Consider the following 72,089-nt stretch of genomic DNA (forward strand, 5'->3'; position numbering starts at 1 on the left):
CCAATGCTTGCACTAATGGAGATTTGTGGTGCAACAGGTTGTGTAACGGTGTATCCAGGGTTACAGCAATCTGTTGTGCAACCAGCCATGAGTGATAGAGATGGACTGAGGATTAAATCTTTAAATCTTTAAATTAAAATTTAAACCTCTTGTCCCATGTATGCAGGAGAAATATGAGAGCAATTAGGCTGTGAAGTCATTTTTTAGCAGAGTAAAAACACGTAGGTGCTTTTGCAGGTTTCTGGAAGCTGGGAATTAGGCAACTGCACCTTTTAATCCATGTTCATTTGTTGTCTGCTGTTTGTCCCTGTTTCTAAGAAAAAAACCCACATGTTTATAAAATAAAAAAGGTTTATAAAAATAAATATTTATAAAAATGAAAAGGTTTGCTGCTTACATTCAATGGCGGGAAGCCATTACTTCTAAATAAGAATGCTTATTAGTTATAAAATACAAAATTAGTTTCCAAAATGGAATCCGGGCTCTGACCAGAGCCCAGGCAGGTATGTCTGCTCACATTGTTGGCTTGAAAGAAAGAGAGAGAGAGCTCAGGCAAGAAGAAAATACATAAGATTATCTTCTTTCTTAGAAATTCCTGCCAAAGCATTAAGGAAGTGACCTCATATAGTCCCTTCTATATTGATTCCGGACCTCTGTGAGTGTCAGCCCCTCATGTGCCTGTCTGGCAATCATGCATTTGTGATTTTCACTGGAAATCCCACACTGAGAACCAAGCTGACATCCTTCACCTTCTCCTGTGCAAGCCATTCCACTAGCATGAGAAGTACACCATTAAGGGACCAAAACTTGGCACTGCATTGAATTGCTCCTGCTCTTCTCCCTATTATTCCTGTTATTCCTATTCCTCCTATCCAAGGAGCTCAAAGTGGTGCGTAATGCTCTCCCTTTCTCCCTTTTATCCTCACAGCAAGCCTGTGAGGAAGGTTGGACTGAGAGACAAGGACGAGCCCAATGTCACCCAATGAGCTTCATGACCATGTTGGGATTTGAACCCTGGCTTCCCAGGCCCTAGACTGACAAGCTAACAACTGCGTCACACTGGTTAAGGTAACAGGCATTTGCCTGTCTTTAAGGATCCACAAGACTTCTGTTTCTGAAGTAGGATAAACTATCACTTCTGAATGATGTACAGTCATACCTCATGTTGCGTGTGTGTGTGTGTGTGATAGCAGTGGTCGCCCCAGGTGATTTTCAAGGGAAGTGTGGAAGTGTTTTAAGACTGCCAGATAAACAGCACCAGACAAGCTCATATAAACACAAGCAGGGAAGGAGTAATGTTGCCCTTAGTATAGAAAGAGAGTCAACAAAAAGAAGAAATATTCATTAAGCAGTAACAAGACTTTTGGGCAATTCCAAATCCCAAGTTAATCTATCATCTGCTCAAGAGGAAGGCAGAAGATCTTGCAGCTTGATAGAAACCCCTGTCCGAGAGTGTTTAGCTTTTCAATTTATCATTAAACAACCATAATAATTTAAGGCTTTGTTCAAAAGAAGTGTGACTTATGCCTGCCCCATGGATAGAAGCCTGAGGAAAGAGGAGAGACTACAGAGGAATGTAAATTGCTTTGTAATGTTGGCAGTCCCTTAAACTACAGAGATCAAAGGAAGGAAAGCCTACACAATGAGATGCACCCTCTCCTGACACTGGTGCCTGGCACCACCTGATCTCCAGTCATTCCCAAAGACTGTAGGCAGAGAGGCCCTGAAATTACATCCAAAAGCTCCTTTAGTATGCTTGGGTGCAGCTCATTAGGCTCTGGAGATCTGAATTCATTTAAAGTAGACAGGTATTCCCTTACCACCTATTTTCCTATATTGGGTTGCAGATTCCTTTTCATTGCTTTTCTCCCAAGAAGCAGGCGTCTTTTAATTTCATGACTGCTGTCACCATCTGTAGTGATCATGGAGCCCAAGAAAGTAAAATCTCTCACTGCCTCCATCACTGCCTTATCTCACTAGGTTTCAGTAATGCCTGTTAGGATATATTTGTCATCCTGTATTAAGAGCTCAAATTCGTCTTGCTTGTTTCCCATATTCTGTGCATTCGTGTAGACATAACTGAAACCATAAGTCATTTCTCTTCCCATGACTTGTCCCTCTCCATGCAGAGTCACTTGCCACCACCACACAACTCTTCCTTCTCTGGGGAGCAGCAGGAATTGCTCTGTACACTGTACATAGCTGCCAAGTTTTCCCTTTTCTCGCGAGGAAGCCTATTCAGCATAAGGCAATTTCCCTTAAAAAAAGGGAGAACTTGGCAGCTATGACACTGTACCTTCCATAGCCACCTTGGTGTGTTCTCAGGTCAGCAACCATTGTACGTGCTCCTCTGGCTGAGAATCAGGGCCCATGGTGAGGCCAAGGAATCAATTTTGTAGTTTCAGAGACATATCATGGCTCCTGACATCCTGCTTTTTTGTGTGTGTTATGTTCCTCCACGGGCTTGTATCCTGCACTGGGCAATCCCCCCCCCTTAAATAGTTTTTATCGATTTTCTTTTTTCATAACAAATATCCAATATCATTACAAAACATTCATTTTCCAATTCCCCCCCTCCCTGTTGACTTCCCTCAGCTTCTATTTCTGGTTTATTACATCAAAGGATACATTCTGCTGCTTGTATATAATAATATGTTACCATATTGTTATACTTCTTGCATAGCTGCCAAGTCCGGATCGTAAAGATCCGGGATCGGCAGCGCGCGCATAACCGGAAGTTGCGTGACGCAACTTCCGGTGGCGCTTCGCCCTTCTATGGGCACCAGAAAATGGCGGCGCCAGCGCCGGAAGTCGCTTCCGCGCATGACCGGAAACACGTAAAAGCGACTTCCGACGCCGGCGCCGCCATTTTCTGATGCCCATAGAAGGGCAAACCGCAACCGGAAGTCGCGTCACGCAACTTCCGGTCATGCGCGGAAGCGACTTCCGACGCCGGCATTTTCTGGTGCCCATAGAAGGGCAAAGCGGCACCAGAAAAATGGCCGCCGGGAAGAAGCAAATTAAAGGGACAATGCTGGGATTTTCCGCCAAACGGGAGACCGCCGGGAAACGGTAAGAAAAAAGGGGTTTTCCCGGCGGATACGGGATACTTGGCAGCTATGTTCTTGTTCTCTATAAATAAAATTGTAAATGTTTATTTAAATCCTGCCAACGAGTCCATTTTTTATTTTTATTTTTGTTTCTGCAAATATATTATAAAGGGTTCCCATTCTTTTTCCAAATCACTATTGTTCTTTTCATGCACTTTGTCCGTTAACTTTGCTAACTCTGCATAGTTCATCAACTTTTCTTGCCATTGTTCTTTCGATGGTACTTCTCTGGTCTTCCAGTTTTGTGCTATTAAAATTCCTGCCACTGTTGTGGCATACATAAATAATGTGCGTTTTTCTTTTGGCAACTCTTGCCCTAAAATACCTAACAAAAAAGCTTCTGGGTTGTTTTTTTTAAAAAAAACAAATGTTATTTTCAACATTTTTTAATTTCATTTCCCCCCTTTTTTTAAAAAAATCTTCCAATCCCACCACATGTGGTAAAATGTACCTTCCCCTTCTTTACATCTCCAACAGTTCTTTTGTTCTGTTTTATACATTTTTGACAGTTTTACTGGTGTGATGTACCACCTATATATCATTTTCATGTAATTCTCTTTCAACAATATGCAATCCGTAAATTTCAAATTCACTTTCAAAAGCCTTATCCAATCCTCAAATTGTATATTATGACCTAAATCCTGTGGCCAATTAATCATTACTGATTTGACGTCTTCATCTTTAGCTTCCCATTCCAACAATATATTATACGCCTTCTTTAGTAATTTGGAATTATTGTCTATAATATCCTTCTGGAATTTGGAAACTGTGTAAGTGAATCCTCTCTCATTATCTTCATTTAATTGCCAACTCTGAAGATTCCATTATCTCATCATAGTCTTTCTGTTTTAACTTTCCTACTTGTTCTGTTAGTAAATCTCTATATGTTGGCCATGTTCCTTTCATTGTTGACATTTTAAATGATAATGCTTCAATGGGTGATAGCCACCACAAAGTTTTTGATTCCAGTAATTCCTTGTATTTTTCTCATACCTTTATTAAGGACTTTCGTATTATATGATTATGGAATCCTTTATGTAATTTTGCTTTCCCATACCACAAATATGCTTGCCAACCAAATATGTTATCATGTCCTTTCAACTCTTTTTCCAATTTGATCCAATCCCAAAACCAAGTAAGACATGCTGCTTCATTAAAAAATTTAAAATCTGAAGGGAAAAGCCTCCTCTTTCTTTTAGCTCTGTAAGTATTTTGTGCTTTATCCTTGGCCCTTTCCTACTCCAAATAAATTTTGAAATGTCTTTTTGCCATTTTTTAAAGCAGGCATTACTACTTATTATTGGTATTGTCTGAAAGAGGAACAACATTTTTGGCAGTACATTCATTTTAATTGCTGCAATTCTTCCTAAGAGGGAAAAATTCACCCTGTTCCATATTTCTAGATTCCTTTTTTTCTATAATTATCTTTGTAGTTGTAGTATTAATATTTTTTGTCGTCAACCATATTCCTAAGTATTTTACCTTTTTATGGATTTCTATGTCTATAGATTCTGATAACTCCTTCTTTTCTATTTCTTTAAGGTTTTTAACTAACAATTTAGTTTTGTTTTTGTTAAGTTTAAAACCTGCCACCTGTCCAAACTTTTGAATTTTTTCTATTACTCTAGGGAGAGAATTCTTTGGGTCTTCTACAGTGATTACCAAATCATCCGCAAAAGCTTTCAATTTAGGCTCATTTTTTAAAATTCTTACTCCTGCCACATCTTTATCAGCTCTAATATTTCTTGCTAAACCCTCCAGGACCAGAATGAACAAGAGCGGTGGTAATGGGCATCCTTGTCTGGTTCCTTTTTGTATTTTACATTGATTTGTTATCATTTGATTAATGATTAATTTTGCATTCTGTTCTGAATATATGGCTTGGATTCCCCTATTAAATATTTCTCCAAATTCCATTTCTCCAAGAACTTTTTTCATAAAGTCCCAAGAAACATTATCAAATGCTTTTTCTGCATCTATAAACATCAATGCAGCTTGCTTTTCATTTCGAACTTCCAGGTATTCTATTCTGTTTAAAATATTCCTAATATTGTCTTTCATTTGTCTACCTGGAAGAAATCCTGCTTGATCTTGATGTATATATTCTTCCAATTTTTCCTCCCATTCTGTTGGCTAGAATATAAGCAAACAATTTATAATCATTATTTAGTAAAAAAACAATCTTTATTACGGTCCATAGACCCATCAATTCGTTACCAAGCGATACACAGCTGGGACACCCCGCCCTCAAACCACTCAGACATCATTATTTAGTAATGAAATGGGCCTATACACATATATATATTTACTAAACTTACCGTTTGTTTTGGGATTAATGTTAGGTACGCCTCTTTCCATGTTTCTGGGACTTCCCTTGTTTTTGAAATCTCATTCATCATATCCTTTAAGGGGATTACAAGCTGTTCATTTAGTTTTTTATAATAGTTTCTGAGATTCTATATGGTCCTTGAGATTTACCTGTCTTTGCTTGATTTATTGCAGGCATTGGCAATGTTTTTCTGGCCGTGGGCCGGAGCATTCGCATGGACTATCGTCCGTGGGCTGGACACATGTGTGGAAGCAATTTCCGGTGCCGCACTGCCCATGTCTGGAAAGCTGGAAATGGCTTCTGCACATATCTGCAGCGCTGGAAATTGCTTCTGCGGCTGCGCAGACGCAATTTTCAGTGTCTGCACAGGCACAGGCACCATTTCCGGTGAGGATTGGTGAGTCCCTTCACCACGCTGCGCTGGTTTAGTGCAGCGTGTGGGGGACTTGCCGAGTGGGCAGCTCGGTTCATGAGCGGCCTGTGGGCCAGATAAACAGCCTTTGTTGGCCGCACCCAGCCCATGGGCCGGACGTTGCCTACCTATGATTTATTGCTTCTAATAATTGCTATACTGTTATTTGGGCATTTAATAATATCAGCTTTTCTTCTTTTATTTTAGATGGTTCCTTCTTTTTATATATTCTTCCATCAGCATCTTCTTTTCAGATCCTTTTTTGTATAAATCAGTAAAATAGTTAATAAAGGCTTCCCTTATTTCCTTTGGTTTATCTGTGACTTTGCCATTAGATTTTATTTTATTTATATGGTTTTTTTGCTTACTTTTCCTTATTTGCTATGCCAGCATTTTCCCTGGCTTGTTGGCATGTTCAAAATACTTTTGTTTTTTTTTTAAATTAATTCTTTTTCTTTCTCTAATATTTCATCCAGAATTTCATTTTTTCTCTTTTCATTTAATTTCTTCTTCATTGAGTTTTGTTGAATAAACAGTTCCCTCATAACTGCCTTACTGTCATCCCATACTGTTTGCAGCTTGGTTCCATTATTAAGATTTAATTCAAAATAAACTCCCAATGCCTTTTCTTTCTTTTTTTTGTGTTGCAATTTCTAGATAAAATATTGTCATATAATAAATCTTCATTCAATCTCCATGTGAAAGTGGATTGATTTTCTTTCTGAATTTCCATTATTATCAGATTGTGATCCAACAATGTTCTGGGATTTATTTTATTTTTTTAAACTTTTAATTCTAATTCCTTTGAAATCCAAACTGCATCCGATCGAGCACTGCTGTCATGAACATGGGAAAAGAAAGTGAACTGTTTATCAAACAAATGTTTTACTCTCCAAATATCTATTAAATTCAATGTCTCTGTCATGTCGAAAAAGGTTTTTGGGAGCCTGCCTTCTTTAGTATCTTTTCCCCTAATTGTTCCATCCATCTCTAATGGATGTACTCCATTTAAGTCTCCCATTAATATTACCTTCTCATTGGCAAACTCCAAGAGATGACACTGCAAGCCATAGCCTTCAGAAGATCAAAAGTGATTATGAGGCTCTGGGCAGGAAGTTAAAGCAATTAAATGCACAAATTGTCATCTCATCTGTCCTCCCAGTTGAACGAATTGGCCCAGGGAGAGAGGGAAAAATAGGGGAAGTGAACAACTGGCTTCGCAAATGGTGCAAGCAGGAACACTTTGGATTCTTAGATCACGGCCTGCAGTTTCTTGAAGATGGACTTCTGGCAAGTGATGGGCTGCACCTCACAAGGGTTGGGAGGAATGTTTTTGCCATGAATCTCAAAAACCTCATCAGGAGGGCTTTAAACTGACTTATGTGGGGGAGGGAGACAGTGGTCCTGAAGGTAGGAGTCTATCAAGTGCTGAAGATGATCAGCCAAGAGTGTAAGGTCGAACAGATTCCTCACTGGCCTTGCAGACAATTTCATTGTCCAGAAAGTGGGAGAAGCAACAGGAGGCAGGATCATTAGGTGGGAGTGACCATGCTCTTCTGGAGTTTATTATTCAGTGGAAAGGAGCAACCAAGCATACTAAGACTCAAATTCTAGACTTTAAGAAAGCCGACTTCAGAAAACTTCAGAAAAACTTAGGGAAACGCTGGGTGAGATCCCATGGACAGAAATACTAAAAGGGAAGGGAGTTCACGATGGTTGGGAGTTTGTTAAAAGGGAGATATTAAAAGCACAACTTCAGGCAATACCAATGAGACAGAAACATAAAGAAGCCAGGGTGGCTATCTAAAGAACTTTTAACTGAGTTAAGTTTTAAAAGGGATATGTACAAAAAAATGGAAAAAGGGGGAAACCACCAGAGAGGAATTCAAACAAATAGCCAGCACAGAATGAACTGAGGCTTGCTAGAGAGGTTAAAAGCAACAAAAAGGGCTTTTATGGGTATGTCCGTAGCAAAAGGAAGAACAAGGAAACAGTGGGGTCACTTAGAGGAGAAGATGGTGAAATGCGAACAGGGGACAGAGAAAGAGCAGAACTCCTCAATACCTTCTTTGCCTCAGTCTTCTCCAAAGGTGACAAAGTGACAGAGGTGAGTGGGGGGCGTGAGGAGGGGAAGCAAGGAGATTTGGGGTCTTGTGCCTCTATCTGCAGGATTGGACAAATTCACGGAGGAGGAAAGAGCTGTCATCATAGAACTGTAGAGTTGGAAGGTGTTCCCAGGGTCATCTAGTCCAACCCCTGGACTAGAGAGGAACTGGGGAGGAACCGGCTGCAGAGGGTGCCCGCTGGCTTCTTCCTGGAGGAGAACCTCTTCACCTACCTGTACCTGGCGGGGAACCCCTGGGTGTGCGACTGCGTGCTAGCTTACCTGCGCCACTCCATTCAAGGAGCTCAAGGGGCAGGCAAAGTCACCGCTGCATTGTCCCTGCGAGGGAGGACAGCCGGTGGAGAACAGGTCAGCTTACTTTATGCCATACCAGGCTGGATCTCCACGAGAATTAAGGATCATTGCATGGACAGGCTAGGAAGAGATTCAGGGAGGACAAAGTGCTCCAGACATGGTTGAACTATGGAACTCACTGCCACAAGATCCAATGGCGGTCACCGGAAATCAGGCAGAGTGGCACTGGAAGTCACTTCTACGCATGTCCAGACATGCGTAGAAGCAATTTCTGGTGCCGCGCCACTGGGTCCCTTATTTTCCAATCCGGAACTTGGCAGCTATGCCACTGTAATGTGGATGATTTCATAATATATATTCTTATGCAAAAAGCCAATTATCGCTTCAGAAGTGTTGTATACACTTCTTAGGTGCCCTTAGTAACCATTATATTTTTAGCTGTGCGTCAGATTATAGGAGGGGAAAAAATAATATATAAGCTTGGATATTGAACTGAGATTTTACATTCCAATGATTAACGAAGAGATTCTGGTTCTCGATAATGTTTGCTTGGGCCTGTCCTTCAGGCTTCCTTTTATGAGTGTTGGCAGTGACGCCTGCGACGAAAGTCCCTCTCACTTTCGGTCTTATAACTCTGACCTCTCAATTATTAAAAGCACTAATAGGGATTTCTGAGGTAAATAAAACCTCCCACTTATCCCTCTAGCCTTTCTTTAAACCCTCTAGCACTTGTGGGTTTTCAAAAATAAAAGAGAGTCATCTTCCAGCCTAAACGTGACCAGGTACCTATATAGACTTGGGGCTATAAATAAGACTGTTCCTATGTGCACTCAGATAAGGGTTTCCCTTCACTAGAACCTCCCTTACTGTAAAGCTAGCCTCCTTCCTGAGGTAACTTTATTATCACTCAGAACCTGTCTCCTCCTTTAGCCCCCCCCCCTTTCTTGGTGCACTCTCAGCCACAAACTAACCTTTCTCCTCTAAAAGGCATTTTTGACAGTTCAAAAGAGTTCCCCACCACCTGGGTTCCTGGGTACCTTAGCTGGAAAATGAAATAGACGATTACTAATGTGACACTTTAAAGATGGATATTTATTGGCTTGAATCTTAATGGTTGCTTTCTGGTAACATTGGTACAAACTTAATTTCACAGGTAACGTTCTTGGTAATCAAATAACAGAATACCTATCCACTACTTCATCTACTCTAAATTCTACCTTCTCCACAACCACCCAAGCTCCCACACAAAAAACCCCAACCGCCAACTGACATAACTGTTCCCCTTTCCATTTAAACCCCATGCAGGCCACGCCTCCCATGGAATGTTGCTGTCAGTTAACCAGGAGTCTGGGTTAACCCTTTGATAGGTTGGTTGTGAAACAAAAACATGACATAACAGTTTCAAATTCGCCACAACGCCCATATCCCATCCGTTTTTAAATTGTCATGAAATGTCAGCTGGTTTTCTGATTTTTAAAACTTTTAAAATTTAACGCTATTTTTATCTTCTGTCCTAAGCTGCTTTCGGTGGGCGTAAAGTATTTTAAATAACAGCACTGCTTATTTTCAATATTGCCATGTTTAATCTATTTTTTTAAAAAAAATGTTTTCCGATAACTGTGGGTCTGCTGCTTCCAAGACTCTTCCTGCTGCAATTAAGCTCCATTTCTCAGGCGATGGAAGTCTTTTCTCCTTCATGGTTCCAGGACTTAAAGTGAAATGAAGCTTGCCCTTGCAAGGGCCATTTTAATTTGTTTTACTTAGAACAGCTCCTTGACTAATGTGCCTCCATAATTGCAGTTCTACAAAGGTTGCCTCCTCTGCCTTTGGAAGCTCAGGCTCTGGGAGGAAGGCCTTGCTTGGTCAACCTTTGCCAACCCAATACTCTCCATACATTTGGAACTACAATTCCCATCAGCCCAAGCAACACCAGGAGCCTGGTCCAGTTCCATACCCTCCAAGTGTCCCAATTTTCCAGGGACACTTGTGTAACTACAAAAGCCATCCGGGTTTCTGATTTGATCCTGGAATGCCCCTATTTTCCCCACCAGAGCTGCCACCACTGAGCTCAGGGAGGAGGAGGAGGAGCTGGTGCTTGTCCTGAGCAACGGCAGCAGCTGCAAGGGAGCATCCTGTTGCCTTGCCATGGCCGCCGCTTCCAGCCTCCTCCCTAGGGCAGCTCATAGTGGCTGCTGGAGAGCAGGTGAAGAAGAGGAGAGGCTGGAGGAAGTGTTGTGCTGGCTCTGAGGGGCAGGCAGAGGGCAGGGCCACCCTGGACTGGAAGAAAGGGGGAGTGAAGTGGGGCTCAAGGAGTGTTCTTGATTCTTGTTTTTTTCCTTTTAAAATGCTTTGTGTGTCCACATCTAATCTTGCCCCTTTTGCACTGTATTTTTGGTGTGTGTTTTTATTTTAGCAAATCTACCAAAGAATAAAACAAAACAAAACTGGGATTAAGGGGTTTTCTCAGGATGGCATGGGTATGTCTGCTGTGTCTTGTTGGTGTTGTGGTGGTAGCGCTCGCCTTTCTACTGATAGGAAATGCTCTGTGGGGGGTGGGAACACACAAAAAATGTGGGGGTTGAGGAGGGCCAGTTGGGGGTGAGTGAGATATGTTCCTATTTTCATCTGAGGAATGTTGGAGGCAGGGCTTTTTTCAGCTGGAATTTGTGGGAACCCAGTTCCAGCACCTCCCAGGTGGGCATCGTTTTCATTCTAAGAGAACAAGGGAGGTGGTCATGGTGATTTCTGGCACCTCTTTTTCTAGAAAAACAGCACTGGTTGGAGAATATGCAATTCCCAAGCTGGTAGCAACAGGCCTAGGCTTGGCTCCTCCCAGGGCCATCTTAAGCATAAAGGTAAAGGTAAAGGGACCCCTGACCATTAGGTCCAGTCGTGACCGACTCTGGGGTTGCACGCTCATCTTGCATTATTGGCTGAGGGAGCCGGCATACAGCTTCCAGGTCATGTGGCCAGCATGACAAAGCCGCTTCTGGCAAACCAGAGCAGCACATGGAAACGCCGTTTACCTTCCTGCTGTAGCGGTTCCTATTTATCTACTTGCATTTTGACGTGCTTTCGAACTGCTAGGTTGGCATATGTGGTGCAAATATCCCTCTGGCACCCCCCCCCCCTTTCCCAGAGTTGCCAACCTTTTTTAAGGGAGGGAACTCCAAAGTTGTTGACCTTTTGTAGGAAAGGTTTCCTAGAGTTGTTGACCTTTTTTTTTAGGGAGCTGACACCACACTTAAACACATTATCTCTAACAAGCCTTAGAACAAAATAAAATGAAAAGGCAGAAGAAAATCTAATGAAGTCCTCAATTCCAAAGCAAGACTCATTCAAGACTCAGCAGTTCTTCTAATTTATCCGCATGATTCAAATCACCACATATCAAAAAGTTAAAGCAATCACCAGTTTGTTGTTCTTAAAATAAATTAATAAAGACACAGACAATGAAGTTCCCGGCCAATTTGTGTTTATGTACAAAGCTGACGTTTTCAAATATTGTGGGTGTGGGTGGAGTGGGTGTGGGTGTAAAGTAGTGACATCTTGAACCTAAAAAGGACCCAACATTTGGATCACAAAGGCTGCAGCCCTAACTGCACTTACCTGAGAGTAAACCCTGCTGAATCTAATAGGACCTTACTTCTGAGTAGACAGCAGGACTGCAGCAAGAAACACAGTTGGGAATTAGGGCTTTCTGTTTTAAGTCTCAACCAGAGGAAAATGTAATATTGGAATATGAATAGATTGGGGGGAGGGGGCTGATGAGAGACCAAAAACCACAGGTAGGAATACAAGGCACACTTTCTGGGGAGCAAGTCTCACACACAGTTGCTTGTGGGGCAAGGACTGCAGAGGGACCATAGTTGAGTTGTGCAAATGTGTTTTTCAGAAAAAGGTAGAATTTGAAGGGACCCTGCGGGTCATCTAGCCCAACCCACTGCAATACTTTTTAGCTTGCATTGATCTCAAAAACCTTCAGTGCCTTTTTTTCTTTTAGTTGGACAGGCAATTAACAGGCTTGTTTCACAAATAAGAGAGAAGGAGGGTTGCTGGCTTGGTTTGGTTTGTCTTTTTTCTAGTTTTTAGCATGTGCTTAGTATCGTAGTTTCAAGGCGGCGAGTCGCCCTGATATCTGTGGATGGAGGGCAGTAGTAGTAGTAGTAATAATGGTGATTATATTTTTGGAAGGGCTTGGAGTGAGCGGGTGATGGCCAGCTGAATGAATGAGGTCAATGCTAAATGGTCTGGCTTGCTTTACAACCCCTAGGGACCTTGTTGGTGGGGTGGGGTGGGGCCGGAGAAGGAGCCCACCCCCCAAGAAGATAAAGAAGAAGAGCAAAAGGAGGAGGCTTCCCTTCACTGGATAGAGTTGCCCATAACACTAAACACAGGGCACGATTCCAGGGAGAGAAAACAGGGCAGCAGCTGCTGCTACTCAGGCTAGATGTAGCTCAACAGGACGGGCAAGGCGCCCTCTGGAACCTTGCACCGTGGTTTCCCGCGCCACTAGCGTCTATGGAAAAGACGGCCCTGGCTCCTCCACCAGCTCTGAGTTCAAGGCTGGGACCATGAGTGGAGGCAAATTAGAAATATGGGAAGCTGTCTTATATACTGAGTCAGATCCTTGGTCCATCCAGCTAAGGATTATCTGCACTGATTGGCAGTGACTCTCCAGGGTTTCAGGCACAGGGTTTCTCTCAACCCTTCCTGGAAATGCTGGGGATTAGACCCAGGACCTTCTGCAGGCAAAGCAGATGTCCTACCACTGCCCTATGTCCCTTCCCTTAAAAATAGAGTAAGATTTCTAGTTTTCAGGGCTCTGCATAAAGGGCTGATTTAAATAAGAACGTTCCTCAGACCCTTGGTCCATGTTGCCACCTGAGGCAAACCATAAAATGGCACCACCAGCAGGGAAGAAGCAGGGAGTGAAGATCTACATTGGGGACAAAGGGTGTGGGGAATCAAATCTACCTTACCCGATGGCTGAAGTTGGAAACAAAGTCCATTGTGTGTGTGTGTGGGAGGAGGAGTCTGCTCTGAATCACGCTGGGCAGATGCTGAGCTTGGAAACTGCAGGGCCATGTCTGCCAGCCTTGTGGATCCTGCTGCCTGAGGTGGCCACCTCACATTGCCTCATTGGTGGGCCGGCCCTGACTGACTGGCAGTGGCTCTCTTGTGTTTCAAACCTGGGGTGTCTCCCAGCCATACCTGGAGATGCTGGGGATTGAACCCTGGGCCTTCTGCATGCAAGGCAGATGCTCTACCACTGAGCTTTGGCCACTGTGGGAAGCAGGGTGCTGGGCTAGAGGGACCTTTTGAGGTCTTCCCTAGCCCTTTCTTCTTGGGCAGAGGTACCATTTTGTGGTCCTCCTCAGGTGCCAAAATGTCTTAGGCCAGCCCTGACAATCTTGGAAGGGGAATTGAGGACAGCCAGTGTTGTGTGAAGGGTGTCTCTATGGTGGCAGGAGAACTCCACTTCTGGGGCACATGGCTTGGCTGTGCTTCCCCTTTGCAAAAATTACGGCACTCTGAGGTAAGAATCAATTATCTGCAGTGTTGGAGCTATTCCAGTTCCCTAGCAAATGTTTCAGGCAATTAGAACCTATTTTGGTTCCTAGAAAAGCAATTTCTTACATTCCAGCCTGCTCTATTAGAAGCACTTCAGTGCTAATTGAAAATATCTTTTGTTATAAATACTTGTGGAAACTTTGATTAGCTTTCTCCTGGTGTCTGATTGGGCTGCTGCTGCAAGCCAATCAGTTGTTGCATTCTAGGATCCTACTTGCCTAACAAGAAGTGATTCACATGTATGGAGCTTTCCTGTTCAAAGCCAATGGACCTCTGAATAACAGCTGCTAGGTTAAAACAGCTGGAGAGAATTCTTTACCTTCTTGCCCTGGCCATTGACTTCTTAGAGGCATTTGATTGGCCACTGTAGAAAGCCTCGACCAGATGGGCCTGTTGATCTGCCTGTGAGGAGCCATACAAAACTCAAGTTAGAACATTCACTTTGTAATTCCCAGTATCTCCAGCTAGGATGGGGAAAGACTCTCGCTTGACAGTGGGATGGACTCTCCTTCACTGGAGGCATTTAAACAGAGGTTGGCTGGCCACCTTCCAGCCACCTTCCTTTAGCTGTGATTCCTGCATTGCAGAGGGTTGGGCTGGATGACCCTTGGGGTCCCTTCCAACTCTACAACTGTGTGGTTCATTGCCTGGCATATCGTAACTGGCCTCCTTTAGCCAAATCCTACTGAATTGCAGCTTTCCAGTTCATTGTTTTAGGAACATGGGAGCATCTAGCTCAGTAATGTTGACTCTGACTGGCAGTAGCAGCTGCCTGGAAGTCTGTCACAGTCCTACCAGGTGATACCACTGGGCACTGAACACAGGATAAAGCAGTTGCTTTGCCACTGAGCTGTGTCCCTTCGCATGGCATTTAGCCTCAAAGGTGCAGTCTGCCTAGACTGAGGGCAGAGCACCAAAATCAAAGCACCTTGTGCCTTCAAGGTCCTTAACAACACCTGGAAGTGTAACACTCAGGCATGGATACTTCTGTGGGTAGGATGACACTGCCCTTCACACCCCAGGACCATAACTCAGTGATAGAGCAACTGCTTTGCATGCAGTTCAAGGTCCAATGTCAATCCCTAGCATATCCAGATATAGCAGGGAAGGTCTCCTCTCTCAGTGCATGGGCAGCTGCTGCCAGTCAGTGTAGACAATACTGAGCTACACAGACCAATGACCCAGCTCTGTATAAGGCAGCTTCCTACATTCCAGAGTGATCATAGAATCATAGAATCATAGAGTTGGAAGAGACCACAAGGGCCATCCAGTCCAACCCCCTGCCAAGCAGGAAACACCATCAAAGCATTCCTGACAGATGGCTGTCAAGCCTCTGCTTAAAGACCTCCAAAGAAGGAGACTCCACCACACTCCTTGGCAGCAAATTCCACTGCCGAACAGCTCTTACTGTCAGGAAGTTCTTCCTAATGTTTAGGTGGAATTTTCTTTCTTGTAGTTTGAATCCGTTGCTCTGTGTCCGCTTCTCTGGAGCAGCAGAAAACAACCCTTTTCCCTCCTCTATATGACATCCTTTTATATATTTGAACATGGTTATCATATCACCCCTTAACCTTCTCTTCTCCAGGCTAAACATACCCAGCTCCCTAAGCCGTTCCTCATAAGGCATCGTTTCCAGGCCTTTGACCATTTTGGTTGCCCTCTTCTGGACACGTTCCAGCTTATCAGTATCCTTCTTGAACTGTGGTGCCCAGAACTGGACACAGTACTCCAGGTGAGGTCTGACCAGAGCAGAATACAGTGGTACTATTACTTCCCTTGATCTAGATGCTATACTCCTATTGATGCAGCCCAGAATTGCATTGGCTTTTTTAGCTGCTGCATCACACTGCTGACTCATGTCAAGTTTGTGGTCTACCAAGACTCCTAGATCCTTTTCACATGTACTGCTCTCAAGCCAGGTGTCTCCCATCCTGTATTTGTGCCTTTCATTTTTTTTGCCCAAGTGTAGTACTTTACATTTCTCCTTGTTAAAATTCATCTTGTTTGCTTTGGCCCAGTTGTCTAATCTGTTAAGGTCATTCTGAAGTGTGATCCTGTCCTCTGGGGTGTTAGCCACCCCTCCCAATTTGGTGTCATCTGCAAACTTGCTCAGGATGCCCTCAAGCCCATCATCCAAGTCATTGATAAAGATGTTGAACAAGACTGGGCCCAAGACAGAACCCTGTGGCACCCCACTAGTCACTACTCTCCAGGATGAGGAGGAGCCATTGATGAGCACCCTTTGGGTTCGGTCAGTAAGCCAGTTACAAATCCACTGAATGGTAGCATTGTCTAGCCCACATTTTACCAGCTTCTTTACAAGAATATCATGGGGCACCTTGTCAAAGGCCTTGCTGAAATCAAGATAGGCTACATCCACAGCGTTCCCTTCATCTACCAGGCTTGTAATTCTGTCAAAAAATGAGATCAGATTAGTCTGACATGACTTATTTTTCAGGAACCCATGCTGACTTTTAGTGATCACAGAGTTTCTTTCTAGGTGCTCACAGACTGTTTGCTTAATGATCTGCTCTAGAATCTTTCCTGGTATTGATGTCAGGCTGACTGGGCGGTAATTGTTTGGGTCCTCTCTTTCCCCCTTTTTGAAAATAGGGACAACATTTGCCCTCCTCCAGTCTGCTGGAACTTCGCCTGTTCTCCAGGAATTTTCAAAGATTATTGCCAGTGGTTCTGAAATCACCTCAGAACCACTGGCAATAATCTTTGAAAATTCCTGGAGAACAGGCGAAGTTCCAGCAGACTGGAGGAGGGCAAATGTTGTCCAGGCATTCACCCTGAAACTTGCTCAGACACTTGATCTACAAAACACAAGGCCTCCTGGCAGACAGAACACCACAGACTCTGAAAAAGTTTGAATGTGACTGCCTGAAACCCTTTCACAGAGGCCTTGGAGAAGCTTGCAAATGGTGGATAAATATATATATATATAGCACTGGGAGATTTGTCATCTATGTTATCTTGATAGAAATGAGGGTATGCGTGAAGGCAATCAACTGTGAGATGCACAGATCGCTTCCATCCCTGACAGCCCTCTATTCATAACTGAAAATAGAAGGAAATAATTAGTAATCAGAGGGGGGAGCTTAATCTTTTAATTTTCCAGCTGTTGTGTGTGTTGATGGGCCCTGAGCTTGAACTGGAGGCACAGATCCATCAATGCAAAGGAAATAAAAACAATGCAGCATTGCACACAATGGGAGGCGGAAATGGATGTGCTCTCTGCTTCACTGCCATTTATCTAAATGCAATGCAGGCTCTAAAAACTGTCAGATTGGCAGGGTTTATTGCAGGCATGGAGAGCTTGACAGGAGAAGGCACAGTCTCAGTAGTAATGGATGCTCAGAGGCTAGTGAGATGCCGCAAAGGGGGAACAATTGGCTCCATCTGCTTTCCTCAGTGCCTGATTTGATGGTCCCAAATGTGTTTGCAGATCAGAACATATGTCCTTATTGGATGATGTACTTCTCTGCAATGCAGTTTCAGTGTGCAGAAGTAGAAAAGTTGTGCTTAAAAGTGCATATTTTATGGGAAAGTGCATCAAAATATTTTCCCCAGCTCTCTGCAGGGTCTTGAGTGATCAAAGTGCTCTCTGGTAACAACACCAGCATTGACAAACGCAAAAGTGATGTCCAAGGCCCGTCTGGGTCAATGCTGAGGTAATAAGCAAAGGGGTAAGGTCAAGGTCAAGGTACAGTTGAGAGGTGAGGTCAACACAGTGGAGTCAAAGGACATGCCCAATAGGTGCAATTTAGTCAAGGTTTGAAGCCAGTACATAGATGGTATTCTAGCAGCTCTTCTAGCCTAGCACTGAGAGCCAGTGTGGTGTAGTGGTTAAGAGCGGTAGACTCATAATCTGGGGAACCGGGTTCACGTCTCCGCTCCTCCACATGCAGCTGCTGGGTGACCTTGGGCTAGTCACACTTCTCTGAAGTCTCTCAGCCCCACTCACCTCACAGAGTGTTTGTTGTGGGGGAGGAAGGGAAAGGAGATTGTTAGCCGCTTTGAGACTCCTTCGGGTAGTGATAAAGCAGGATATCAAATCCAAACTCTGCTTCTTCTTCTGGAGTTTTTTAGTTGGAGCTTCTAGAAATACACCACCACCTTGTCTGACTCGTATCAGCAGTCCTCCTCCAGAGGAGGATCTGTTTACTTGATTTTGAACATGGTTCTTTTTATTCTCTCTCTCTCTCTCTCTCTCTCTCTCTCTCTCTCTCTCTCTCTCTCTCTCTCTCTCACACACACACACACACACACACACACACACACACTTCTTTTTGTTAGGATCTTCAAACTGCTTAGAGATTTATGTTGAAATATGACGTAAGTAAATGAAACGTATAATGAATCAGCCCTTGATGGAGCATTCTGTACTTGTTGGGACGGATAGGAGCTGTATTCCAAATCTCGAGGGCACAAAGTTGAGAAAGGCAGTTTTAAAACATATATACCTTCCTCGACTCAATTGCAAAGATTCTTGGGGTGGTTGACAATAGTACTAAAACCATCTGTACAAAAGGTTCTGTTTGCAGTTCAGCAAGCTCGCCCCAGTAGCAGTCACCCAACTCCCACTAAAAGCTAAAGAAACATAAACAGAGGAGTACAAAGATTTATTGAGGACTAGACTATTAATGGCTACTCACCATGATGGCTGCATTCTACCTCCATTGGGTAAGGCCAGCCCTTCCGTAAGGTGAGGTTAGGGGAAGCAATTTGCCTCGGGTGGCAGATCCGACCCAATCCCCTACCCTCTCCACCAATGCTGCGCCCCTGCCAGCCCTGCCACAATGTTGCCTATGCCCCCACTGCTGCTGCCACAACACCCTTGCTCTCACTGCTGCATTGTGGTGGCTATCTAGGTGCAGTCGCAGGTGAGGGTGCAGTTGCGGTGATGGAGTGGGCAGCAAATGTCCCCAGCTCTAGGTGTGACTTATTGTTTAGGTCAGTGGTTTTCAACCTGTGTGCCGTGGCCCCCTGGGGTGCCTTGAATGATGGTCAGGGGTGCTGCAGGCAACACTGGCCTCTGTCCCTCTTTCCTTCTCTCCCACCTCTGATGCCCTCTCACATCTCTGCTTCCCAAAGGCTTGCACAGCTGTTTGTTGCAGCAGCCCTGGCTATAAGCTCCGCAGGCAAATGGTGCCTCTGGGGCTGGCCAGGGGGTGCTGGTTGCCAGGAGCTGAGGTGGCCTCAGAGTAAGAAAGCAAGCAGGCGAGGGAGCCCAGACAGCCAGTCCACCAGCCCTTTGTGTTGAGAATGGACAGACAAGTCCCAGCCCCCTGGGAGGGCAGTGTGAGGAGGCACCTCTCTTTGGGGGAGGGGAGCTCAGAGATCGGGGTGGGGTGGGGGTGGGGGGTGGCAGCAGTGGCTGCCCAGAGGACTCCCAAGGATAGGGGAGAGGAGAGGAGGCTGAGGGAACACTCCACCATAGAGGGTGTTCTAAAGAGGGTGAAGGGCTGCCATCTTTGCAGAGAAGGGGGGGACATAACTGGGCTCCTGGGAGCCACAGAAATAATGTAGTTGGTCAAGGAAGCTGTGGGACTCAAAAAGATTGGAAAACTCTGGTTTAGGTAGTTCTGAATGCCAGTCTTTCTCTGCATTCTAAGATAGTTACATAACAAACAAAACAAAACCCACCTCTCCTGCTTGATTAAGTAAAGACAGCTCTTTAAGGGATTGCAAGCTTTTTGATTCAAGTGCTACAGAACACTTTCCAGGACTCCGCTGCCAGACACGAAGCAACAGCAGCTTCGCGTGCACATCCCCAATTCAAATGCCTGTTTTAAAAAACAAAGCGAAGCTACAGGATGCGTGATTGTATTCTTTTCTAATAATGCGGCGAGGGCAGCTCTCACTCGTGTTTGCCACTAGGGGGCAGCAATCTGCCTAATCTCTAAATCAGGCATCCCCAAACTTCGGCCCTCCAGATGTTTTGGACTACAATTCCCATCTTCCCCGACCACTGGTCCTGTTAGCTAGGAATCATGGGAGTTGTAGGCCAAACCATCTGGAGGGCCGCAGTTTGGGGATGCCTGCTCTAAATAAAAAAGGTAAAGGACCCCTGGATGGTTAAATCCAGTCAAAGGCGACTATGGGGTTGCGGCGCTCATCTCACTTTCATGCTGAGGGAGCTGGCGTTTGTCCACAGATAGCTTTCCGGGTCATGTGGCCAGCATGACTAAGCCGCTTCTGGCGGAACTGAACACAGGAACATGATGACGGAAATCAGAGCGCACGGAAATGCTGTTTACCTTCCCGCCACAGTGTGACCTATTTATCTACTTGCACTGCCGTGCTTTTGAACTGCCACGTAGGCAGGAGCTGGGACAGAGCAACAGGAGCTCACAACAGGATTCGAACCGCCGACCTTCTGATCGGCAGCCCAAGAGGCTCAGTCCTTTAGACCACAGCACCACCCAGAGATTACCTTTAATCTCTAAATATACCAGGTAGGAAGACGCGGGTGGTGCTGTGGGTTAAACCACTGAGCCTAGGGCTTGCCGATCAGAAGGTTGGCGGTTCGAATCCCCGCGACAGGGTGAGCTCCCATTGCTTGGTACCAGCTCCTACTAACCTAGCAGTTCGAAAGCACGTCAAAGTGCAAGTAGATAAATAGGTACCGCTACAGCGGGAAGGTAAACGGTGTTTCTGTGTCCACCAGAAGCGGCTTTGTCATGCTGGCCACATGACCTGGAAGCTGTACGCCGGCTCCCTCAGCCAATAATGCGAGATGAGCGCTGCCACCCCAGAGTCGGTACCTTTACCTATACCAGGTAGGAGCCACCTGTGCTCTTTGGAACAGGGCAGAAATTTCTCAAAAGACAGTTCCCCTCCTGAGAAAATTAACTGCATTCCGCCTACCCCTACTCAAGATGCTTCCTAACAGTTGTTTTATCCTCATGCATGCATACTTTTTGTAGCATCCACATAACATCAAAATGCAAGGCTATAAACTCCCCCTCCCCAGTTTAATCTAGATTTTCCCTTTCTGGGCAAAATCTATTAAACTGAAAGAAAAAAATAAATGCTGCCATGTCTGGCTTGCTAAAGGAAAGTCCCCATGTTTCTAGTGGTTAATGGATCAGGCCACAACTCAGTGGATAGAGTACTTGCTTTGGATGCAGAAGGTCCTGGGTTCAATTTGCTTATCAGATTTATATATTACCCTTCATCAAAAGATCTCAGGGCAGTTCACAAGATAAAAATGCCAGAGGCTTTATAGGTCAAATCCAGCAGTTAGAATTGGACCCATAAGAAGGCTTTATAGGTCAAATCCAGCAGTTAGAATTGGGCCCATAAGAAAATTGGCAGCCAGTGCAGTCAGAACAGGATCAGCGTAATATGCTCAAACTCTCTTGCTGGGTGAGCAACCTGGCCACGTTATTCTGCCCTAGCTGAAGTTTCCGAACCGTATTCAGAGGCAGACCTACGTATAATGTGCTGCAGTAATCCATTCTAGAGGTTACCAGAGCACAGGCAACAGAAATTAGGCTATCCCTCTCCAGATGTGGTGCAGCTGGGCCACCAGCCAAAGCTGATGGAAGGCACTCTGTGCCACTATGGTCACCTGACCATAAAATGACAACATTAATCACCTTCCTGGCCTAGCCAGCTGTCCTCTCCCTACTAGTTTTGATCAGCCAAGAGGGGCAAGGGTCCAGAGCAGAAGTGGTTGCTCTGACTGATGCAAGCACCTTGCCTTCATCCTTGAGCCTTATTAAGTGAAACTCATCCAACACAAAAGGACTAGACTGTGCTGTGGACACCACATGAGTTTCATCTACTATAACAGCAAAGTCAAGATCCCAGTGGGGATCTTGCAAAATGCTTTGCAAAATGGCTTGCAAACAAGTCACAGCAATCTGCCATTGGTTCTGCCCCAGCATCTCTGGTTGGGGCTGAGGAGAAACCTCTGTGTTGAAGGGTAGGCCACATGCTCTGCATTCAGAATGTTCCAGGTTCATTCCCTCGAGGGATATCAGATAGTAGGGCTGAGAAGGACCTTGGGGAGAGCCCAGTTGGAGAAGACGGTACTGAGCTCATGCTCTGACTTGAGCACAGCAGTCTCATGTGTTCATTCATGTATAACAAGAGCAGGAAATGACTTCTGTCTCCCCTCATGCATTTCCTTCTTTTGCCTCCTTGCATGGATATACTGCTCAATGAATAATTGTTGTTGTTTAAGTTAGGCACAAGTTAATAAATAACTACTTGTGGCAAACTGAGCTGCATATCCCGAGGACCCTAGGAATCTATGCAAAAGCTATGTTTGGGGTCACAGGGACCCAGTTCTTTTTGCCTTCCTAATGACTGCACAAGGTTAAAGAGATGCACCCACTGCCCTAACAGATGGAGTCTGTGATGAAGCCTAAGTATGCATAACTGAGATAATTGCACTTTCCCCCCTCAGCCTCCACCCCCTTCCTCTCTTGTTTCCCATCTGTAGAAGGGATCCCCCCACTTTGTAAAGCACCACGACCAATGATGGATGGTGCCCACTGCAACTAACAGGGCAGGAGGCAGGGAGCCCAACAGAAGGTGGCACCAGAGCCAGTGGTGACTGAGCCAGAGCCAACAATCCCTGCAGGGGTCCCCATATTTGATGTAAGTTTTAGGAATCCCCCACTGCTGGGTTGATCCTTGGTGGGCTGGAAGCAAGTGGTTGCACAATGCCTATGCCAAACCTCTCACATCTGTTGTCCATAAAGTTGTGGTCTGATTTGATCCCTTTCCAGCTGTGTTGTATCCTTCTTTCCTATCTAGTTGGAGAGGTGGGGGAGTGCAGAGCTTGGGCATGCAAGCTGAGTTTGCTTCCAGATTTACTATATGCTTACTACAGGTTGCCGCTTTGGATTACGTCTGCCTCTCCTCCTCCACATCCTACTTTCCCTTTTGTTTGCTAATCTTGAGGGTCTGAGCTTCCAAGGGCTTTCAATTAAAAAATGGGTAAGATAAGAGAATTGGGGGTAAGTAATAATTTGTGTGGCACAGAGAAGCTCCTGTAAAAATTGTTTTTGCAGGAGATTATGTTGTCCCACATTTGTTCTTTCAGGATATGTGGCTGCTTACAGCAAAAAAGAAGGACGTTCATGGGTTTCTGTGTTATTTTGGATTCCTGCACACAGAGTGAACTTCCTTTTGCAGTATAAAAAGCCTTATTAAGGATAGCGGTTTGCCTGACCCACTAAAGAAGATAGTAATACAATAAAATTTGTTGTTGTTGTTTAGTCGTTTAGTCGTGTCCGACTCTTCGTGACCCCATGGACCATAGCACGCCAGGCACTCCTGTCTCCCCCTGCCTCCTGCAGTTTGGTCAAACTCATGTTCGTAGCTTCGAGAACACTGTCCAACCATCTCGTCCTCTGTCGTCCCCTTCTCCTAGTGCCCTCCATCTTTCCCAACATCAAGGTCTTTTCCAAAGATTCTTCTCTTCTCATGAGGTGGCCAAAGTATTGGAGCCTCAGCTTCACGATCTGTCCTTTCAGGGAGCACTCAGGGCTGATTTCCTTAAGAATGGATAGGTTTGATCTTCTTGCAGTCCATGGGACTCTCAAGAGTCTCCTCCAGCACCATAATTCAAAAGCATCAATTCTTCGGCGATCAGCCTTCTTTATGGTCCAGCTCTCACTTCCATACATCACTACTGGGAAAACCATAGCTTTAACTATACGGACCTTCGTAGGGAAGGTGATGTCTCTGCTTTTTAAGATGCTGTCTAGGTTTGTCATTGCTTTTCTCCCAAGAAGCAGGTGTCTTTTAATTTCGTGACTGCTGTCACCATCTGCAGTGATCAAGGAGCCCAAGAAGGTAAAATCTCTCACTGCCTCCATTTCTTTCCCTTCTATTTGCCAGGAGGTGATGGGACCAGTGGCCATGATCTTGGTTTTTTTGATGTTGAGCTTCAGACCATATTTTGCGCTCTCCTCTTTCACCCTCATTAAAAGGTTCTTTAATTCCTCCTCACTTTCTGCCATCAAGGTTGTGTCATCTGCATATCTGAGGTTGTTGATATTTCTTCCGGCAATCTTAATTCCTGCTTGGGATTCATCTAGTCCAGCCTTTCGCATGATGAATTCTGCAGATAAGTTAAATAAGCAGGGAGACAATATACAACCTTGTCGTACTCCTTTCCCAATTTTGAACCAATCAGTTGTTCCATATCCAGTTCTAACTGTAGCTTCTTGTCCCACATAGAGATTTCTCAGGAGACAGGTGAGGTGATCAGGCACTCCCATTTCTTTAAGAACTTGCCATAGTTTGCTGTGGTCGACACAGTCAAAGGCTTTTGCATAGTCAATGAAGCAGAAGTAGACGTTTTTCTGGAACTCTCTAGCTTTCTCCATAATCCAGCGCATGTTTGCTATTTGGTCTCTGGTTCCTCTGCCCCTTCGAAATCCAGCTTGCACTTCTGGGAGTTCTCGGTCCACATACTGCCTAAGCCTGCCTTGTAGAATTTTAAGCATAACCTTGCTAGCGTGTGAAATGAGCACAATTGTGCGGTAGTTGGAGCATTCTTTGGCACTGCCCTTCTTTGGAATTGGGATGTAGACTGATCTTCTCCAATCCTCTGGCTATTGCTGAGTTTTCCAAACTTGCTGGCATATTGGGTGTAGCACCTTAACAGCATCATCTTTTAAAATTTTAAATAGTTCAGCTGGAATATCATCACTTCCACTGGCCTTGTTATTAGCAATGCTTTCTAAGGCCCATTTGACTTCACTCTCCAAGATGTCTGGCTCAAGGTCAGCAACCACACTACCTGAGGTGTACGAGACCTCCATATCTTTCTGGTATAATTCCTCTGTGTATTCTTGCCACCTCTTCTTGATGTCTTCTGCTTCTGTTAGGTCCTTACCACTTTTGTCCTTGATTATGGTAATCTTTGTACGAAATGTTCCTTTCATATCTCCAATTTTCTTGAACAGATCTCTGGTTTTCCCCATTCTATTGTTTTCCTCTATTTCTTTGCATTGCTCATTTAAGAAGACCCTCTTGTCTCTCCTTGCTGTTTTTTGGAAATCTGCATTCAGTTTCCTGTATCTTTCCCTATCTCCCTTGCATTTTGCTTGCCTTCTCTCCTCCGCTATTTGTAAGGCCTCATTGGACAGCCATTTTGCTTTCTTGCATTTCCTTTTCCTTGGGATGGTTTTCGTTGTTGCCTCCTGTATAATGTTACAAGCCTCCATCCATAGTTCTTCAGGCATTCTGTTCACCAAATCTAAATCCTTAAACCTGTTCCTCACTTCCACTGTGTATTCATAAGGGATTTGATTTAGATTGTATCTTACTGGCCCAGTGGTTTTTCCTACTTTCTTCAGTTTAAGCTGGAATTTTGCTATAAGAAGCTGATGATCTGAGTTACAGTCAGCTCCAGGTCTTGTTTTTGTTGACTGTATAGAGCTTCTCCATCTTTGGCTGCAGAGAATATAATCAATCTGATTTCGATGCTGCCCATTTGGTGATATCCATGTGTAGAGTCGTCTCTTGTGTTGTTGGAAGAGAGTGTTTGTGATGACCAGCTTGTTCTCTTGACAGAACTCTATTAGCCTTTGCCCTGCTTCATTTTGAACTCCAAGGCCAAACTTGCCAGTTGTTCCTTTTACCTCTTGATTCCCCACTTTAGCATTCCAATCCCCTGTAATGAGAAGAACATCCTTCTTTGGTGTCATTTCTAGAAGGTGTTGTAAGTCTTCATAGAACTGGTCAATTTCACTTTCTTCAGCACCGGTAGTTGGTGCATAAACTTGGATTACTGTGATGTTAAAAGGTCTGCCTTGGATTCGTATCGAGATCATTCTGTCATTTTTGAGATTGCATCCCATTACAGCTTTTGCCACTCTTTTGTTGACTATGAGGGCCACTCCATTTCTTCTACGGGATTCTTGCCCACAGTAGTAGATATGATAGTCACCCGAACTGAATTCACCCATTCCCTTCCATTTTAGTTCACTGATGCCCAGGATGTCAATATTTATTCTTGCCATCTCATTTTTCACCACATCCAGCTTACCATTATCCATGGTTCTTACATTCCAGGTTCCTATGCAATATTTTTCTTTACAGCATCGGACTTTCCTTTCGCTTCCAGGCATATCCGCAACTGAGCGACCTTTCGGCTTTGGCCCAGCCGCTTCATCAGCTCTGAATCTACTTGTACTTGTCCTCCGCTGTTCCTCAGTAGCATGTTGGACGCCTTCCGACCTGAGGGGCTCATCTTCCAGCGTCATAACTTTTATATGCCTGTTGTCTTTGTCCATAGAGTTTTCTTGGCAGGGATACTGGAGTGGCTTGCCAATTCCTTCTCCAGGTGGATCACGTTTGGTCAAAACATAACTTCTCTAAGTTATTTAAGCCCCTTTGCCATGACAAGGCAGTGATCCATGAAGGGGACAATAAAATTAAAAACAGTAAAAAGTTAATTGCACATTTATTCAAAATCCAATTAAAACTATTTAGTTTAATTAATTGAACCCAATCAATGAACTTTATCCAGGGACACCTGTTTTTCTAAGCCTGATAGTCATGTATACCTCCAGCTCCCTCTGCTGCCTCTTTGCCTCTTAGCAACCCACTTTTCATACCAAGTGGTTCGTAAGAGTACTTTAACACGGAACCTGTGGGCTGCACACTGCCTTGTTGCACAGTGGGAGATTGGGAAGGGGGAGAAGCAAGGCCAAACTTGATGCCTTCTAGGGGAGCCCAGTGAGACCCCTTTCCATCTTTTAGTGCCAATCTTGTCAGTGCTGGACGAGGTGAAAAATTGTTCCTAAGCCCAGTTGCTTCTTGCTGCTTTAGATGTTAAAGTTTAATGACACCAGGTAATCACTGCAATGACTGGCAAAGCTTTGCTCTAAAGTTTAAATCACTGGAGCTCTTGGCATCATGATAATTACACCTCTTTATTGTTGACTTACAGCCAGCCTTCCTGCTGGAATAGAAGAACTGGGCTTCCCCACCGCCAACACTCCTTTCTCCTGAGCAAGATCCATCTGACCCTTTGGACCATCTCTCACTGTGCAGGAACATAATCTTTATTAACTTTATGAAATAATCACTGTTACAAATCCATTCATATTATTATAATTTCCAGTTATTTTCTTATAATATGTATGATATCAAATATATTTTCATAGTCTAAGAAAAATATAATAGACAGAGTAAATCACAATCATAAAACAAACCTAAGGGGGAAAAATGGAAAAAAGTTCAAAAATAAATAAAATTCTGCGACTTCCCTTCATTCTTCCTACTGTTTCTTACAGTCTTCCTTTTTTTGGCGTTGTATTTTTCATTTTCCATATACAATTTTTATTTTATATTTTATGAATATGCCGAGTTGGAATATTTACCATATTTTAACATAAAATTTCTTAAGGTCTTTATGACACTTGACATTGCTTTGGTCATAGATCTTAAGTTTTCTTCTTCCTCACATTGACTCTTAACGATTCGTGGTGCGGTTTTGGTCTATTTTACTTCCAATTGATTTAATCACAAATTTTATCTATATATTTCATAAATTTACTCCATTCTTTCAGATGGGTTTCATTGCTCTGGTATCTGATCTTTGCTGTTAATTTGGCTATTTCCAGGTATTCTATCATTTTTTGTTGCCATTCCTCTAGTGATGGAAGTTGCTTTTGTTTCCACAACCTTGCCAGGAGAATCCTAGCCCCGGTTGTTGCATAGAGAAAAAATTTGCGGTCGTTTTTCTCTATATCCTCCCCAACCATCCCCAATAAGAAGGCTTCTGGTGTTTTTTAAAGGTATACCTTAATATTCTTTTCATCTCGTTGTAGATGCATTCCCAAAAGGTTTTTAACTTGTCACATTTCCACCACATTTGAATAAAATCCCTATCCTTCTCGCCACATTTCCAACACCTTTTATCTCCTGTCCTATACATCTTTGCTAGCCGGGTCGGGATGAGGTACCACCTGTACATCATTTTGAATAAGTTTTCTTTCAGCATAACACTTGCTGTAAATTTAATGTCTGTGTTCCAAAGTTTGTACCATTTTGCAAGTTCAATATTATATCCAATATCAATGGCCCAGCGGATCATCACAGATTTTACTGATTCATCCTTGGTATTCCATTCTAATAGGAATTCATAGATCTTGGTTATCGTCTTGGTGTTTGATTGGATTACCATTTTGTCCAGTTCTGAGGCCCCACTTTGGAATCCTTTGCTATTTTGTAATCTAGAAAGATATTTTGTCCGACTTATTTTACTGCTATTTTCTGCCTGAGTCGAGTCTGCAACTTTATGTAAGCAAACAATATTTTTATACTCTTACATTGTAGACTTCTGTGTTCTTATTTTGTTTGGAGGGATAAATAAAGGGGAAGATGCTGTCTGCCAAAGGCATCTTGCATAATTATAGAAAGCTGCACAGCTTTGTCCCAAGTTTCCGTGTTAATGCTGCAAAGGATGGCATATTTTTAACCCTGCTAAACTAGACACTAATATTACTGAAGTGAGCAAGAGGAAGGATAATAAATAAATAATATATCATTTTCTACCTTCAAAATCCATCCCAACACTTACAGTCAGTGCCGGATTTACGTATAAGCTAAACAAGCTATATCTTAGGGCCCCACTTTCTTGGGGCCCCCAATTGTTTTTAAAGAAAAATAACCCTGGATGTACATTTCCAAAATATAAGATAAAAAAACACACAAATAAAACCTATCATACAGCAGCAGTGTTTTGTGTTGTGTAGGCTCCTATGATATAAATAATGGGCCCCGCCTGCTAGCCTGTTCCCTAAAATATCACTGGTTTGCTCATTTCTATATATAGGGTGCCTAGATTCTGCATATTTTGTTATGTGCAAATGGCTTTAGATATCTATTAGGTCCATAAATTACCACATCTTCTTTCTTCTTTGGCGATCACTCATAGCCGAGTAAGATTGTCTTCCATAAACACGATTTTAACAATGGGTCCGTAAGTGACTGTGGAGGCCAATTCTGGATCCACACGTCCTTCCACAGTGGGGGCATTGGTTTCCAGGTGGGAGTTGATCACGGTGTGGATTTGCCAAGCATGCCTTCCTCTTAGCATGTTTCTCCCTTGCAGGGGCATAGCCAGGATCAAAACCAGGGGGGGGGGCAAGGGGTGGGGCCAAGGCACGGGAGGGGAGGGGCCACAACAGATGTCAAGGCGACAACAGACAATCCACCAGGGCCATCCCAAGCCCATCCAGCGCCGCGGCGCAAAGGCACCCCCGACGCCCCCTCCCCGCATGGGAGAAACGGAAGAGGGGCGCCGACGAGCGCCCTGACGGGCGCGGCATCCCCCGGTATCCAAAGTCCGAAACGGAGCCTTCACTGGCGCAGGAGCCGCCGAGTGCGCAACTCGCCCCGCAAAGCCTCCCTCGACGACCGTGGCACCCCCGCCAGCGATGCCCTCTGCGGCCCGCAAGTGGCGATCCCGGGCGGCGACTCCGGAGCGGGACCACAGCCCCCCCCAAGCGCACATACCCCCAGCGCAAACCGCGCGGCGGTCGCCCCGCTGGAATGCCAGGCAGCGGAGCGGGAAGCCTCTGCCAGGAGGGCTGCGAGGAGGGCTCCGAGAGAGCGCCCCACCCGAAAGCGCCGCCCAGCGCACGCTCCCTCTGCACTCCCCGCCGAAGGCGCCCCACGAGCCTCCCGCCGGGAGGAAGGAGCAGCGGCCGCCCGGACGCACCCCTCCCAGCTCACAGCAGGCCCACGCCACCCCCCCACAGACAGGGTTGCCCGGGCCGCGGGGGGGCAACCCCTCCCCCACACCCCGTCGAGGAAGGGGCACGAAGAGAGGATGAGGACGCCGCAGCAGCAGCCACCCGCGGGGAAAGGAGCTGCGTCTCCAGGAGAAGGAGGGCAATTCAAGGGAGCAAAACGCAGCAGGGCGACAGCAGCTCGGCTGCGCTCCCTGGCTCCCCGCCCCGCCTGGCCCCGCCGGAGGGCGCGACGGGGAGCTGGAGGGAGGGCGCGGAACGCCGAACCCGCGCTCCGCCGGCCTGCGCTCCGCCTCCGCCCCTGTCCACCAGCGCCGCTCTCACCCACTGGCCCCGCCTCCAGGGGGGCAACTGCCCCCTCCTGGCCCCCTGCCTATGCCCATGCTCCCTTGCATCCTGAGATCGAGTTTCTTCAAAGCCCACATCACCTTTGGTAAAGGCATATATTCAACACATATAGCAGCAACGATTTGTTGTCAACAAAGGACAGCTGGACATATAAACGGCCCCATTACCTTCAGTCTTTACCTTGTTTGCCTTTAGTGCTCCTGCTCAATCAGAGCAAATGGCAATTCAAGTTTTCCTTGGATTAGCATTTGTTCTGATCTAAAGAGTGGATTTTCCCTAGGAAAGGAGCAGGACAACGGGGAAACCGCTTGAATCCATGCTTTCTAGGCACGGCACAAGTAGAAGTGTGGCATAAACATAGGCATAAAGAATTTGACAGAAACAGAAACCCAATTTTGAGTTCTTCTTCTGGCAGCGAGGAGGGCACACTAGTCCTGAGTCTTGTCTTCCCTACTCTCTGGTGTGGGGTGCCCACTGGCAATATGCTGTGCCTAATATAATTTTGCTTACAACTTTACCCTGCCAACTGGCTGAAACTTTGTCCCGGGGCTGGTCTGGCCACAGAAGCAAATGGCAGCTGCTCAGGGTGTCAAAGTTCCAGGGGGGCCTGCCTTGCTCATGCAAATGTTTTGGAGAGAAAGGGAGAGGTGCTGTCTTCAGTTTTTTTTAAAAAATAAAGTGCACAGAAACAGCTCCATACAGCTTGCTGGCAGGATGATCTCCTTCCTGTTCCAGGGAATCCTATCTTTTTGATTCTCCACCAGTTGCCCAAGCCACAAACACAGATATAGAGAGGAGGGAGTAATCAAGCAACAGGCTAAAAAGGAAAGAATGAAAAAAGAGAGAAAGAAATCAGTACCCCAGCCAACTCTGGCTAATTTGATGTGCTAATGCCATCCATGCTGTTCAGCACACAAGAAGATTCAGTGGTGCATGGGGCTGGGTGCTGAATTTTAATTTAACTTAAATCTTGGCTGGCCCTCCCAATGTGGGCTCAGTTCATGAGGCTAGGGCAGGAGAAGGACTAGCTAAGGGAGGAGTTTTGGGCTGACCGAGTAAGGCTTTTGTGGACTGTTCAATGGACGTTTAATGCACAAGACAGAGGAAAATAGGAAGTTGCTTCATAGAGTCAGCTCAGTGGCTGATTCAGTTCTGTATTGTCTGCACTGACTGGCAGCTGCTCTCCTGGGTTTTCAGGCTGGGGATACTCTCAGCTCTAATTTATTGCTGTGGGTTGAGGACTGGAGCCTTTTTCATGCAAAGCAGGTGCTCTACAACACCTGGGTTACCGCTCTCCCCACCTAACCTTTTTTAATTTGGATTTTGCACCACCAGTGCTCTCTCTTTTTGCATGCCGAAGGTCTCTTTGAAAAACAGGCATTATAAGGTGGCCTACAGCTCCAAGACTCTGTGTGCTAAGCTGCAGGGGGAGTGTATTATTACAGGTTGCAGTGCTACATAATGTGCAAAACTGTTTTAGATGAAAGGAGGGTTTGGGTTTTCTCTTTCTTTTGGTTAAGAGCTTGCGCTGCCTAATTATGTTCCATCATAGCCTACACTGTGTCCATACATCTCTTTCTTATCCGAAACAGAAGCCACTGCCAATACAAATTAAAGCCTTCCAGCTGAAGTAAACACACACACGGCGTGGTCCATATGCTCTGAAATTAAGCCCAGCTCTGTATCTAACAATGCACGGCTTTTTCCACACTTAGAATTTGAGGGGGGGGGAAATCAAAGCAGCACATTTGCATTTTGGCAGGGTGGGCGGGGGGCCAGCAGCGAATCTCTGGGGATAGGCGCATTGTGAAGACACCTTTTACCATAATGTATTTTTTTCTGGTCCCAGCCTTTGAAATCCAAAAGGCAGAGATGTTGTGTCACAAATCCCTGAATAAGAAGTGGAAAGGAAGATTAAAGGGGCATTGATACCTAGAGTCACAACAGCCACCCATGGTTATTACTTCTAGTAATGATGGGTTATTCAATGATGGCATTGCAGGAAAAATGTAAGCATTTCATAGGCAGGGCTGGCCAGAACATTTTGTTGCCTGAGGAGAACCACAAAAGGTGCATTCCTCCTCAGCAGGGAAGAAGAGGTGAGCAAAGATCTACACCAGGAACAAGGGGGTGGGGTAAGGGACGCAGATCTACATCAAAAGCTGCTGCCCTGTGGATCCTGATGCCTCAGCTTGCCTCGCCTCCTGAATGGTCCAGCTCTGTTCGTAGGCAAGAGCAGCAAGGCCCCTGCCCCCAGTATCTTACAACCTGCATTGCAAGTGAGAGTTCAATTCTGAATCTGTATTTGTTGGAACTCAGTCAGCAGTACATAAGTGAAGCTTTGCATGGCCTCCTCCTGCCCAGTCTAGCATTTCGAAATAGCCCCAGTTGGACCTGGACCTGGGGCTGATCTAACCAGGCTCTGGATCCTAAACAATATTGGGGCCCTTGGACAGTATTATGTTTGGGTTTAAAAACCTGATTAAACATGCAGTGGTGTGGGGCAGGGGGAGTGAAGGAGAAAGAAGGCTGCTTCTCCCTCTCTTTGCCAGCTGAACCTCCCACTTTGGCTCCACTCAGAGTGATCTGCAGCTGTCAAGTCTGATTCAGGGTGATCCAGAGACACCTCAACCTGCTCTGGACAAATCCCCTTGGCTCAGTTTGGTTCAGGACCCAGGACTGGGCTGCAGACCACAGTTCAAGTAAGTACATAAGGAAAGTGCTGCTGGATCAGGCTGAAGTCCCATCTAGTCCACTATCCTGTTCTCACAGTGGCTAACTGAATGCTCCAGTGGGAATTCTGCAAGCAGGGCTGAGGTTCAACAGCCACTCTCCCCACCTGTGCTCCCCAAGAACTTGTCTTCAGAGGCACATTGCCTCCAACAGTAAAAGTAGCTCACCTGGGCATTAAGCATCCCTAAGCAACCACAATATGCTTCCTTCCCTGCAAGAATTAGCAAAAGGCAGATAGGCAGTTGCTTTGTGGAGGGTGGGAGAAAGGTGCCAATTGCTTGTCCTGTGGTCCAGGTGCCCAGATGTGGAACTTGCTATAAACCTGCATCCTGCTAAGCCACAGGGCATCATCCTCTGAGCTATGAAGTTGATGTGCAGTGCCTCGGAGTCCCATAATTAGGGTGAGAACGGGTGTGCTGGCAATCATGCCAGACGTCTAATGAATATAGCAATGCTTCTTCCATCTCTTAAGAGGGAGAGCAGTTAGTGCAGCCAATTAGGGAATAGACAAAACAAAACACCCCACAATGACCCAGCTCAAACCAGTGCCACAGGGGCGTAGCCAGGATCAAAACTGGGGGGGGGGGGAAGCCATGGCCGTTCAGGGGCGGGGCCAAGGCATGGGAGGGGAGGGACCACAAAGTGGGAATGTGGGCGGGGCTACAGGGCCAGCGGGCCCGAGGACATTGTGGCGGCGGCAGCGGCCACCTTGTGCTTCTGGGGCTGGCAGCGTTGGTGGCTACCCTGCTTGGCTGGAGAGGACGGGAGGGTCGGGCAGGCGAGAGGGGGTGGCAGGGCGGGCAAGGCAAGGCTCCGAGGCATTGCTGCATATCAGCATAATATTTCAACCATGTCGTGGGTTCAAGCCCCACCTTAGGAAAAAAGTCCTGCATTGCAGGGGGTTGGACTAGATGACCCTTGTGATCCCTTCCAACTACAATTCTATGATTCTATTGATATATTACCATAGCATATGCATCATTCTGCTTTCTTGAATTGTCCTACTCCAAGGCATAGCAGCCAACTCCTAGAGGCCTAGGTGCCTCCCCCCCCCATTACTGGTAAATACCGTATTTGAAAGAGTCATCCCCCCATGTTGATGGGCTTTCTATGTGGGGCTTATCTGCCCCCCCCAGTATTTTATTAAGGATGGAAGAGGGAGGGAAGGAAGGAAGAAATAGAGAGAGGGATAACTCATATTTGTGGGTGCCTCTGGGTGACGCTGTGATGCTGGAACTCTGCAGCAAGAGGAAGATACCGGTACGCCTGTACAGGAGCCTTGTAAGCAGCTTTCTCTCTGCTTGATTTACAGCAGGCACATCCAACAGATAGATTGTGATCTACCAGCAGATCACTGGATGTCTGTGGTAGATCACTGGTAGGTCACTGGCACCCCTAAAAAAAGCTCACCCAAAATTTTCCTCCTCCCTAAAGAAGCTGAACTATGACCTGAAGCCCTAAACAAAAATGGGCCTCCCTCCCTCCTAAAAGAAGCTCAACAAGTTTGACCTAAACCCCCCAAAACAGGGCTTCCCTTCCTTAAAAAAACTCAACAGCTTTGACCTGAACCCCCCACGGGGGTAGATCACTCCCAGTTTTAAACTCTGTGAGTAGATCAGAGTCTGTTGGGAGGTGGCCACCCCTGATTTACAGTATACAGATGCAGGAGGGGGGGGCAGACTGGAACACCACTGCTTTTTATAAACATCACTGTGTCTGTCAAAGCTACAGCCCCCCCTTTCTTATTCACTTCCTTTTAGCCTTGCAGAGCCACCTTAGTCAAATTGAATCCTCTGCACCCTCATTAAATCGCCAATAGAACTCTTAATGCGATTCCTGAATGCTCATTAACAACTCCCACTGAAGAACAATAGGGTGAAGTGGTCAGCTATCGAATAAAGCAAAGCCCATTCCACTTCAGTTTTTGGAGGGGAAAAGTGCTGGTTATGGTCTGTAAAATACATTAATTTTTTGCTTCTAGGGGGGGCAGCTGCCCCTCCTGCCCCCCGCCTACGCCCATGACCAGTAGTGGTCTTAATTCTTGTAGTGAGATGGCCGGCAAGATCCATCTTTACTTGTATCGATGTATCAGTATACAATGTTCTGATAAGAAATAATAGACAGCGATCTATATTTGTCTTCCCCAATTTCTGCCACAATGCGTGTCTCGGAATCGTATCAAAAGCTGATTTTAGATCAATAAAAGCAACATACAGTTTTTGCTTCAAATTATGGATGTATTTACATAGCAGAAAGTTCATCACAAAGCACTGGTCCAATGTGGATTTCCTTCTTTGGAAACCTGCCTGGGCTTCAGATATCACCTTATTTGTATCTGCCCATTCTTCCAGTCTCCCAAGGAGGAGTCTGGCATATAATTTAGAGGCTACATCTAGCAAACTAATAGGTCTATAATTAGTGGGAATTTTCTTATCACCCTTTTTATATATTGGGGCAATTATGCTCAGCTTCCACACTTCTGGTATGCGACCTGAGCTGTTAATATATGAGAACAGTTTTGCAAAAATGGGTGGCCAGAAATCCAGTCTTATCTTATAAATCTCCGCTGGGGCTTTATTGGCTAGTTGGTTTATGATTAGCCTCTTAATCTGGTTGGGCGTGACGTCTGGCCAATCTGGCAGTTCTGATAACTGAATGTGGCCAACTTGTGAGGGTGAGTCGGTTCAGGGGCCATATATTCCTGTAAAATATGTAACCCAATCCTTTCCTTGGACTGATGCTTCTAGCGAGTAGCCTAGCCCATTTGTACCTTGGGCGACCAGATGCCCAAATTTCCGTGAATACTTTTGAAGTGCTGCATCTCCCAATGCTTTCCACTGTTGCTCATAATATATTTGTTTCTTGCTTGTAAGTAGTAATTTATAATCATAACGTAATTGGGCTACCTCAGCTTGTATAACAAGATTGTGCTTATCATGTTTTAACTACAATTTTCTGAGTTCCCTAGATAAGCTTTTTTTTTTTTTTACTATTCTGACACTCCTTATCAAACCAGGTATGTCTTTTAAACTTTTTATTTTTTGTCATACTAGTTGTGGTCATTAATGGGCACATTCTGTCAATTATGTTCTCATACAGACCAATTATGTTTCCTGTTTCTAAGAACAATTCCCCCTTTAGTGAAACAAATTCATGGGAATCCAGGATCTGAATCATTTTTTCTTGGACCTGTGCATTCCATTTTCACCTCTTATTTCCAAGTATCAGATATTCCGTTTCATCCAATAATTTAGGAAAAGCAGGAGAAACGAATGATATCAGAGATAACTCAAGTGGGAAGTGGTCACTTTCAGCTCTGGGAATTATCCTAAAGGTGTCTCGGTTGCTGTAGGGGAAATGGTTGGCCGTGCCTGACCCTACAATGCTGCTGCTGCATGGGGAATTCTGTTAAAGGAATTCTGGGGCTGGCCATGCTTTCGTCCGTACCCCCTACAAGGGGCTAGGGCCATGGAAGAGCCCCTGAGAGCAGTTGAGGAGAGGAGAGTCTCTGACCCCCGTCTCCATTCTCTCCTCAATTTCTATTCCTCGCCCTGACTTCCGCAGGCGGGCGGATGTCAGATAGTTGTAACTAATGCCTAAGCAACCACTCACATTTTGTATTTGAAATAAAGTTGTGGCCAAAATTATGCCAAAACCCTCAAACTTAAATTTCTGTTTGAAGTGTGATTTATTGGGGGGTGTTTTGGAGACCTCTACACGCAAAATCGATTTTAAATCACGGACACCTTGGTTCTAAAAATGGTGTTGCCTGTATTGGTGTGACTGATGGGGTCCCATGGCACAAATTTCATGTGGTCCCAGTGCAAAGGAAAAGAGCTAAGATCTTGTCCCTTACTATAATGTCCAAACAAGTTGTGACAGCCAAGAAGAATGATAGGTTTGTAAGGAGTCTTCAATAATTTTGCCAAGGAAATTCTGATTGTTCAGGGCCTAATGCTATTAGCCTCTCTTGTAAATGGAGATCCTTTATGAAATGCATGCAGGACCATCAAGCAAATCTGTACTGAGATACACCAATCACATTTTTACTCCTGGAACTGCTCTGAATCTGACTTCAGGAAGAACGTGTTTGAATTGCACAGTGTTCTGGAATAGACCCTCTGCATTTGGAAAGAAGGGAACTGAGTTCCCTCCCATTTCCCACTTTCCTGCTGTTCCAAATGACCAGTACCCTGGAGTTATGATTTGTCTTGCTGTCAGGATTCTAACTGGACTGTAACCGACCTAAGAATTCTGCAGAGCAGTTGCTGCTGTGGCTGGCTGCTCAGGTGAACGTCAGCCCAGTGGCCAGCAGCTGAGTCTTTTTGAGGCTCAGGAGCACCTAGCAAATACCTGTTCTATTCCTGGCCTGCTAGACTCTAGCTGAGGAACGCATTTCACGTAAGTGTAGGGATTAAACATTCCTCACTATGCCATCAGGTGTGTTTCTGCTCTGTGGGAAAGGATAGATGCAGTAAAAGGTAAAGGGACCCCTGACCATTAGGTCCAGTCGTGACCGACTCTGGGGTTGCGCGCTCATCTCACATTATTGGCCGAGGGAGCCTGCGTATAGCTTCCAGGTCATGTGGCCAGCATGACAAAGCTGCTTCTGGCAAACCAGAGCAGCACACAGAAACGCCGTTTACCTTCCCGCCGAAGCGGTCCCTATTTATCTACTTGCATTTTGACGTGCTTTCGAACTGCTAGGTTGGCAGGAGCTGGGACCAAGCAACGGGAGCTCACCCCGTCACAGGGATTCGAACCGCCGACCTTCTGATCAGCAAGCTCTAGGCTCAGTGGTTTAACCACAGCGCCACCTGGGTCCCGGATAGCTGCAGTAGCAGATAGCAAAACAGCGAAATCACGAGCAGATTCCCATCCACAACAGGTTGCTGTGGTTAGGGCCATTTTCACAGGAACAATGCAACAGTATATTCAATCAGGAGCAGTGTGCTGGAAGAAAGTACCGGTATGTGTGCCGGCTTCTCTGGATCAGATGTCTATACCTAACCAGGCGGTGGGAGAGAGCAGGGGAACTCTTTCTTTTGCTGCTTCTTTCTGGCCAGTAGGGAGGATGTCCTTCAATGACTAGACATGCTTGTTATTCCTCACTGTATGTTGTCTTCCCTTTTGTTTCTAGGATGTCTGCCAAAGTCTCCCTGGGTCCTCTATTCTCCAACCCCCCCCTGCGGGTGAGAGAAGGCTCCCTGGTGGGGAGATTGCTGAGCGTAGTTTCTTGCCTCCAGTTCTGTGGGTTCTTGATGAGTATTTTGGCTTGCATTCTGTGCATTGCAACCACAGCCAGTGTCAACTGGAGAGTGTGGCGTGGAGAGAACGGCTCTGGAAACATCTGGATTGGAATCTGGAATGTCTGTTTTTGGAGAAACCCTTCTGACGACGGCAACTCTTTTTGGCATTGTGAAGGTCTCACTGAGCAATATCCAACCCTCCCAAGGGAAATTTTTATTGCTCAGGACTTAATGGCCTTAGCTTCCACTATGAGTTCAGCCGCCCTAGTATTAATATCATTTGCCTTGTGCAATGTGTTCGAGCCCGGAAAACACGAGGATTTCCTCTTAACCTTTTTAAGGCTTGGAGCGTTCCTGAACATACCTGCAGGGATCCTTGTCCTGATTTCTGTGATATGGAACATGTCTTCTGTCTTGCAGAATGGGAAAATTGACTTCCCAGAAACTTTTGAATTGCCTCCAATTCCCAGCGAGCAGCATATTGGACCTTCTATTTATCTTGGCTATATCGCTGCGGGTTTCCAGCTGCTGAGTGCAGCATTGGTTGGGATGGAGAGATTTTGCATCAGGACCACCACAACAGATCCATATTGAATAGAGATTGCAGTGGTGATTACCCCAGGAAATTCGGTAAAAAGCAAGAGTCTAACTATTTGTGCAAAGTGTGGTTCTCTGCTGGATCTGGTAATTAAAGAGAAATCCTCCACTGTTGAGATACAGGAAAGCCAGGCAGAAGATCTTGACACTCGAAACCAATCCTGCATCGTGGATATACCGGAAAACCAGTCAGAAGATCTTGACATTCAAAACGAATCCTGCATCGTGGATATAGAGGAAAGCTGTGCATCTCCAAGCCCACCTGAAGTTCCAAAACATACTATTATACATGTGACTCCCTGCAACATGGAATAGCATCAGATCCAGATCCACGCAGATCACTCCCCCCCCACACCATTGGGGTGTGGGTGGGTGGGTGTAGAGATCTGCGTGGACATGGATCTGATAGTTTACTATTCCCTGTTGCAGGGAGTCACATGGAGGCCTCTTTTATGTGTTTTCTAGCATTTGTGTCCTTGTTCCCATTAGCTTCCTCCTCTTCTGGATATCTTTCCTGTGTCTACTCATAGATTTACATTTTTTTTATCAGCTCTTTCATTTCCTAAGCAACCACTCACATTTTGTATTTTAAATGAAGTATTTTAAATAAAGTTGTGGCCAAAATTATGCCAAAAACCTCAAACTTACATTTCTGTGTGAAGTGTGATTTATTGGGGGGTGTTTTGGAGACCTCTAGACTCAAAAGCAATTTTAAATCATGGACACCTTGGTTCTGAAAATGGTATTTCACTCCTTGCATTTATTTAATATATGGTTGATTCATCATCACCAGGGGGCTTGCAATTCCTGGGAACTCACTCCTTGCCTTTATTTAATATTTGAAGATGCCTTCTTGCTCCAGCTCTGGGTTTTTTGTGTTTTTATTCTTTATACAAGAAAAAATTGCAAACCCACGGGGTCACAATTTCACGCAAAATCTGATGTTATCCAATTCACTCAAAAATGGTGCCAAACATTGCAAATATTCCCCTTCAAGGTTTGCTGGTGAAAAAAAGGGTTTTTTTAAATCATAGACCCAAAAAAAATAACCCCTGGTGTCTTAACACACGGGGAATTTTTTTTTATTAAAAATCCCTAACCCATGGGGGTCACATTTTCACCAAAAATCTGATGTTATCCATTTCACTCAAAAATGGTGCCAAACAGTTGCAAATTCTCCCCTGCAATTTTGGGGCTGGAAACAGAAGGATTTTTATCAGAGGCAAAACAACAACAACAAAACAAAACAACAACAACAAAAAAAACAAAAAACCATTGGTGTCTTAATGCGCAGGAAAACATTTTTTTGAAAAAATCCCTAACCCATGGCTTCACAATTTCACCCAAAATCTGATGTTATCCAATTCACTCAAAAATGGTGCCAAATTCTCCACTGCATGGTTTGGTGGTGCAAAAGGCATGTTTTATCATAGGCCCCCCAAAATCAGCCCTTGACGCCTTAACCCACAGAAAAAACTTTTTTTAGAAAAAATCCCTAACCTTCCCAATTTCACCCAAAATCTGATGTTACCCAATTCACTCAAAAATACTGCCAAAGTGTTGCAAATTCTTCACTGCAAGGTTTAGTGGTGGAAACAAGAGGGTTTTTTTTTATTATCATAGGCCAAAAAAAATCAGCCCTTGATGCCTTAACCCGTGGAATTTTTTTTTTAAAAAAATCCCTAACCTGTAGGGTCACAATTTCACCAAAAATCTGATGCGATCCAATTCACTGAAAAATGGTGCCAGACAGTTGCAAATTCTCCCCTGCAAGGTTTGGTGCTGCAAAAGTCACGTTTCATCATAGGGGGTGGGAATAAACCCTCAACGCCTTAACCTGCAAGTAAACATTTTTTTGAAAAAGTCCCTAACCCGTGGGGTCACAATTTCAGCAAAAATCTGACGTTATCCAACTTGCGTATTTGACGGGGTGAGCTCCCATTGCTCGGTCCCTGCTCCTGCCAACCTAGCAGTTCGAAACCACGTCAAGGTGCAGGACAGTAAACGGCGTTTCCGTGCACTGCTCTGGTTTCGCCAGAAGTCCTGCTGGCCACATGACCTGGAAAAACTGTCTGTGGACAAACGCCGGCTCCCTCGGCCAGTAAAGCAAGATGAGCATGCAACCCCAGAGTCGTTTGCGACTGGGCTTAACTGTCAGGGGTCCTTTACCTATACCCTTTGAAAAGCACTGCAGCCTGCTTTTAAAGCACGGACACCTTGGTTCCGAAAATAGTGTTTCACTCCTTGCATTTATTTAATATATGGTTGATTCATCACCAGGGGGCTTGCAATTCCTGGGAACTCACTCCTTGCCTTTATTTAATATTTGAAGAATATTTAAAAGGCTTGCAATTTAATATTGGACAGCTGTGCATTCCAAGATGCCATTTCTGAATAAACCAGTCCCAGGTATTTGAACGTCTTTACTTGGTTTATGATGTGTTTGTCCAGGTGCCAAACATGCTTTTTAGGGCGCTTCCCAAATACAATGACCTGCGTTTTATCGTAATTTATGGATAAGGCATTCCTCTTGCAATATGAGCTTATTTTTTGCAAGCAATCGCCTCAGGCCCAACTGGGTTCTAGATACAAGTACTAGGTCATTGGCGTACATTAAAACAAGAGAGTTTCTGATCAAGAATTGTGGCAGGGGCAAACTGCAGGCCCTCCAGTTCTTTAACTATGTCATTAATATAAAAATTAAACAAGAAAGAGGCCAAAATGCATCCCCGTTTAACACCAGTAGCAGGGGCGTAGCCAGGATCAAAACTAGGGGGGGGGGGGAAGCCATGGTCGTTCAGGGGTGGGGCCAAGGCATGGGAGGGGCGGGGCCACAAAGTGGGAATGTGGGCGGGGCTACAGGGCCAGCGGGCCCGAGGACATTGTGGCAGTGGCGGCGGCAGCGGCCACCTTGTGCTTCTGGGGCTGGCAGCGTTGGTGGCTACCCTGCTTGGCTGGAGAGGACGGGAGGGTCGGGCAGGCGAGAGGGGGTGGCAGGGCGGGCGAGGGCGAGGCAAGGCACGGCCGCAGCCACGACGGCTCCGAGGCGTTGCTGCATATCAGCATAATATTTCAACCATGTCGTCCAGGTGCCCAGATGTGGAACTTGCTATAAACCTGCATCCTGCTAAGCCACAGGGCATCATCCTCTGAGCTATGAAGTTGATGTGCAGTGCCTCGGAGTCCCATAATTAGGGTGAGGTCTAATGAATATAGCAGGCGAGAGGGGGTGGCAGGGCGGGCGAGGCAAGGCTCCGAGGCATTGCTGCATATCAGCATAATATTTCAACCATGTCGTGGGTTCAAGCCCCACCTTAGGAAAAAAGTCCTGCATTGCAGGGGGTTGGACTAGATGACCCTTGTGATCCCTTCCAACTATGATTCTATTGATATATTACCATAGCATATGCATCATTCTGCTTTCTTGAATTGTCCTACTCCAAGGCATAGCAGCCAACTCCTAGAGGCCTAGGTGCCTCCCCCCCCCCATTACTGGTAAATACCGTATTTGAAAGAGTCATCCCCCCATGTTGATGGGCTTTCTATGTGGGGCTTATCTGCCCCCCCAGTATTTTATTAAGGATGGAAGAGGGAGGGAAGGAAGGAAGAAATAGAGAGAGGGATAACTCATATTTGTGGGTGCCTCTGGGTGACGCTGTGATGCTGGAACTCTGCACCAAGAGGAAGATACCGGTACGCCTGTACAGGAGCCTTGTAAGCAGCTTTCTCTCTGCTTGATTTACAGCAGGCACATCCAACAGGTAGATTGTGATCTACCAGCAGATCACTGGATGTCTGTGGTAGATCACTGGTAGGTCACTGGCACCCCTAAAAAAAGCTCACCCAAAATTTTCCTCCTCCCTAAAAAAAGTTGAACTATGACATGAAGCCCTAAACAAAAATGGGCCTCCCTCCCTCCTAAAAGAAGCTCAACAAGTTTGACCTAAACCCCAAAAAACAGGGCTCCCCTTCCTAAAAAAAACTCAACAGCTTTGACCTAAACCCCCCCACAAGGGGGTAGATCACTCCCAGTTTTAAACTCTGTGAGTAGATCAGAGTCTGTTGGGAGGTGGCCACCCCTGATTTAAAGTATACAGATGCAGGAGGGGGGGCAGACTGGAACACCACTGCTTTTTATAAACATCACTGTGTCTGTCAAAGCTACACCCCCCCTTTCTTATTCACTTCCTTTTCATAGCTGCCAAGTTTTCCCTTTTCTCACGAGGAAGCCTATTCAGCATAAGGGAAAATCCCTTAAAAAAAGGCATAACTTGGCAGCTATGTTCCTTTTAGCCTTGCAGAGCCACCTTAGTCAAATTGAATCCTCTGCACCCTCATTAAATTGCCAATAGAACTCTTAATGCGATTCCTGAATGCTCATTAACAACCCCCACTGAAGAACAATAGGGTGAAGTGGTCAGCTATCGAATATTGCCTGGGGATATCTGCTCCATTGTCTTAACTGCTTAACTACTGGTAGCCACTTTGGTTTATTTATTTGATGTGTTTTAGTTACAGCTGTGCCCCCCCCCAGGAGACTTATCTGCTCTTGCTAAAGCAAAGCCCTTTCCACTTCAGTTTTTGGAGGGGAAAAGTGCTGGTTATGGTCTGTAAAATAGATTAATTATTTGCTTCTGGGGGGCAGCTGCCCCCTCCTGCCCCCCTGCCTACGCCCATGCAGTGCCAACAGCGGATTTGTTGAATTAACAAATAAACAATGTCACTTATTTGTTGCTAGCTGAGTGGCAGGTTGTCTGTTGGAGTCCGTTCTCCCTTCTGCTCCCTCATCAATCCACTACAGTACCTTCTCTTCCTTGATGTTCTTCCTCAAGCCTCTTTTCAGCTTCTTCTCAACTTTGTTCCTTTCCCTTCCAGCATTCTTCTTCCAGCCCCACCCCAGCAGCCTCTCTTTAACTGACACATGGCTCCCTCTTCTGGGTGAATCTACACACAGGAAAAAACCCACTATAAATAAGTCGGAAATTAAATTGTTGTAACAAAACAAAACAAAAATGCTGTGGAAAATCATGTGGAATTTTTTTTTACTCTCCAGTGCTATCTGGTGTTGCATGTTTATAACACATTCAAAACACAGGTTTTTTAAAAACTAATGTAGCTGAGTCCTTCATCTCCCCATTGCATGGCATTTTGCACAGATTGCATTCAAAGGACTGCATTCTTCCCTGGACAACTTTTCAGAGTCTACCTGCCAGAGGGGGGAAAACGGGTGGAATAAAGGACAGGACTCTTCTCTTTGTATAGGAGATCACATTCCCATCATGTGAATACCGTGAGGTTTCTGCAAACAGACTTCTCAATCCTGACAAGGAAGCAGGACTGGCTTCTTGAGGCTTGGTGAAGCAGTTGCCTCAAGTGGCAGGCTGAGGACAGTTGGGAGGGGTGGCAGATCTGGGACCCCAGCAGTGCACCACACTTGTTGCCTACTCAGAGGCGTACCTAGGAGTTGAGAAACCACAGGCCTGGTGTGTGTGTGTGTGTGTGTGTGCATGCAAAAATCATCCCATAAATTTTGTCTCCTGTTATCTGGGCAAGGCCGTGAGTTTAGACAAGAGCTGGGAGCTGAGCAGTAGGAGAAATGGCAAAGCAGTAGAAGTTAGGTCACCGGAGACTATGGAGCATATGAAGTCTGTGTCCGTGGTGACGTGTGACTGCTGTCATAGCAAGATCAAGTGCAGGAGAAGTGGTTTTTTTTTTAAGGTGGGCATTGCTACACAAGGGATCTTAGCAGGAGAAGTAAGTTTTTTTCTGGGGGGTTTGCTATTACTGTGGGAAAAATCTGCATCCAAAATGACAATTTATGTTTACTGCACAAGTGTATGAAGGGACTAAGACTTACAGAGAGCAGAATTCCTAGAGAGGGCACCTCTGTGATGTCATATCCCTTGAACTTCTGTGGCAGGAAGCTTAGGCAAAGGACTTTAATCCTTCCTCCTTCCTCTTTGCCTCATATCGTTCTTTTTCATTTTCCATTTATCTGCTGATGGGGCTGGACGTCTTGTTCGCTGTCTCCTGAGAGCAAACACCATCTAAGTACTTTTAGTATGCAGAAAGTAACTTATCACTGCCTGCCTCATATTCTTCACTGCTCTCTGCTGAATCTTGGCAATATTTAAATGTGAATAAACATTGTATTTTCTTCTTCTTCTTCTTCTTCTTCTTCTTCTTCTTCTTCTTCTTCTTCTTCTTCTTCTTCTTCTTCTTCTTCTCACTCATAGCCAAGTAAGATTGTTGTCCATAAACACGGTTTTAACAATGGGTTCGTAAGTGACTGTGGAGGCCAATTCTGGATCCACACGTCCTTCCACAGTGGGGACATTGGTTTCCATGTGGGAATTGATCACGTTGTGGATTTGCCAAGCGTGCCTTCCTCTTAGCACATTTCTCCCTTGCGTCCTGAGATCGAGTTTCTTCAAAGCCCATGACACCTTTGGTAAAGGCTGTTCTCCAGCTGGAGCGCTCGCAGGCCAGTGTTTCCCAGTTGTCAGTGTTTATTCTACATTTTAAAAGATTTGCCTTGAGACAGCTTTTAAACCTCTTTTGTTGACCATCAGCATTACGCTTTCCATTTCTAAGTTCAGAATAGAGTAGTTGCTTTGGAAGATGATCATCAGGCATCCGCACAACATGACCAGTCCAACGAAGTTGATGTTGAAGAACATTGTCCCGGTCCTCAAACACTGTGCACTTCAAATGAGAGAAAGCCTCACTCGCAGAGCTCAGGCAATGTTGGATTTTGGCATCAATGTTGGCCTTTGTGGAAAGGTAACTGCCTAGGTAGGAGAAGTGATCAACAATTTCCAACATTACACCACTGAGTTGGATTTGTGGCACTGCAGAGGGGTTATTTTGTACTTGTTGGTGCAGCACTTTGGTTTTTTGGATGTTGAGTGATAGGCCAAGCTTTTCATAATCTTCCACAAAGATATTTAGGATGGTTTGGAGGTCAACCTCTGAGCGTGCGCACACTACGTTGTCATCAGCATACTGAAGCTCAATGACGGAAGTTACAGTAACCTTACTTTTTGCTTTCAGCCTGCTCAGATTGAAGAGCTTTCCATCTGTTCTATATATGATTTCTACTCCGGTGGGGAGTTTCCCGTAGACAAAGTGTTGGATCATGGCAATGAAAATAATGAATAGAGTTGGGGCAATAACATAACCCTGTTTAACACCTGCTCCCACTGTGAATGGTTCACTTTAAGAGCCATTGTTATCCACGATTGTTGCTGTCATATTATCATGGAGGAGCCAAATGATGTTTACAAATTTATCTGGGCTTCACTCACAAGGGTCATAGGAACATGCAAGCCCACTCACCGCGACAAGATGATGATCCAGCGAGTAGGACATGCTTACACAGTCCATCACCCGATTATTTTTGTTGGTGGAAAAGAGGGTGAACCCAGACTGCTGGGGCTGGCTGAATAAGCATAGTTAATGCTAAGCAGCATGCTCTCAAGTGCCTGTTCTTACTCTGCAAAAGGATGGTAAAATTTTAACCAAAACTAAGGGTCTAAACCTCACTCATGTGATACTGGACTGGGGAAATAAATTAAGCTTAATATATCCTCTCCTACTTACCAAAATCTATCCAATAAATTATCTCCTTGCCAAGGGTGCAAGGGACCCTAGATATGCCTCTGCACCCCACTGCTTCCCCTACCCAATTGCTGAATGCTCCTCTCCAGCCCCCTTTTTTCTCCACCTTCAATGTGCTGACACTTCCTTGGGCCACCTCCGACCACCTCAGGTGGCAGTGATGAAGGAAGAGGTGGTGGTGGTGGAGAGACCCCGACCAGCATTTTCTGTTTTGCCTCAAGTGGCAAAATATCCTGGCCTGTTCCTGCAAGAGGAGAGAGCTCTTGTGCTTGGGTCCTGCTTGAGTGTTTCCCATTAGGGCATCTGAGTGACTGCTGTGAGTACAGAATGTTGGGCTAGATGGGTAGCTGGTCTGACCCAGCAGCCTGCTCTTATGTTCCCGTCCTTCAGCTATGGTGGCCAAAAGATACCCTCCTTCACAACACCGTTCCTTCCTCCCTTCCTTAAGCCACCAGCCACTTCAGCTGCATCTGAAAGGATGCTATAAACTTTGCCGCTGTGTCTGCGGAGACAGCCAGGCAATTTGGGAGAGTGCTGTGGCAGCATTTAACATACATCTATTTATGTCACCGAGAGAAACATAAAGAATAAATGAAGGGCCTGTTGGAAAGTTGAGGGGAATTAATGCTCAGGAAGTGGTGCTGGGGAATTTTAAACAATCAATGTTTCTGCTAAAAAAACCAGGGATCTAAATAAGGAACAGGAGAGTTTAAACGGATGACTCACCTTTCAGCATGGGTTTCTGAAAAATAAGTCATGTCAGACTAATCTGATCTCATTTTTTGACAGAATTACAAGCCTGGTAGATGAAGGGAACGCTGTGGATGTAGCCTATCTTGATTTCAGCAAGGCCTTTGACAAGGTGCCCCATGATATTCTTGTAAAGAAGCTGGTAAAATGTGGGCTAGACAATGCTACCATTCAGTGGATTTGTAACTGGCTTACTGACTGAACCCAAAGGGTGCTCATCAATGGCTCCTCCTCATCCTGGAGAGTAGTGACCAGTGGGGTGCCACAGGGTTCTGTCTTGGGCCCAGTCTTGTTCAACATCTTTATCAATGACTTGGATGATGGGCTTGAGGGCATCCTGAGCAAGTTTGCAGATGACACCAAATTGGGAGGGGTGGCTAACACCCCAGAGGACAGGATCACACTTCAGAATGACCTTAACAGATTAGACAACTGGGCCAAAGCAAACAAGATGAATTTTAACAAGGAGAAATGTAAAGTACTACACTTGGGCAAAAAAAATGAAAGGCACAAATACAGGATGGGAGACACCTGGCTTGAGAGCAGTACATGTGAAAAGGATCTAGGAGTCTTGGTAGACCACAAACTTGACATGAGTCAGCAGTGTGATGCAGCAGCTAAAAAAGCCAATGCAATTCTGGGCTGCATCAATAGGAGTATAGCATCTAGATCAAGGGAAGTAATAGTACCACTGTATTCTGCTCTGGTCAGACCTCACCTGGAGTACTGTGTCCAGTTCTGGGCACCACAGTTCAAGAAGGATACTGACAAGCTGGAACGTGTCCAGAAGAGGGCAACCAAAATGGTCAAAGGCCTGGAAACGATGCCTTATGAGGAACGGCTTAGGGAGCTGGGTATGTTTAGCCTGGAGAAGAGAAGGTTAAGGGGTGATATGATAGCCATGTTCAAATATATAAAAGGATGTCATATAGAGGAGGGAGAAAGGTTGTTTTCTACTGCTCCAGAGAAGCGGACACGGAGCAACGGATTCAAACTACAAGAAAGAAAATTCCACCTAAACATTAGGAAGAACTTCCTGACAGTAAGAGCTGTTCGGCAGTGGAATTTGCTGCCAAGGAGTGTGGTGGAGTCTCCTTCTTTGGAGGTCTTTAAGCAGAGGCTTGACAGCCATCTGTCAGGAATGCTTTGATGGTGTTTCCTGCTTGGCAGGGGGTTGGACTGGATGGCCCTTGTGGTCTCTTCCAACTCTATGATTCTATGATTCTATGATTCTATTTTCTGTAGCAGGTGAGGTTTGTGGCTTTCCCCCCTTTTCCCTTTTGAAAAAAGCTTTTCGTTGGAAACAAAACAAAACAAGGTCTCCTTTGCCAGTATTTATACCTTTTTCTGGTGCTTTTTCTTTAAAGCTAGAACATTTGGGAAACAATAGCTTCCGCCAGTGGCTTCCCAAGGAGCTCATTGAGGCCTGTTGATGTCCTTTACAGGCTGCTGTGGCTTAATTGTCTGGCATCAAGCTGCTTGTGGCACGGAGGGATGCGTATAAATTATGACAAGGGGGAATGACGTGGAGCTGCAGCAGAGAGGAAGCTGGCCAGTTGGCCGGATGATTGCCTGCAGTGCTTTGTTGACTGAATGTTTCTGGCAGGCATCCCCAAACTTCGGCCCTCCAGATGTTTTAACCTGAAGCGAACTTTCCCATTGAAAGTAATGGAAAGTGGATTAATCCATTCCAGACAGGTCCGTGGAGTAGTTAAACTGAAAATACTCAAACCAAGGCATACTTAAACTGAGGTATGAGTGTACAGTGGTACCTCGCAAGACGAATTTAATTCATTCCACGAGTCAATTCGTCCTATGAAAAATTCGTCTTGCAAGTCGTGGTTTCCCATAGGAATGCATTGAAACTTAACCAATGCGTTCCTATGGGCTCCGGGGGACTGGCGGTGGCGGCAGCGCTTACTCGCTCGGCTCAGGGAAGGCAGGCAGGCAGGTGGCAACAGCCCCGGCAAGCAGCACCCACTGCGCTTTGGCTCCGGGGCTGCTGCCACCTGTCTGCCTTCCCCGAGCCAAGAGAGCAAGCGCCGCTGCCGCTGGCAGTCCCTGAGCTGAAGCGCAGTGGGCGCTTGCTTGGGGAAGGCAGGCAGGCGGCAACAGCCTGGGCAAGCAGTGCCTGCTGTGCTTTGGCTCCGGGGCTGTTGCCGCCTGCCTGCCTTCTTTCCCTGAGCAAGCGCCCTTCCCCGAACCAAGCACCTGCTGCACTTCAGCTCAGGGACTGCTGGTGGCTCGGGGATTTCCCACTGCTCCAGCACTGCTGTATTGTGGGGGTGTGTGCTATCTGCTTCTCAGCTGAGAAGCGGGAAGCACACACCCCCACGATACAGCAGCGGCAGGAAGTGCGTGGCAGCAGTGGCGGCGCTGAGGGGGCCGATCCCAGGCTGCTTCTCAGCTCAGAAGTGGCCCGGGATCGGCCCCCTCAGTGCCGCCACTGCAACGGGCGTGCTTCCCGCTGATCAGCTGAGAAGCGGGAAGCACACCCTCCATGATACAGCAGTGCACGAAGCAGCGGCAGGAAGCACACAGCGAATCGGCCCCCTCAGCGCTGCCGCTTGCAGCTTGCTACAACAGCAGCGGGTGGCAGTGGATCCCCGAGGGCGAGCGCGGCAAGGCATGTTCGTCTTGCGTAGCACGGCCATATAAAGAAGCACGGCCATTCGTTTTGCGAGATGCCTCCTGCAACGCAAAACTCTTTCGTCTTGCAAGTTTTTCGTTGCGCAAGGCATTCGTCTTGTGAGGTACCATTGTAATTGGTTCTGGAGGTCAGTACTTAACCCGAAGTGTACTTAACCTGAAGCGAACATTCCCATTGAAAGTAATGGAAAGTGGATTAATCTGTTCCAGACAGGTCCGCGGAGTACAGTGGTACCTCGACTTACAAACGACTCGACAACCGAATTTTTCGACTTATGAATGGAGGTAATGGCTGCACGCTTACGAATGTCTCGACATCCAAAAAGAAACTACGACGGTTTTAGATATAGATTTTTCGCCTTACGAATTTTTAGATAGGGTTGCTTCGACTTACGAATTTTTCTGTTTCCAATGCATTCCTATGGGAAATCGCATTTCCAATGGCGTTTTTTGACTTACGAATTTTTCCACTTACAAAGGTGCCTTCAGAACAGATTAAATTCGTACATCGAGGCACCACTGTACTTAAATTGAAAATACTCAAACCGAGGCGTACTTAAACCGAGGTATGACTGTACATTTAAAAGAGAAATTGGTCTAAAATTTCCAATTTGAGCATCTTTTCCATCTCCTTTTGGGATTAAGGTTATGAATGCTTCTTGCCATGTTTTAGGAAATGCTCCCACTTCTAAAATTTTATTCACTAAATTCTGATATGTCCCCACCAATTCTTCTTTAAATAACTTGTAATGCTGATTTGAGAGACCATCTATTCCTGGGGATTTCCCTGGTTTGAGTTTGTCTATGGCTGAATATGGTCTACTTCTTGAATTGTCACTGGGTTATTTAATATTCCCTTTTCTTCTTCACTAATCTTATTCATCTTGCTATTTCTAAAATAATTCTCTAACTTCTCCTCATTTATATCTCCCCCTTTATATAATTTCTTATACTATTTAATAAAGCATCTATGAATATCTTCCAGATTTGTCCATCTTTTCTCTCCATCTTTAACATTCATAATTATTCATTCATTTTGCTTTTTCCTCAATTGTCACGCCAACAATCTCCTGATCCCCCCGATTCAAACGTCTTTTGTTTTGCCCATGTGATTTACTTTTCTATTTCATAACCAATTAACATAGATATGGAATTTTGTAAAATTTTAATTTGATTTGCCACCTTTACATTCTTAGGATTTCCCGCTAATATCTTTTCTTTCTCTTCAATTTCCCTTTTAATCTTTTCTAAATTTATTTCCCTTTCTTTCCCAATTTTGCTTGTTTGTTGAATGTAAATACCTCAGATGAATGCTTTGCTCGCACCCCAGATTATTGTTGGATCTATTTCTTCTGACCTATTTATTTGAAAAAATTCTCTCAATAATTCTTTCACTTTTGCTATAAAAGCTTCATCATTTAAAATTCTCTCATCTAGTCGCCATCTATTTGCCTTTCTGAAATTATCTTTTAATTTTGGGGTTATGATCTGTATACCAACATCCCACATTACGATGGTTTACAAACCATTTGTTGTTGTTTAGTCGTTTAGTCGTGTCTGACACTTCATGACCCCATGGATTATAGCACGCCAGGCACTCCTGTCTTGTTGTGATGAAGGGGCTTGAATCACTCAGAGAAGCTATGAGCTATGCCATGCAGGGACACCCAAGATGGAAAGGTCATAGTGGAGAGTTTTGACTAAACGTGATCCACCTCATACCATAACAAACTTAATTGGTCTCTAAGATGCTACTAGACAATTTTTGGAAGGATACTTTTAAAGATTTTTTTAAAAGGAATTTTTTTGGAAGAGTTTTAAAATAATCTTTTCCAATAATTTATTTTATTTATTTTTTAAAAAAACTTTTTTGTTAAGCACCTTTCATCATCCTCAAGCACCAGCACCACCCAACAGTCATTTTAACCACCAATCAGAAAGAAGTTGCTCCAAAGCAGTGTTGTGGTGCAGAGACAAAAAGACAATCTTTGGGAGCAACCAGATTCTTATGTGTCAAACAAAAGCGCCATGGATTTCCCTAAAAGTCCATGGAACATTAGGTGCTTCTGAATGTCATTTTCATTGGATATGCATCAATATCATGTGCAGCTGCAAAAGTTTGGGGGCTGTCCTACATACTTCCTTTCCCACTTGTCCTAGAACTTCCCAATAATAAAAAAGGTGGGACGGGAGAGATAACACACCCACCCACACCCACACACCCAAACCTCGCAAAGTGGCACATCTGATATTTGCAGGATTCCTTCCACCAGCCCAGACTTGCTCTTCCAAAAGAGAACTTGCCCCCATCAAGAATCAGGGATCCCACTTCCGGTCCGTCGCGCTGGTGGAGTAGGACGCAGGGACTTCGTGGAGGGGGGGAAGTCCGCAGAGTGAGCGGACTCCCCGAAAAAACACCGGGTAGAGAGTCCCGGTGACATAGCGCCCAGCTGCCTGCTCCAGACGCGATTCCTCCGCTGCCCGAGAGCTCCGTAGAGCGATCGAGAGCCAGCGGAGTGGAGTCGCGGGAGCCATTTTTGGGTTTCATCTTACCTCCTTGAAGTGAAGCTCCGAGTCCTCAGCCTGCAAGCGGCGGATTCTTCCAAGAAAATAAAAGACTTGTACAAAGTAAGTCAAATCTCTATTCGGACTTTAAAAATTTCAAATTTGAAGATAGGAAGAGATTCTAAAGCAACGGAAGCCGATCTCTTCCAAATGGTTAACCGGGAGGCGTATTAAACATTCCTAAGCTGAAAGGGGAAAAGTTCTTTTCCAGATTGTGGACCCGAGAGAAAGAAAGACTTTTCCAAACCTTCCCAGCCCCCGGTGTCGATACCCCTTGAGGTTCAGCAGCAACAAGGGGGAGGATGTTTTGACAGCTGTCAAAAGCTGTCAAATTGCTACAGGATTAAGAAAATTGATTTTACTGTTGTGAACTGTAAAAACTGATTGAAGAGGATTCAGAAGTAATTTAAGTGGAATTTAAATTTGAAATGTAATGAAGTTAAAGACAAAGGATAAGATCAGCCAAGATGGAGCCGACAACGTGGTAGAGAGGAATTTTCCAGCATTCTTTGGCCCTTATCTCTGGTCTGCCTGCGGTTAAGTGAACTATGAAAACAAAGTTTTCTCGAGCCTTCCAGGAGGCTGTGTTGAACTATCTACAAACATGGGAAGATATTTACAAGGAACGGCAATGTTTGAATCCAACAGAAATGGAGAATGAGGTGCAAGATCAAGATTTAGAGGACAATTTTGATGCTGAGACTGTGTGTGAGGAGCAACAATTTGAGGATAATTTGGAGACTGATTTGGACCAAAAAAAATATGTGTTGGATGATGAAAAACAAATATCTGAACAAGGAGATGAGGCCGACAAGGAGAAGCAAAGTGAAGAGAAGATTGATGGAAATGGAAATCCTGGAAAGACTGAAATGTGGAGTGGTGTTAGTGAAGGGAGGGATAGGCAGGAAGAGGGGGGTGCAAAGGTCTGGAAGTGGATGTGGGAAAGGACTGGTGTGGGGTGAAAATTTTAGTTTAAGGTTTTTTTTTTTGCTTGACGAATAACGGTGTCTGAATCTTGGCCTGCTAAAGGATATGCTGATCCAATGGGGGGAAGGGACATTGGGAGGTGGGAGGGAGAGATTTTTAAAAGTTTAGGGTTAAGAGTTTTCTGGAGGGGCAAAAGAATGGCTGGGGAAACATGTTAAAGTTTGTTTTTAATGTTTTTAGTGATTAGAGAGGTGTTTGGGTAGAGAACTGCCCATCTTCCTCTCTTTACTCTTGGCATCCAGTGGCAGGGGGTGTCTGGAGGGGAGAGGGAGGGGTGGAAGGAAACTCAGACACAAAAATGGAACCTTTTGACAGCTGAACCCCTCGGGTTACCCTAGTGGCAGGAGGGGACTCGGAGGGGGGCAGCATGAACAAGGAGGAGGATTAAGTTAATATAATAAGAATAAGATTTTGAATTAGATTAGAAAACTCGCCAAAATTAATTAAAGAAGTTAGGAAATCCAGGAGGAAGAGAATCGTGGAAGCCGCAAACAAATTGTTAAGAAAATAAGATTTGTAATTTAGATGTTCTTGTTTTTTCTTTTTCTTCTTTTTTCCTTTTTTCCTTTTTTCATGTTTTTTCTCCCCCCCCCCCTATTTGTGGTTTTGTTGTTGAATTATAATGAAGAATTAGCTGGGGGATAAGCCAAACCTCAGAGCTCCTCCGCCTCTGTCCTCTCAGTGGCGGGGGGGGGGGGAGATGAGGGGGGAGGAGGGAGGGGGGAGGTCAAACCCAGCTTAAAAATGGACCCCTTTGTTTCTCAATGCCCATGGGTATCACTGGTGGCAGAAGTGGTCTTGTGGGTGGAGGGAAAATGAAGGGACAGAGTTTATTGTATATGTTGTGTATGTTTTGTCTTTATAAAGAAAAAATCAATAAAAATTATTATTAAAAAAAAAGAATCAGGGATCCCCAAATGTGGCGCCAAGCAGGAGCAGCGGGCATTCGCCCATTTTCACACATCCGCTCAGTAAGGGGGGGGGGGTTCCAATGCCGACTCCTTAAAGGAGCAGATATTTTCCAAGCTCTGCAAATGGAGATGGAAAAATCAAAAGCGGGCAACGGGGGAAGGGAAGACAAAAAACAAAAGCAATAATGTTTATAGACGCTGAAAAAGCCTTTGACAACGTATCTTGGGATTTCATGAAAAAATTGCTTGAAGAAATTAATTGTGGACATAAATTCCTAAAAGAAATTCAAGCAATATATTCAGAACAAACTGCGAAATTAATTGTAAATCAGGTGATAACGAATGAATGCAAAATACAAAAAGGAATTAGGCAAGGATGCTTGTTATCACCGTTGCTGTTTATCCTGGTTCTGAAAGTACTTGCAAGAAATATAAGAGCAGACAAGGAGAGCAAAGGGATAAAAACCAGAAAAAATGAATTCAGCCTTTGCTGATGATTTAGTAATTACTGTAGAAAACCCCAAAAACTATCTCCCTAGGGTAATAGAGAAAATTTAAGAATCTGGGGAAGTGGCAGGATTTAAATTAAATAGAAATAAAACTAAAAAATTTAAAAGAAGAGAAAAAATATTTGGTGCAAAATATTGAGATAGAAAATCATAAAAAAGTAAAATATTTAGGGATATGGTTAACAACAAATATAAATGTGTATAAAGACAATTATGAGAAAGTATGGTGTGAGATAAAAAGGAATTTAGAAATATGGAGTAGAATGAACCTTTTCCTACTAGGAAGAATTGCGGCGATATAAATGAACATGCTGCCGAAAATGCTCTTCCTCTTCAGACAGTCCCAGATAAGGATGACTGCCTTATCTGGCATAAGATGGCAAAAGGACATTTCCAAGTTTGGTGGGGGGTGGGGTGGGGTGGGGAGAGACAAGGATTAAACATATGATACAGACATAAAAGAAAAAGGAGGCTTTGCTCTCCCAGACCTCTAATTGTATTATGAGGCTGCATGTTTGGTTTGGATTAGGGACTGGATAAAACTGGAAAAGGAAGAAGCATTAGATTTGGAAGGTCATGACAAGAGATATGGATGGCACACATACTTATGGTATGGGAAAGGTAAAGTACATAAAGGATTTTATAATCACATAATTAGGAGATCATTAATGAGAGTATGGGAGCGATATAAAGATCTAATAGAAGAAAAAAACACATTGGTCAAACCGCTTGGCAAGAAGGGGGAAGTGGCCTACACATAGAACGCTATTGAGAGATCAAGAAAGAAAATGGAAATTAAAAGATTATGATGAAATTAAAGACCACGTTCAGAGTTGGCTGCACTATAGACAATTAAATGAGATGCATAAGACAACAAAAAAGGGTTTAGTTATACAATTTCTAGATTGCAAAAAGAGGTTATAGAAGAAGATGGGAAGCTACTGCAGAAAGCATACAGTATTCTGCTAGAATGGGAAATGAAAGATGAAGAGGTCAAATCAGTAATGATTAAATGGGAACAAGATATAGGACATAATATATTTGTTTTACACATATGAAAAAACAATACATAAAAAATACAAAATACAAAAAAGGAAAAAGGAAAAAAAAACACAAGAAAAGAAAAAGACAAAAAGAGAGGGTAAAAAATCTAATAATCTTATAACATCTTCATAACATTATAGACTTCCCCGGTTCCCCCCTCATTGATTCCCTATTTCAACTGATCATAAAGCAGTTTTCACATTATAAAATTTTTTAAAATTAAAATTCCCTCTCTAATTATCCCTCTCTAATTTTTTAAAATTAAAATTCCCTCTCTAATTATCACCATTCAATTTTATCTATAAACTCAATTTCTATTAATTATATCTCCCCTTAGCTTAAATTTTTACCAGCAATGAAACTCCATTTTAATATTTCATTCATCCCCCCCTTCCCCTGGACCCAGATTACCCAGATATCTCAGCGAATTCCATATTTCCTACCAGTGTCGGACTTTTTCAATCAATCCAGCCTAAAATCACAAGAATAACCTTTTCAACCCACTCCCACCCTTTCCGAAAGCTTCCACCAACGTTTTTAAAACCCACTCTGCTGTTTCCACACTTCTCTTACTGCTTCCCAACACCCTCCTTCTTCCTTCCCATTTTCCCAGAGATTTCCTTGCACTCCCTCTCTCACTGGGAGTGCAATAGTCCCCCCCTGGTTCTCCCTTCAGGAGTTCTTTATTCAGATCCAAATTCTGTCCCACATCTCCCACTTGTGGGACATTTTGCCAGCCTTCTTCCTCCTCTCCTTTGCAACTTTTAAGTTCTTCCAAATTATTAATACTGTCTGTCATTTGTGATTTTGCCTCTAATTCCTCGGAACAGGTCTCTTCTCTTTCCACATCATTTCCCATGCTGCACCTTGCATCATTTAATTGTTTATTAATTTGTCGCAATTGCTTATTATTCTTGACCAGTTCGTCTTTAATGTCCAAAAGTTCCAGATAGATCTTTTGCCAGTATGAGTCTTGTGATGATGTTGAGTCCGCCATCAGTCTTGCCTTCTCAGATCCCATGGGAAAACAGAAGATAACAAATCTGGATGTGGCAGGAGTCAAATTTCCAAATAGAAATAATTTTAAGTCCAGTTCTGGCTATTCCACTCCAATCCAATTGTCAATAAAATAATCCCATCTTGATAACAACAAAATTATAAATCCATTCACTGATCTCTCCAGGAACCTAGATCCAGCTTCCTGGGGGATTTTTAAAAGTCCAATTCCTGGTAAATTAATTGCTTCCTTTCAATTTCCCAGCTGGGGATCAGGTTACTGCATCACAACATAATCAATGTGGGAGACTGACATTCCGTTTTTAGAATCTCCCACCGTGACCAATTCTTTAAAATTATATAGCCAATCGAAATTTTTACTCACGATGCCCAATGTCAATTCTTTGGGAACAACCCACTGCTCTCCGCTGCCGGCTCGGAGCTTCACTTCCAGAGGGTAACAATGGCGCTTGATGGCCTAGCGACACCCCACTCGCACCGGAGTTCCTGCTGGGGCTTACCGGGGAGTAAATGGGTCGCTTTTTCAGGCTCTGCTGAGTATTTGTCTCCAGAACTGGAGCTCTATCTGGAGCTCTTTCGGGGGCTGTGTCGCTTTCATGGCTCTCCCCTCCCCCTCTCGAAGCCCGTTCCCCCGGAGCTCGAGGGAAATGTCGCCGCACAGTGCTGGCAGTAGACTGGAAGTCGAATATGGGCCTTTCACAGGGTGGGGGAATCACAGGGATGAGACACAACATAGGGAGGGGGGAAACACATAGCCATGGGGGGGGGGAGGTAGGACCCTGAGTCAGCCAAAGCAGTGGGGGGTGGGGATATTTTCAGAAACACACATGGGTGGGGGAGTCTTATTTTTGAAACTTAGGGGGGAGTCAGGGTTGGGACAGGGCAGGTGAAGGGACTCTGAAGGGAGACTCTGAAGGTCCATTTAGCAGAAAAACCCACAGCAATGCGTGGCCGGGCCAGATAGTGGAAAATAAAATATTAAGCCTCCATCAAATAGTTCAGGAAGAATCCTGTTTTAATTGCCACATAATATCTAAATCCAGACACATAACTCAGAATTATTATTATTACACATGGACAATAATAATGTGTAATGAGATACTTACAAACACATTACAGGTACAATGGATAGGTGTATGTTTAATAAGTAGCTAAGCAGGCAGCATTAATGAGTAAAGAGAGCAGGGAGTTTCACCGATTAATGCACCTGCAGATATGGTAGAGACCCTGCCCATCCAGGCCCTTCTGGGGGTCAGAAATGGAGCAGGACAGCCCAAGATTTGCAGGATCTATAGGTTTTGTTGTTTTAGAGTTTGTTAAATTGATTTCATTATTTTTAGAGCTTGTATTGCTGTGTTTTAGTCCGCCTGTACAATTTAACACCACTCCAATGGCTTTCTGTTGTGAAGCAGCCATTGAATCACAGAATTGAAGAGTTGGAAGGGACGCTAAGGGCCCCCCTGACACTGTTGGAACCAGAGCTAGATAATCCTTGACAGATGGTCATCCAACCTGTTTAAAAGCCTCCAATGAAGGAGAGCCCACCACTTTTTGAGGTAGTCCCTTCCACTGTCAAACAGCTCTTACAACCAGAACATTCTTCCTTTCTTGTCATTTGAAGCCATTGGTTCGGGTCCTAGCTTCCAGAGCAGTTGCTTTTTTTGCTGCTGCATCACACTGTTGACTCATGTTAAGCTTGTGGTCTAGTAAGACCCTTAGATCCTTTTCACATGTGGTGATGTCAAGCCATGTGCCAGGTGCTTGTGCATCTAATTATTCCAACCTAAATGTAGATCGTTACATTTGTCCCCATGGACATTCATTTCATTGGTTTTGTCCCAGTTCTTCAATCTGTTAATGGTCATCTTGAATCCAGGTTCTATCTTTTGAGGTATTAAGTACCCCTTCCATCCGCAAATTTGATTAACAGCATCACATTTCCTTAAACCAAGCCATTTATATCCATCCAAGTCAATTATTAACTTGTTTAATGAACAAAAACGGTTTTTCACAGTTTTTCATCTTTACTCAAGCATTTGGTGGCTGAAGAATACTGTGCCTGGCAACCTTGAGATCGTTAGATGGAAGAATGTTTTTAACTGAAACAGCTATTGGATGTCTTTATTTATAATTGTTTTTGAATGTTTTATCTGTTTTTGAATGCTTTCCCTTTTTTTAATTTGAAAATTTTGTATCTGTTTATCATCCTGGGTTCCTTGGGAAGGGAGGGTGGGATAGAAAGTCAATAAACAAAATAAAACAACATTAAATGCACATCTACCATTTCTACCTTAGAAATACAGGGAGCATCAGTAGCATAAAAGAAAGTCTGGATTGTGAGGTTAGATAGTTCTGGAAGAGCTCATGTATTATATTCAGTTGGAGTAATGCGCAAATGCCCTTAGTCGCTGCCCTTTCAACAATGCACAGGGGTGTAATGACCAAAGTAGCATCAAATATCGAAAGGCTAATGTCTTCAGGGAAGGAAGGCAATGGCTATATGTGGTGAATGAGAACTTTGGTCAGTCATTTTTAACAGAGACATAAATAATTAAGGCAGGTGCAGTCCCTGGGGCTCGCTAGTGTCAAAGCACATCTATAATGGTCTAAAGTGCTTCTCTGTCAGTCCTCAAAGTTGTCCATGGCACCCCTAAGAACACAAGAAGAGCCTGCTGGATCAGGCCAGTGGCCCATCTAGTCCAGCATCCTGCTCTCACAGTAGCCAACCAGATGCCTGTGAGAAACCAGCAAGCAGGATTTCAGCACAAGAGCCACTCTCCCCTCCTGGGGTTTCTAGCAATTGGCATTCAGAAGCATTGCTGCCTCCCACGGTGGAGGCAGAGCATAGCCAATGTGCCTAACAGCCATTCATCTCCTTCATGGATTTGTCTAATCCACTTTTAAAGCCAACTAGGTTGGTGATCACCACTGCCTCTTGTGGGAGTGAGTTCCATAGCTGAACCAAGCTCTGCATGAAGAAATACTTTTATTTCACCTGTCCTGAAAGTTCCCACTTTCAGCTCTATTGGGTGCCTAGCGTTATGACAGAGAGGAAGAAAAAAAGCTTTGTTCGTCCATTCTCTCCATGCATGCAGTTAAATACAGCCTGGACAGGCTTCCGGTTCAGCGCCAGCGCCGATCGGCGGGGTCCCGTCTCGTCTCCGAGACGGCCCGTCTCTGCTAGGAGTGGGGAGGGCAGCGAGAGCGACGCTGCGCCCCTTAGAACCTCCGGAAGAGCGTCCCGGGGGCGATTTTGCTCGGCAGAGCCCCAATCCGGACTCCCCAACTCTCCGGCAAGCTCTAATAAGAGCTCCGGAGCGAGGAGGGTAGAAGTCGCGGGGGCCATCTTGAGCGACAACGTTACCCTAGCGGAGAGAAGCTTCAAGCCGAAGGCGGAGAGCGCTGGATTCTTCTGAAAAAAAACGATTGGAAATAAGAGTGTAAGTAATCTCACGATTTGGATTATAAAATAATTTGGATTTGGGAGAGAGGGGAAAAAAGAGGAAGCCACCCCCCCCACCGGCAACTTAAGAGACAGTAAATAGAAACCCGAAGCCGTAAATAGAAGATTTCAATTTAAAAGGTTCCCTCAAAGGCATCAAAGAGGACCTCCCCTAGATGCAGGGTAAAAGGGGAGAAAGACTGTGGTTGTGAATACCCTGCAGAAAGAGGTTAAGATCAAGAAAGACCTTTCTTTTCCCCGGGAGCCGGCAGCCCAGACAACCCAGTGAGCTGATCAGGATCTATAAGTGGAATTTTATTTTTATTTCTATTTTTGGACTTTTTGGAAATCTTTTTTTTGGTTATATGCCTTGGAAATGTGAGTTTGAACTTTATCTTTAATAAGACTTGGAGAATGCAGCCAGCTTGTTAAAATGGAGTCGAGAAAATAAACTGTGATCATTTTCCACCCCATGTGACAAGTTTTGACCTTGACAGGATTGTACTATGTCAACAAAAAGGTATTCGCCTGAGTTCCAGCGGACTGTTTTGACCTTAATGTGGGAAGTAAGAATAGAACTATGTCAAGAGGAGACACAACAGCAAGAGTTAAAGCAGCAATTCCAGATGGTGATGGCAGAATATGACTTCTTAGAGGATGAAGCTATTGAAACTGAGGAAGACGAGTGTGAGAATGACAGTGATAGTGACAGTGATTTGGAGGATTTTGACAATGATGGGGACTGTGATTTGGAACGAAAAGATGAAAATGAGGACTGTGACAATATAATACAAAATGAAGCTCACCACAAAAAAAGAGATGATTTTACTCTACAAAAAGTCAGGTGGAGTGCCCCTCCTTTGAGGGGGGTACGATTGGATTTACTGGAACTCCAGAATGCCCACAGGGAAGAGGAAAAAAATAAGCAGAGAAGAAACTCAGGGGTGCTGTATGGAGGCCTGGATGGCAAAAAACTGTAAAAAGGGGGTGGGGTGAAGGGAAAGTGAAGTTGTGATTAATAGGATGGATTACTAGGATTAAAACTGGACTGCTGACTACGGAACTTGCTGGATTGGGGGGTTGTAGCCGGAAATCGGGGATGAAAGGTTAGATTGGGAATAGTTATAGTTTTAAAAGTGAATTGATTTTGGAAAAAGGTGAAAATATGGAGGCTTATAGAGGGGGTAAAAATTAGGCACGGGAAGAAAAAATGGGAGTTTGATTTTTCAGTGATTTGGATATTAGGTGAAAATGATAATAGTCAAGGTTTAAAGTAGTATAAGGTATAAAGGTAATTATCTTATAGAATAAGAAACTGTTGAAGAGGATAAAAAAGGGATGAAAACCGGGGAAGGGGGGAGGTTGGGGAAGCCCACAAAATATGGTTTATCAATTATGAATGGAAAAAAGATTATTTTTTTTATTTTTTTTCTCTTTTCCTTCTTTTTTTATTTTTTATTTTGGTATGAGAATAGATGGTTGGATGGATGACTTCCTGCGTACTGCCCTGGTTTCCTGGAGCTCTCTGGTGGCAGGGGGGGGCTTTGGGGGCAGGGGAGGGGGAGGGGGACAGAAATCCAACCATAAAATGGACCATCTCTGACTGTTCACCTGCGTGGGATACTTCTGTGGCAGGGGAGGTTCCATGGGGTGGGGGGGTGGGAAGAAGGTGGAAAAGGTGTTTATGTATGTACCGTTTTTTGTAATTTGTAAAATCAATAAAAATTATGTTTAAAAAAATAAATAAATACAGCCTGGACATTTATGGGATTAAGCAGTAATCTAAAAGTAAATATCTGATAAGAAGTGAGCAAAGATACATTTTGTGAGTGTGCAAATGAGGACACAAGGCTTATTCTGGAGGTTGGAGGTACTCATGTGGTGCTTGGTGGCATCCAAACCATCATTTCTGCACTTTTTTTGTAGGGGGACTCCTTGACCTCGTGCTGCTCCCTTGCATGTTTATGGTGCTGCTAGGGATTACTGTGCTGGGAGCTGAAACAGGTATTATGAGATATGTCCTGCCTTTTCCCAGAGGCACTGCTTCAGCTTTATCCAAGCATTATGATCAGGGGTGCCATGTGGTGTGTGAGAGGCCTTGCCCCTCCTGAAATTTACAAGGAGGAGACTTCTTTGAAATATCCTGCATTGATGTGGGGTTGCCATCTGTCCCTTAAAAAATGGGATGGTCCTGTTTTGGGGGCATAGATTCCTCATCCCTGTTTGGCCCCCAATTTTGTCCCATTTTTAAAGTCATAAAGAAAAGGCCTTTGTGTGCTCCCCCTAACGTGCTTGTCTCATGCAATGAAACATGCTAGGTGCTTGGGAAGTTTAGCCTGCCCTCCCCTCCAAAGCTGGCTGATTCACACTCCAGGGTAGTCAAGTGGACCCAGCGCCGTCTTAAGCGCCCCTGTCGCCATGGTGCGCCGGATCTCTCCGGCGCCCTTCCGCCCCGTTTCCCAGCACGGTGGGCGGGTGGGCGCGGCGCTGCTGCGCGGTGGGCGGGCGGGCAAGCACAGCGCAATCCCTCCGGCGCCCTCCCACCCCATTTCCCAGCGCGGTGGGCAGGTGGGCGCCGTGCACAGCTGCGCAGTGGACCGGCCGGCCAGTGGACCGGCCGGCCAGCGGGCGGGCGCAGCTCACGGCGCCCTCCTGGCGGGCCAGCGCCATGGTGCCTTGCGCCACCGGGGGTCTACGACGAGCCGGCCCTGAGTGGACCAGCAGTTGTGTGTGTGTGTGTGTGTGTGTGTGTGTGTATCTATGTGTGTATATATATATATATATATATATATATATATATATATATATATATATATATATATGAATGAATATGATTTTCTTGGTTTACAAAAGTACATGCCTTCTCTCTACCCCCCCAGGTTGTACAGTCTTTCTTACAAAGCCTTTTCAAAGGGGATAGAAAGATTGTGGTTGTTGGAGGCAGGGAGGCAGCGTGCTGCTGAACTTGAGTAAGGAGTCGGTTTTGTTTTGTTTGTAAGATGAAGCACATGGCCAGGCATTTGGGGAAGGGGGGGGCTTTCTTTCTTTTGATCCACTACCTTTTTTATTAGTGTTTTGTCAGCAGCACCAGACGACCCTGCTCAGCTAAATGCTAGGGTGGATTTCATCCCGTGCCTTGCAGAGCTGGGCCGGTGCTGCCAATGGACCCTGTACCCCTCGGCAGCATCTGAAATCCCTGATCCGCTAACTGCTGGGGTGGATTGCACCCTGCACCTTGCAGAGTCAGGCCCAGAACTGGCGGCAGCAACAAGCAGCTCCGGCTCACCCAGCCCTACCCATTGCCCACCACCACACTTAACCTGACCTGGGGGTTCTGGATTGTGGGATCTAGTGGTGAAAACAGGAGCCTCAGCAATTACCCTCTCGTGCTGGAAACAAACCATGACTGCTTGAAGAAAACTCATGTGGCAAAAAGGAGTATTAGGCCCTGGTGGACTGCCCCCTTAAAGGTAAAGGTAAAGGGACCCCTGACCATTAGGTCCAGTCGTGACCGACTCTGGGGTTGCGGCGCTCATCACATGTTATTGGCCAAGGGAGCCGGCGTACAGATTCCGGGTCACGTGGCCAGCATGACTAAGCTACTTCTGGCGAACCAGAGCAGCGCATGGAAGCGCCGTTTACCTTCCCGTTGTAGCGGTACCTATTTATCTACTTGCACTTTGACGTGTTTTCGAATTGCTAGGTTGGCAGGAGCTGGGACTGAGCAACGGGAGCTCACCCCGTTGCGGGGATTCAAACTGCTGACCTTCTGATCAGCAAGCCCTAGGCTCTGTGGTTTAACCCACAGCACCACCCGTGTCCAAGAGGATAGCCAGCCAATCAGGGTTTTTTTTTTTAAAAAAATGGATTTTTTAAAAATGATTTTTTTCTCTTCACTTCCCACTTCCCTCTGTGGGCCTCCTAGCCTCGTGCTGTAGCCCCCTATTTATGTTATTTTTATCTGTGGCCCCTTGGAATATCTTGGGGACCCCAGGTGGCCATATGGCCCCCTGTTGGGAAACACTGGTTTAGAAGATTTTAAGAGGGGATTGGAAGAATCCATGGAAGAGAGTACCAATGATGGGTGCTAACCATGGCAGCTAGATGGAACCTGAAAGTTCAGAGGCAGTCTGCCTCTGGCAGAATACCAGGTGCTGGGAGGCAGCAGCACAAGAGGGCTATTGTTTTGGTGTTCTGCTTGTGGGCTTCCAGTAGCATCTTGGTTAGCCACTGTGAGAAAAAGGAGGCTGGACAAGATGCCTTTTGGGTCTGATGCAGCTGCAAGGCTCTTCCTGGAAACACAGGAAACAACCTTATACCGAATCAGACCAATGGCCCATCTAGCTTAGTATTGTTGACACTGACTGGCAGCAGCTCTCTGGAGTTTCAGACAAGACTCTTTCCTAGCCCAACTTGGAGTTGCCAGAGATTGAACCTGGGACCTTCTGCATGCAAAGCAGATGTTCTACCACTAAGCTATGACCCACTTTAGCTTTGTGCTTTTATGCCTAGCTGTGAGGAAATGGATATTTTAAAGAGTGCTGCAACTTCCCACCGTGGTTTTTTAATTCTTCAAGGTTCTACAGGATCCTAACTTGAAATATGTGTTTTGTGATAGTACAGATGGGGAGGTTTGCTCTGAACATCTCTTTTTCTTTCCTTACTCGTCTAATAAAGAATCTGTTTGAAGTATTTTCACATGCCTTTGATAACCTAAACTTTCTAGGTTGGGGGTGGGTGGGACAGGAATGTTTTCTTCTGCAAAGGATACTCCAGTTTGCAGAACAAACAGGAACAACTATCTCCTCCCCTCACCCCCCCCCCCCAGTTAGGTGGTGATGGTGTGAGGAAAATTGATGTACCAAGCAACAGGTCTGAGTCATCTGGGAATCTTTGATGTTGTAGCTTATCTTGTTTGACTAAACACTTTAAAGCTTATGTTCCATGCTTGGGAAGCTTTGTAGCTAGAAATCTGAAAGCGAAGATTGCCTCCTTTATCTCAGCAGGGCCAGCTCTGAAAGTAACTGTGTGCCAACATTCTCTACTTGAACTAAGCATCTTTTGGGCACACTTTTTACAGTTTTAAGAAGCTGCACATTCCAGCCCTGGATGTTTTCACAGCTTGGTAACTACGAAATAGCTCTTAAGGTGAAGCTGCCCCTTTGTTTCACGCACTTGGCAGTGGTTGTGTGATGCTGAGGATGGTCCTTTCCCAACTACGGTATGATGGCACCTGAAAGGAGCTGACCATGGTCCTGATATATAAAAAAACTGTTGGTTTCAACAAAATAATAAAATTCCTTGGTTTCAATAAAGACAAACCAATGCCGACAGAAAATGGCAGAGGCCAAGTGCAGGTTAAAAGCTAAAAGTGGTATTGCAATGTATCAGTCCCTCTGGTTTCATTCCAGTTTGTTTGGGCTATCAGTTTTCTTCCAGGTCCAATCCAAAGTGCTGATTCTAACATTTAAATCTAAACATTTAAAATTTAAACTAGTAATAAACAAAAAAACACAACATTCTAAGTATCCGAGGAGGCTTTTTTCAAAGTAATGTTTTTAGCAGGTACCAAAAAGAGTACAGCCAATGTGCCTGCCTGATGTCAATACGCAGGGAGTTCCAAAGCGTAGATATTGCCACACTACAAGACTGATTCCTTAGCAATTTGTATCTATGCAAACTGCCAATTCCATAAGCAAGCAGATACAACTGAAACCTTATATATGTTGAATGGACCTTTAGTGCAGAAAGCCTTGCAATCCCAGAGGAGCTGCCAGGCTCTCCCCTTCTTGTGCAAACTTTGACTCCTGTGCAGCTTCTGAAACATTATTGAAGTCAGATCAACAATTCATGTTTTGCCAGATAGGCACATGAAGGGGTTGAGGTTCACAGAACTTTCCTGTAAAATTTGCTAGAGAGGAGTCTTTAAGTTCTTTGACTGTCTTGATAGGAACCTGTAACACTACATACTTCCTTCCTGCCTCTCTCTGTGTGTTCATTATGCCTTCAAGTTGACCACATATGCATGTCTGAGCTCTGCAGCTTAGACACTTAGATTTTGTACTTTTGTAGCTTAGATAGTAGTTATAAACCTGCCTTCATTTTGCTGCTGTAACTGCTGCTTCAAGACATAGATTATATAAGTAAATACTACTTTTACTTCTTCACAAAACAATGTGTGTGATTGTTATTTTGAACAGGAGTCTTTCCTCAGTTCTACCTGGAAATTCTGGAGGATTAAACTTGGAGCCAAGTGGGTGCAAAGCAGAGGCTGTAAACTGTGAGCTACAGCCCTTCTCAGATGGACAGTGCTATTTGAATTGTGATGCTAAAGAAGGCATGCCACTTTTGCTTTGGAGGGCACTTTCATTTAGAAGAACTGACACTGAATCTTGCACAGATGTCAAGAGGAGATTCTCCCAAGGCCAAGTCTTGCTTGAGACCATAGACACCAATGCCTCCTTCTTGCCTGCTTTGACTCACAGAGGGACACCCCCCCCCACACACATATGCACACACACCTGGTCAGTGGTCAGGAAATTATACAGGGAGTGTATAATTCCTAGGGCACTGCAACCCTGGTGTGTGACTGCTCCACTGCAGCTAATAGCAACATTTGAGTGTGTGTGTATGAGAGAGAGAGAGAGAGAGAGAGAGAGAGAGAGAGAGAGAGAGAGAGAGAGAGAGAGAGAGAGAGAGAGAGAGAGAGGGAAATGGGAATTGAAAAGTTGGGTAGAGTATGCCACTGCTGAATGAGGCTCAGTCATCTGCTTTGCTAATTCCTAGAGCATGACACAAGCATACCCCTTGGCCATTTAATGCAGCTCATGTATATCTGTTCTTCAAGAAGCACAAGCCATTATGAAGCTCAGCTGGGATTTTTGCAGTGGAGAGAAAATGCAAAGGACTAGAGACTTGTCTGTGACTTCTATAGTAACTCCTTTCTTGTTTTGCTTGCTCTGAAAATGGGCAATCAAGAGCAAAAGTACACCTATTATTTCATATTATTTTTCAGTGGTTTGCAGCATCGGAGAGGGTAATTCATCTAGCCTGACTTTTACGCACACCCAACAAATTTGGTGCAAAGGACATCCTGCAAACAGGGAAGCTTTGATGGTCTGCATGTCTCAGATCACTGCTGTGTGTTGTGGACTGTGCTGAGGCATTGGCACTAGTGGTTCAGCAGAAATAAATCATAATTCCACTGCCCAAAACATTGAATTATCCCTGGTGTTGTGCACTGACCCAAGAGGAAAAAACACAAACCCATCTCATTTATTTTGAAACAGTAGAGCTGTTGAAATCAGACAGCTACTTTTGGAAAGATAATGCATTTTCTTCTTTTGTGTGTCTGCATCAACATCTTTTACTGATGTAAAAAAAAAGTGTCCCTTTGTAGTCATTTCAGGCTTTAAAAAAATATTATTATTAAGTAAGGATTTCTATGACTCAATTTAGACTGGTCCATTGCCGTCATCTGCAACACTACAGTGTTTTTGTGGAGTTTTGCTTTCCATTTACAGCTCTTTGACTGGTTAAATCTTCAACTGGGCTACTGAAACAGCTTAATGCTATAGCTGCCAGAGGTGCCAGCTGTGACAATACACTTCTGGCTGGGAGAAAATGAGTTTTTATTGTTTACCAATATTCCCTGGACTATCTTTGGAAAGGAGAAGCTGAAAGCAATCCAGTGATGTTACTCAGCGCCTCATACTTTACAAACAAAATCCTTACCAGGGCAAAAACAAGATTAATCTGCAGCTGCATTTGGTTGTGTCTGTAATCAAATCCCAGAATAATTTGCAGTGCTCTTATGCATGCATCTGGTTACTAAGAATTTAGCCTCTGGAATATTCACAAGGATGGTTTGATCTGTAGTACGTAACTGGTAGGTTATTCTGGTCTGGGAAACCTCTGGCCACAAATGCATTTGAGTTGTACCCAGCAACTTCACTAAACCCTGGAAAGAGGGAGAAATCTGTTGCCCAGTATGAGCACAATACGAATTATAGGTTCTTTGACAGGTTGTCCCAACAATAACAGTCTATACCAGGGGTCCCCAAACTAAGGCCCGGGGGCCAGATGCGGCCCAATCGTCTTCTAAATCCGGCCCACGGATGGTCCAGGAATCAGCATGTTTTTACATGAGTAGAATGTGTCCTTGTATTTAAAATGCATCTCTGGGTTATTTGTGGGGCCTGCCTGGTGTTTTTACATGAGTAGAATGTGTCCTTTTATTTAAAATGCATCTCTGGGTTATTTGTGGGGCATAATAATTCGTTCATATTTCCCCCCCCAAATATAGTCCGGCCCCCCACAAGGTCTGAGGGACAGTGGACCGGCCCCCTGCTGAGGGACAGTGGACCCCCCTGGTCTATACTTACCCACTGCAGAGCATAAGAACATAAGGAGAATTCTATATTGCATTGAGATTATGGTGGGGCGGTGGGGCAAGCATCTCCTAATCATTACAGAAAAGCAAATAAGAAGCCTGCTAGATCAATCAATCCAAAGGTTTGTCTAAGGGTCAAATGTGGAGAATCTCAGACCTGTTGGATCAAATGTGTCTTTGAACTCTGATAAGCCTCTTCCTTGCCTCAACCACAGCCACCCCCAAGCATTGGGCAACAAACTCCACAAGTTACTTTTGCATGGTGCGAAGGAGTACTTGCTTTCACAAGCCCATTTGGCTGGGTGACTGCTTACACATGCCATGGTGCAAGAAGAATGTCACATAGCATTAGAGAAAGACATGCATATGAACAGTTCATGCACATGAAACCATCTTCACTGCAGCTGCCTCTTTGTGTTCTGCCACTTTGTTTTTTTGAGCTCCTATCAGCCTTTGACTGGGGAAGAAAAATTGAGTTTGGCATTCAGAATTGCTTTCTCTCCAACCCCCCCCCTTCCTTTGCATGTTCAACAGAGGGAGGATGTGGGTTCTCTCACTTAATTCAGTGCGGAGTGGCACTGTGGTGGCAAGGACTGGTTCTTGGAGCTTGTAAATCAGAACAGAATTGACACCTTGAAGAGTGGAAGAGACTGCAGGAGGACTTCGAAGCAAGAGACTCTGATTAGAAGTGTGGCAAGCAGTGTGTGTGTGTGTGTGTGTGTGTGTGTGTTTGTGTGTGTGAAAAAGGTCCTCTGAGCTGGGCCTAGATGAAGGGGAAGGGATGTAGCTTGGTGGTAGCACATCTGCTTTGAATGCAGAAAGTCTCAGGTTCATAGAATCAACCGTAGAGTTGGAAGGGACCTTGAGGATCATCTAGTCCAGGCATCCCCAAACTACGGCCCTCCTGATGTTTTGGCCTACAACTCCCATGATCCCTAGCTAACAGGACCAGTGGTCGGGGAAGATGGGAATTGTAGTCCAAAACATCTGGAGGGCCAAAGTTTGGGGATGCCTGATCTAGTCCAACCCCCTGCATTACAGGACCTGCAACCTTGGCATTATCAGGACTACACACTGACCAACTGAGCTATCCAGCATCTCCAGATAGGGCTGAGCGAGGTTTTCTGAAACTCTCAAGCAGAAGAGGGGCACCTTAGACTTGGGACTGAATGCGGCCCTCTGAGCCTCTCTATCTGGCCCTCAAGCTTTCTGTGTGTGATGCCTCTCCCTAGCCACATTTCATGCACCCCCTTCTCTGATGTTTTTGTCAGGCTGGGCTATGTCTATTGAATCTCAGAATGCCTCTTGCTTGTCTGGATGGAGGGCAGAGAACGGTGTGTGTGTGTGTGTGTGTGTGTGTGTGTGTGTGTGTGTGTAGGAAACAGCCACTCTGTACAAAGGTTAGATTTACATTCATTGCTCCACCTGCATTTGCATCTGGTCCTGCTCATCATGGGCATGTGGCCCTCAAAATGGAGTGTGGCCCTTGGACTGAAGATGGTCCCTTAACTTTGCTCCAGAGAGATGCAGCCAGTTGGGGCAGATGCTATTGAGCTAGGCGGGTGAATAGTCTGGCTTGGGAGAATGCAGCTTCCTATACAGTACAGACTACTTTAAGCATTAGAACAGGCATAGGCAAACTCGGCCCTCCAGCTGTTTTGGGACTACAACTCCCATCATCCCTAGCTAACAGGACCAGTAGTCAGGGATGATGGGAACTGTAGTCCCAAAACATCTGGAGGGCCAAGTTTGCTTATGCCTGGCCTAGAGGTACAGAGCAGTATGGGAAGCTGCTTTATAGGAGTCAAACCATTGGTCCAGTTAGCTCAATATTGTCTATGCTTCATAGAGGATGAACATATTTATTCATGTGGGTTGTCTTTGCTTGTCACTGGTTGCTGTTTTTGGCTTGGAGCCTTACCAGATTGCCACTTGGCTTCACTGGGAGGTTGTGTGTGTGTGTGTGTGTGTGTGTGTCAGTGCCAGGAGCACAGCGACTGAGGAGGGCAAGGGCTTCTGCCTCTTGGATTTATGTGACTGTCCAGGCTTGTGTGTGTGTTTGTTTCTGGATGTGTGCTCTCCCTGAGGGGCGGGGCTTCTGTGGAGTCAGGTGAGTCAGGTGACTAGCAGTGGGTGGAGCTAGTTGGTGCCTGGAGTTTCTTTCTTCTCTCCCCCCCCCACTTCAAGCTTTTCAAGATGGAGGGTGAGGGAACAACTGCAGTCACCTGCAATTTCTGTGCAATGTTTGTATTCTTGCCAAAGGATGTAGCAGCAAGTGCAAGTTGGTTGCCCTACTAGAAGACATGGTCCAGCAACTTCAGGCCTGTGTATCTACGCTCCAGAAAATTAAAGAGCTGGAGCTTTTATTTGATGCAGCAAAGCACACTGTCTGCACCAAGGAGGAGACAGGGGACATCCCTGAGGAGGAGGTCAGTTCCCAAACACAGGAGCCAGATGTATGGAGGAACGTGACTCATAAAAGTAGAAGGCCCAGGGATCGCTCTGAGTGTTTAGAACTACACAATCAATTTGAAGTGCTCTCCTTTAACATGGAAGATAAAGAACAGACTCCATTTGAAGAGCTCTCCCTCATCACAGTTGATCAGGAATATGAAGACGAGCAGCAAAGTCAGCCCTCTGGGAATATGCAGGTGACCTCGGAAGGGACAGTACATGGAAGAATCCCGACCAAGCCTGTGAGGAGGTGTGTAGTGGTGATAGGGGATTCCCTACTGAGGGGTACAGAAGCAGTGATCTGTGGGCCTGACAAGACGTCTCGAGAGGTGTGTTGTCTCCCTGGGGTTAAGATCCGAGATGTAACAGAACAGCTGCAAGGAATCATAAAACCCACTGACAAATGCCCCTTCCTTATGGTCCATGTGGGAACCAATGACACTGCAATCCATAGCCTCCAGAAGATCAAAAGTGATTATGAGGCTCTGGGCAGGAAGTTGAAGCAATTAAATGCACAAATTGTCATCTCATCTGTCCTCCCAGTTGAATGACATGGCCCAGGGAGAGAGGGGAGAATAGGGGAAGTGAACAACTGGCTTCACAGATGGTGCAAGCAGGAACACTTTGGATTCTTAGATCACAGCCTGCAGTTTCTTGAAGATGGACTTCTAGCAAGTGATGGGCTGCACCTCACAAGGGTTGGGAGGAATGTTTTTGCCATGAATCTCAAAAACCTCATCAGGAGGGCTTTAAACTGACTTATGTGGGGGAGGGAGACAGTGGTCCTGAAGGTAGGAGTCTATCAAGTGCTGCAGATGATCATCCAAATGTCAAGGACCAAATGGCACAAACAGCACGCAGACCTAGTGGTGAGAGGGAAAAAAATCCTTAAATAAGAGACATGGGGGAATGATCAATGGTCTTCAATGTCTGTATACTAATACACAGAGCATGGGAAATAAACAAGATGAACTTGAGCTCTTGGTACAGCAAACTAAATACGACATAATAGGCATCACTGAAACCTGGTGGGATGAGACTCATGATTGGAATGTAGTAATAGAGGGATACAATCTATTTTAGAGGAATAGACCAAACAGGAAAGGAGGAGGAGTGGTGTTATATGTCAGGGATGTGTATACCTGTGAAGAGATGCAGGATTTAAAACTTCAAAGCCAAATTGAGAGTATCTGGGTCAAAATTAAGGGAGAGAAAAATAACAGTGATCTCATTGTGGG

General features: G+C 44.9%; 1 pseudogene; it reads left to right on the top strand.

The window, feature by feature from the left end:
- The first annotated feature begins 37,806 nt into the window (after positions 1–37,806).
- Positions 37,807–38,826, top strand: LOC148686523 (claudin-34-like; annotated as a pseudogene).
- Positions 38,827–72,089: the final 33,263 nt, after the last annotated feature.

The sequence above is a fragment of the Zootoca vivipara genome, chromosome Z2 (genome assembly GCF_965207765.1).
Source record: "Zootoca vivipara chromosome Z2, rZooViv2.hap1.1, whole genome shotgun sequence".
In the NCBI taxonomy this organism is placed as follows: domain Eukaryota; kingdom Metazoa; phylum Chordata; class Lepidosauria; order Squamata; family Lacertidae; genus Zootoca; species Zootoca vivipara.